This window comes from Parasteatoda tepidariorum, chromosome 4, assembly GCF_043381705.1.
Source record: "Parasteatoda tepidariorum isolate YZ-2023 chromosome 4, CAS_Ptep_4.0, whole genome shotgun sequence".
Lineage (NCBI taxonomy): Eukaryota > Metazoa > Arthropoda > Arachnida > Araneae > Theridiidae > Parasteatoda > Parasteatoda tepidariorum.
In genome coordinates this window covers 68,487,861-68,552,092 of record NC_092207.1, presented here as the reverse complement: position 1 = coordinate 68,552,092, position 64,232 = coordinate 68,487,861, and the positions used below count along the sequence as shown (strand labels likewise).

Below are 64,232 nucleotides of genomic sequence, written 5' to 3'. Positions count from 1 at the left end.
CCGGAAAAAAAAGATATAATCTTTTCTTCAGCCCACACGATTATATCCGCAAAACAGAGTGCCTTCTGATATTGTATCAATAAAGCCAAAGCAAAATGTATTAATACAATAGTGTGAGGAGCACTCAAAATTTTTTTTAATAAAAATTACAACAAATAAAGTAGAACACAAAAAGTAAAAATAAGTAAAAATAACATGTAAAAACAGAATAGAAGAAATATATATATATATATATATTTATATCTACAAGATATTTATGCGATTAGTTAGCAAACTGATCGGTTCTCATGATTGTTTAATTATTTTATTAGTTATTTAACTTTATTAAATTTGTTAGTACATGTTTTTTAGGCTTTGGGTACGATTTCGCAGTGTTCGCTGATTATTTACATTATTTCTCATCTCATAAGAACAACGGATTTTGGCTAGCATAAAAAGAAAAAAACTAACAAAAACGTATTTTGTAAATGCACCTACAAATAATAAAAAGAAACCGAAAACTCACCATTCAATTTATTGTTAAGCTTATTACTCCTTTATTCGTTATATATTCGTTATTATTCGCTCTATATTCGTTAGGTCAAAAAGCATTGCCGTTTTCCCTTGTTTTTAAAGAAAATAATAACGCAGCGTTTCTTTATATATGCACTTGCATTAGATTGATAACACTTCAGTACTTCTCTGCCATATAGACTTCTTTTTACAAAGTAATATCATTACATCTGATTATAGTTTTGCAGATGATTAAATTTTATCGATTCAAATACTAGTATGAACTATGGTGTACTATAAATTCAATGCAAATGAAAGTAAATTTCTTTTGTATCAATGGAATTCGCCACAAATAATAAATCTGGATGTTTAAAACCGTAAGTTATTGATAAATGTTCAATCGATTTTTATATTAAACTTACAAAAGACGCATCACGCACTATTAAATGTCATTACAATGAATATGAATTATTTCATACTAGAAAAATTCAACACGAATGATATATAATACGTATAAAACATTTTCCTACACATATATACGTTGTGACCAATAACAAGTTTTGCTGTGACAATTCAGACTAGATTATTTATTTGTGGACAGCTTAGAAATCAATTGTGCACTGAGAAGGGAAGACGAATCAATTATAGATTACATTGTGCTATTAAGTAAACTTGTCGTTACTGAGTGGACATTATTGTACACACAGAGATCAGAAGTTTCTTATTTTGTAACCTAATAAAATATATCAATTTATTATTATTATGATATTTCTCTATACCATTTTTATTGTATTATACTTTTTTCATGAAACAAAAAAGTTTAAAAACAAACAAACGGGAAAACACATATTGATAGAATTATTCTTACAATTATTTACATCATTGGTTATTTGAAGTAGTAAACGAAACATCTTTTGCTGAAATACATAATGAATAATTCAATTTAACCAAAAACATTATCTTAAGCGATAATATAAATGTTGAATCTTTTTATTGACTTTAAATTTCTTATATCAAGTTTAAAGGATTTGAAATTTAATTAGTCAAATCAATAAATTACTATTCGATTTTGACTAAGTAAATAAATTAAAGTGTTGCCAATTTATTTCACTGGATATGAACAGCCGGAGCAATTTTTTGGGTCTATGACCACTAATGTTCAACTCCAAAGCCTTGTATTTTTGAACCCAATCTGGAGGACAAGGGAACTCCTGGATCAAGTATTGGGAGAATTTCGTCTACGTTTAGCATTTTTTTGATTTAACTAACCCGCATTTGCATTACAGAGAGCAAAAACGACACAAATCTCCCACAGATAGTAATAACGGCAAATTGACTCTAGCCTATATTCTGTCTTCCACTGAGGATATATTCTGTCAGCACTGTGGTTGGTGCGATCCGGCAGCGGAATTCGCATCTACCAGCCATTTCTGGAATTTAAACTCGGCACACCTCATTGGAAGGCGAACGCTCTGTCCCCTGAGAAAACGCAACTAAATATTTATTTCAATAATATTCAAAGAAGTTTTTATTTCGAAATATAAGGACTGTTAGGTTATTAAATTTATTTTTTTATATCATTTCTTAACTTGCCCATTCGACATTTTTTATGAGGCTTTTTCTATTTTTTTTCTATTCAAGAAATTAATTCTGTTAACATTGAATAACTGAGCTAAGATTATGGAACTTTATTTCATTTAAAGCATGTTAATTTTACAAAATAAATCCTTTTTTTGTGGTCAGTATCGCAGTAGTCTTATAAATTAAAAAGCAAAAAAGTTGTTGCTCAATGAATGTGCACAAACATTCAAAATAACTGTATATACAACGAGTCTTTGATATGATATGTATTTTATTTTTCATTCTATTCGTTCTTAAAGCTATTTTTTTTAATTACCCGTGCAGAAAAGTCTAAAGAATTAACACCAAGAATTAAAAACTGGTGTTGCTCATTAGAGCGACTTTAATTACACTTTCATTAAAGATCTTGCCCTTAATTACAGTAAACACGTTAAAAGAAGTTTAAGAAAATAAAGAAAAAAACTGGAATCTAGTTTTAGAACTTCCAGAAGAACAGAAAATGTTACAACTCAATATAGCTCAATTCTATTTATTGAAGCCGTAACTGCGTTAAAATATTTACACTATATATTTTTAAAGAAACAAAATTTGTCTGGTAAGTATTAAGGTAAATAAAATATGTAATATAATAAAAATTAATAAATATAAATTTTAAAAACGTTGTAGCTTTGTTTTTATGTTAGAGCTACAGAATACTAAACTAGAAAAAAAATATTAATACAAAATAAACAGAATTGACCAGAAATCAACAAGGGCTTGGAAACTAATATATCCCGGATTGAATATCAAAATAATTTGTTTAAACTTAATAAATTGCATAACCCATTAGGCTCCGCTATGTCAAATGACAATATTTTTCAGAATTACTGAATTTAATGAAAATTAGATTAAACGATTTTGTACGAAAAAGTTTATTTGATTTATTTTTTCGCTTGTTCCCCCAATACTTCCCTCGAAAGTTCCCACATCGGCTTTTGATAAATATTGAATGACTTACTTTTAAAGATTTTCCGAAATTATTGTTGAAAATTATTTTATAAGAATTGGGTTCAATAAAGTAAATGGAAGAAAAAAGTCAAAATTATCTCATTCGTTTCGTATTTATTTATTATAATAACACCAAAAAGGACAACTACTGTGCTCCAAAAGTGGAGTAGCGTAATACCATAGATAATTCTTTGGAGTTTGGTTTACACTCCTATAAATGTTACGGAAAAATGGTTAAATGACAATCGTTATGTTACCGTTTAAATATGTTGATATTCAATCTGTTAACTGTGCGAAAAAACGGTTATTAACTGCTTTCACCTTATATGGTTGAGCAACTTGAATTTTATCACACCAACAAGATCCGTCTAATAAAACCCCTCAGTTCCTTGAAGATCGGTAGATGTTATAGCCGAGAGGGTTAATTTGCCAATTTCATGATCAGGGGTTCAAGTCCAAGTGTTAGCACCACAATATTTTTTTTATTCCTATCAACACATAGTTTCCAGCACTCTGTAATTCCCTATTTGTATCTCCGGACTATTAAAATACAATGCACTCAATCAAGCTCAGATGGCAGCACTATAAAGCTGCTTCTTTTTTTACGGTTTTGAAACCATGCTACCTGTAAATGTTTAAAAAAAACATTTAGTTTCGTATTTATGTTATTTTTAACCAGACTAGTTCGAAACGGTTTCAATAACGTACTGTATCGGTTTCGATAGCGTACTGTGTTTCTTTACTGTAAACTTTAAGGTTAATTGGATGGATAGACTGCTTCTGGTAATTTTACTATAACCTTAGACTGAAATTTCTAACAGTGTAGTGAAATTTCAAGAATTACTCTCTTTACTTTTAGTGTGAAGTAGTCATCTCTATATTTGGTGTTTATTCGTAACACTAAAACTTATAATAGCAGTAAGATTAGAAACAAGTAAAAGCCAATTTAATAAAGTTATTTTAACGATACAATTTGAAGTAAGAACAGTTAGTTTTGTATACACACTAATTTTGAAAGTAAAGTTATTATTTGAATCAAACGAAAAATTAATAATACCAATTCGAAGTAGATATAACAGAATAGAAGCTGACGGAAATTTAATATTATAAAATCATTCAATACAACTGCCATATATATGAAAAAAAATACATAATCATTCTTATTGTACAATAAAAAACGTACACACATTTCGAAAAACATGCAATATATTTCGATGAAAACGTACACACATTTCAAAGTATACCAGTTTGCATAACAACAATTTACACTATTACGTACTCGATTAAATACAATTTACCCAAAATTTGCAAAGATTGGTGTTTTGGAAGCGAAAATAATTCTTGAATAATGTGAATGCGTTTGAGTTTGGTGAAAGTATTCTTAATTATTGGGGTTTAGATTCAACGCCACCTTTTAAATTGTATATGAAAGCTACATTTGTTGTTAATTTGGAATAAAGTACTTCTCTGCACAATCTCCACCTCTTAAATTGTATATGAAAGCTATATTTGTTGTTAATTTGGAATAAAGTGCTTCTTTGCACAATCTATTTGAATTGGACCAATACCATATTTGGAGAGTAGTTTCACCACAATTTTTACAAAGCAACGTTTAGTAATACGTTTTCTATTTTGAAATATGTAATAGTTAGTGAATTTTCTAATAATATAAATCTGTTTATATCTAATCTTCGAAATTATGACTTATTACTTTTTACTCTCAAAGCTTTTAAATGTTAAAATTTATTACAATAGTAGTATTTGAACAGTATTCTCCATGGTTTTAATGGGCTGTAAATGTTTGCTTAAATCTGCATGTTCGTTATCAATTAAATTGATTACTATGCTGGTTCGTTTGATAACAAGTGAATAAAAAACAAAGGAAAGTATTTCAATTTTTTTTGCATCGGTACTATGAACACTCTCAAACTATTAGATCAATAACAAATTTCCAACTGTTGTAGGGTCACAAAAAACGGTAACTATGATGCTAAGACAAAGGATGCCACGATATTTCTAACATTTTGAACACTGCTTAAAGCCTTAAAACTACAAAAAATACTTAAATATTTATTCATCAATATGTAGATATCTGCGACAAATTTTAGGAAAATATTCGACATAATGCTCTCCTATCTCACTATTGTCAATTCAAATTGAAACCTGTGAAATTGACTACCCTTATAAGTTTGCATTTATTATCAAGAACCAAATTCATCATTTATTATAAAAGTGAAACCTATTATAGCCTGACTATTTATCTATTTCATATGTTGACCGATGAAAGAATATGAATTTGTCAACGAATGTCATTAAAAGCTATTCAAAACATTTAATAAGTTGGCCAAAAAAAAAAAGACTTTTTTAGAAAACTTTATCTGCTTTTAAGTCATGATATATAATTTCACTGAATTAATGAAAGGATATAAAAATCTAATCTAAGCTTTTTTAAGCGTAGAGCGTTTGGGGAATTAATTAATTAATTTTTTTAATATATACTTAGGTTTGTAATTACAGATATCAAAATAAACTAAAAAACGCTGGAATAAATATTGAGTTTTCTATTTACGAATTAATACTTTATGATATTTTTTATGATAAATTACTGCCACGCATCACTTACAAGATTTCTCTTTTTAATCAAATCAGATTAAAAATGAATTTAGGTAACAAAATGTATTTCTTTCCTTTCTGAAGTTAAATTTTAAATTCTTTGCAATTCAAAAACGTTAATGAGAGTTGCTTTGAATGTGATTAAAATGTGGATTTTTTTGATAGGTTTAGAAGTTGTTGTAGAAAAAAAAGCATTGTTTATGTTTTTGAGAATAAATACAAGTTCCCGATACATTGGAAAGGTTACGCATTATTTTTAGTTTTTGTGGTCAGTTATTTAGTATTTGAGTAAAAAACTAATAATATTTCAAAGATATCATTTAGCAAAATAAATACAAATGTCTTAAATTCAAAGCAATATTTTGAAATAAATTCTCGCTATAATGAGGTAATGTATAGGGAGATAAACAAAAATTCCGATAAAATTACCGTGCTGTTTGGTAAGGACATCTCTGGTAAAAAAAAAAAATCATAATTCCGATTAATGAAACCAAATTATACAGTATAAAAAAACCAAAATGTGCAATAAAAATTTACAGTGCAAAAATACCATTCATTTGGTAGTTTTTTAGGTTCATAGGGTAACTGTTTATTGGAAATTCCGGTTTTAAAAACACATGTAGCAAAAAATTAAAAATAAACTGAACAGTGATAAATAGTTTTTATGCCGGCTGCAAAGTAAAGTAAAATTACCCAATTTTACCACAGTTAAAAAATTTTATCACACATCATAAAGCCATATTTTATAGTAAATCTCACCAAAATTATTACCAAAGCTCTTCAGTAAAAGTTACCGAGCTCTTTGGCGTGCCCATAGAACCAGACACAAGAGCCAGACAATTGACCATACCTTTTTTCTCAGTGTACGCTTTATTCTAGAAAAATTAATATATTTCCAATTCAAGGGCAAATGATCTCTATAGTAATACCTCGCTGTCGTCTTTTAAATTTTAACGTTTTACTCCTCACAAAATACAAAAATATATACGTCTCATTTTATATATTAAATGATAATAGCCAACATTTAGAACAAATCAAATTTATAAAGAAAAATACATACTGCCAAAATGATTTCATAGATTATCGATCAAGAGAATAAGAAAGAATCCAAAAAGATTTCTGGATAATAGAAATTCAATAAATACATGGATCATATTGCTTGGTCAAATATTTTTTGCGATCATAACAAGGATAGAGAGTTAATGGAATATGTCAGCAGGAGGATTTATATTTACCGACTATAGCTTCCTTTGCAGTTACTGCAAATAAGAGTAGTTCGGTAGTAATACGTGAACGTGAACAAATTTTTTTATTACTTCTCTTTTGTTCATATGTTTTTCAGTTTTAGTTTGAAAATAAAATTTCTTTATAAATTTATCAAAATGATCAAACAGATTTTTTGAACTGGAGTTGAATAGCCAATCTATATAGGTTAAATTAGTTTTTGTATCTGCTTTCAAAATATCGTCTGTACTAATTAATTAACATATTTGAGGCTCCCCATCACCACTGAAACTTTGAGATTAAGTCCTAGAACGTGAAGATCCCACCATTAGATCAGAAGTTATTCAGAGTGGTCTACTTTTTTATTTTGCGTTCTATATGTTTAACTTTAGGATCATATTTACTTAGGTTTGTTACTAATATTTAAACTTTTTTTAGAAAAAACCTACAAACGATGTTTCTTTATTGTTTTTTTCATTTTTTATTAATTATTTTCTTTTATTAAAAGTATTTAAATTTATAAAAGGAATATTTTTTTAATCAAATAATGAAAATTTTAGTAATTATTAAAGAATGAGAGTTTTTTTAATTCACAAAATAATGTCTAAAATAACAGAAATAAAGGATAAAAAAATTATTTTGAAGTCAATTATTATAATAATACATTAGTTTTTATAGTACATGATTTAAAAATTTTTCTTTAATTGAAAGATAGTAAAAATAAAAACTAAATATCATTGATAAATATGCTTTTAAGTAAAAAAAAATAATTCAGAAATTCTATATAAGTTTTACATAGGTTTTGTAAGTTAATTTAATTAATTAACTGTGTAAATATAAATAAAAGTAGTATAATAATAAAAACAACATAACGAAAATAAATTTTTTCCATTTGGATCATTTTTTGGAATTTCAAGCACAAAATACTTAAAAAAATATTCTTTTCTTCCATAAACTACTTTTTAAAACTTCTCTAATGATGAAAATTGATTCAGTGCATGTAAAAATTTAATCATTATTTCAGAAGTTATTTAAGGTTCTCTTACTGCACAAGAATATGCACTATTATATTCCATTAAATAAATTGTTTTGGTGGAACTAAAAATTTTAATGCGTAAAAATAAAGTTTTCGGAATTTTCCTGTAAAAGTTACTATTGTATTTATAAATGCATTTGTAAGGCAAATTGCCTTTAGAATGAACAGGAACATTATTGAAGCAATTAGAAAAATCTTCAACCGAAAATGAAGTTATAAATCTGTCAATTACTGCGAGCAACGTTTTACAAAATGTTACGTTCCAAAAATTTTAAAAAAAAAATTTATAATTATACCGGCAAAAAATTCTGGTAAATCCAATGTACAGTATGGTAATGATAATTTTGCTAAAAAATGTTCCTTGTCACTTAAAGAAGCAACACATTTTTAGTAAATATTGTAAGCATAGAAATTATCTCTCTTTCAAGGCTACTACTAAAATTCCAGCAGATGGCGTAAGAGTTCAACGAAAGATCAATTTACCGTTTTTGAAGTTTATATCTGCGCTTGTTGTAGCTTGCAGATCTTTTTCATCACTTAGAAGTCAAAAACTTTTACCCAGTGAGAAAATAAATACAACTTCACAAAAAAATATAAATTTAATTATTCATTTAATGATAAAAAAACGGTTTTAGTTTTAAAATCATTTTCAAGTGGTTTGTCTTAGATTTAAACTGTGTTTGAACTCGTATTTTGAACATGTGACACAGTTTTAATAAAAAAAAGTGGAAGGGTTATTTGGAGCTATTATTATTTCAGTTCTTTGACTTTTGGCAACAGGTAAGAAAAAGATATATATGTGTTTTTTTCTCTAAGCAGTACTAGAAACATGATTTTGTTTTTTTAATAATTAAAAATGTTTTGATTACTAAAAGAATCATTTTTTGAAAATGTTTTATCAAAAGAGTAATACTGTTTAAAATTAATATATCGTCATATCTTTGGAAAAAGCAAACTGTCAGTAAAAGTATTAAAATCAAAACCACCCTTTCCTGTTTTCGAAATAAAACTTTAGAATATGAAAAACTTTTTTCTACTATATACGATTTTTCATTAAAGTTTTTTTGGAATTTAAAAAAAACCAAATAACAGTAGTATGTTTAACGCAAAGACATCCGGCAAAAAATGTTCAGACCTGTAATTTTTGAAATGTTAGGAAGTACCCCCTTTTTCTTCCGACCTCTGTAATTGTATCTCCTACATCATTGTTTATTTTTCTTCAAAGTCTTTTCGACAAAAGCAAAAAAGCATTTCATTAACAGCATATAATTGTAGTTTTATGTAAGAACATTTTCTAAATATGTAAAATGAAGTGATTGATTACCATCGTATTTGGAAAATAATCATCTTTACCCGAAGGAAAAAAATAAGAAGAAATAAATGAGAAGAAATAAATGAGGAAGTAATTTTACTCGATAACGAGACATTAATAATTCAAATAAAGAATGCTTCGTATTCTCCTATTTTTATTTATTTTTTTATTTTAAAAATTTCAAAATGATTTATGTCATGTGAATGACTATATAAGATTTATGTCTGGCAACATCTCTCTCTCTCTCCTTCTCTCTCTCTTTCCTCCCCCCTCTCTCTCTTCCGTCTTGCTACGTATAACATCAACTCAAGATCGAGCTTATAAAATCAAATTAATAATTCTACAACAATAAATTAGTGTCGAAATTTAAAGCAAAAGGGAAAAAAAAGCTTAAAAATGATTTCAAATTACAATGACTTTTGGAATCACGAAAAACATCTCATGTCAAGTTTAAAATTTGTATGGCCGTTCCACAATGTCAAATTTACAGGGCGGCTCACATGGTATTGTTTAGTACAAGTTTAGAAATAAGTAACTCTAAAACTTCTTATTGAATATAATGGTTTTTATAAAATTAAATTATTTTTTATTCCACTAAATACCTTCGTAATTTAGCGTTTCTAGTTTTCAAAGTTTTTGCGTACTAAAGCAAATAACGTAACGTTTAAACAGCAAAATCAAAAACAGATATAATATAGATATAACAGATATGACAGATTCAAACTGGAGAACCAAATGAAAATTTATATGAAGTAAAAATTTTTGTAAATCATTGTCATAGCGCTTTAATGATAAACTTATAAATTTTAAATCAATCATGGCTGATACAGTGGCAAAATATAGTTAAGTAAGAAAGATATATTTCAGAGCTTTAAAGGGGTATTTACACCGATTTAATAATCAAAGCTTTAAAAATCAAAAGTGTATTTAAAATTGTTAAAGTTAACAGTAGAAAATAAAACTAAACATAAACATTCCTGGATTTAATTGCAGGTGTGGTTAACGAACCATCGCTGATTATTATCTTGCAGCTAAAAAATACAAAGTTAAGAGCCAGCATGTTCTTCACTTATTCCTTATGAAACCGACCACAGTGCTGACGTGAAATATAGTAGTAGAGAGATCATGGGTTAGGGTCCCCTTATCGTCAGGCTGACCATGAGAGATTTTCATGATTTTCTTCTCCATGTAACGCAAATGCTAGTTAGTTCCATTAAAAAGTCCTCACCTAAGACAAATTTCTCCCAATACTTAATCAAGAGTTCCCTCGTCTTCTGGATTAGATTCAAAATTACAAGGTTACCTAAATGAACATTAGTAGTCGTGAACCCGAAAAATTGGGTCGGCTGTTCAACGACCGTTATAAAATAAATTAGATAAAATAAAATATTCCTTACGAAAAATGTGGATTAAAAAATAAGTTGAGTTGTTCCAATCAAAACAACTATCGAAATCGAACAAAAAAAAAGCTATTAAGTTTAAAAAAATACATTATTTTTTATTTATTATAGCTATAAGTTAGTCACAGAATTTATAGTTTTTTAAAAAATTTATAATTATATGTTTATAAAGAACGATGGATGTGAATATCATTTAATAACACAAGTAGTTTAATATTTTGGATAAATACGGTAACCGTTATATTTAATTATTTTTATTATTGACGTATTTTAAACATGGATAATTTTTAAAGATTTGCATGTGCATTAGCTTTCCTTCATTAGTGGTTAGTTGGAAAATTCTTTACCTTTAATTTTTATTACTAAAACTAGAGATATCGGAATATTTCAATTTTTGGCTTATAATTATTCTTATTATTACGCTCTTTAGTAATAAATATAAAATGTTATAACTAAATAACTCTCTAATTAACCGTATGTGGAATCTAGAGACAAGTGAAGAAATAAACAACTCCTAAAATAATACAATATATAACTCATTTTGTAATCTTGTCATTATACTCGAATTTCGTTTCATGTGTGAGAGAAGACCTTTGAAACCACAATTTTAAATATTTTTTAACTATTTAGAGCACTTAAAATTAAACTAGATAACAACAACAACAGCGACCAGATTACTAAATAAACAATTTCTAAATTAAGACAGTAAATAACGTATTTTTATAATCTTGTTGTTATACTCGAATTTCGTTTCATGTGTGAGAGAAAACTTTTGAGTACACAATTTTGAATATTTTTCAACTATCTAGAACACTTAAAATTAAGCTAGATAACAACAAACGACTAGATTACTAAATAAACAACTCCTATAATAAGACAATAAATAATTCATTTTCGTATAATCTTGTTGTTATACTCGCTTTTCTTTTCATTTATTAGAGAAAACCTTTGAAACCTCAATTTTGAATATTTTTCAACTATTTGGAACACTTAAAATTAAACTAAATTACAACTAGATAACTAAATAAACAACTCCTAAAATAAGACAATAAATAACTCATTTTCATTATCTTGTTTACACTCGCTTTCGATTTCAGTTGTGAGAGAAAATTAAAAATGAACTAGAATAATGAATCAAATTCTGGTAACTTTTATCATACTTTTCTTTGCAACGTCTGTTAGATATAAACTTGATTTAAATGTAATAATTTATATTCAGATCCAAATATATTCTTATGTGATATAGAAAAAAAGTAGCTTATACTATCCGAGTACAATTTTTGTTTTCATGCTTATAAGCCATTGAAATATTATGGTTAATACTACTCGTAGATTAACTAAACTCAAAGTAGCCACGAATTTACGTAATCCCTAAAGATGACCATTCTTACAATATTTTAAATTTGTACTATAAAGATAGATTTTAAATCAAATTTAGCTTTTGTATCACGAATTACATAGCCACAATTTCGAAAGCTTAAACAGCTAAGCAAATTCAAATTATAAAATTATACTTTCATAAGGGAGTTCTTTGGTAATTCAAACAACTAATTATATTAGCAACTTTCTCTGAGAAACATTTACATCAAATTTATAATTATGTATTTAAATATTGGATTCGGATTTACATTAATTATTTGCTCATATCTGCCTAATTTTGCAGTTGTTTACGCATTGAATTGAATACACATCGAATTGAGAAGCTATTTCGAAATCTTAAACAGGTAAGAAAATTCAAATTATAAAATTATACTTTCATAAGTGAGTTCTTTGGTAATACAAACAACTAATTATAATAACAACTTTCTCTGAGAAACATTTACATCAAATTTATAATTTTGTATTTAAATATTGAATTCGGATCTGCATTAATTATTTGCTCATATCTGCGCAATTTTGCAGTTGATTACGTTAAATAAATTAGTTAAATTAAATACATACGCTTACAGGCATTTTACATTTGCAAAGTATACAAATCTTATTTCGGATATCCTAAATTGGCTGCCTAGAAATGTTCGAGAGAAAGACAATTACTGTAGATTAAATCTACTTTTAATAGCTGTGGTACTAATATTAGAAAATGGATATTTGCGAGATTTAATTTCTCTGGAACGATTTCCTATAATTGGACGATTCAATGATTTTCCACAATATTTAAGCAATCTTAATTTACAATCCTTTTGTATTGTTTCTTTATTTTTAAATTGATTATCATTTTCTAAAATGTCCACTCAAAATATTTTAGAACAAACTTCAAGTGTTATTTAGATGTATACTATAATTTACATTATTAAAATTAAGACTAAACCTTGAAAATGAACTTTCTCCATTAAGTACAATCCAGTTAATATTAACATGTTTACTTACCATGAATACATAGCATATTTTTATAATTAATACTCTTAATATGTCTCAGAAAGCGAAATTATTGCAGAAGAATTTTGCATGATTGCATGGCACCATATTTGTCACACATTGTGGTATTGCATTGTAAGTATGTTATTGTGTGCAGGATATTGTGTATTGTGTGTCTGTAACAAGAGTGTTTTATATATTAAATTTCTCAACCTACTACTTAGATGAAAAGTATCTTTTATTTATTTTTAATCGAATATAAGAAATTGCTTTTAATGTTTTAATCATTATATTTATTATATTTTATAAAACTGTTATGAAATTTATATTTCTATTTTTACGGATGTTAAATGATAGTCAAGACGAAGCACATATTGATCTTAGCTTTATTATATATATATATATAATATAATTGTATNAATATATTAAAATATTAATTTGATAATTGCACTTGCCCGGTAGTCCTTACACTAATACCATTTTTAAAGTCAAGTGTTCCACTGAACGGTATTCCGAACATTGATGGTTTTCCTTATCTATTCCAATCGGATATTAAAATATCGAGTAAGAGTTAAAATATCAACGAATAAATTAATAACAAATTTGACCTAGCGAATATTTTGGACATTCACCAACGCTACTATGTGATTTTTGTAATTTACACTGTTAAAATTTTCATTCTGAAATTATGGTAAGATAACTGGCAGCTGTCTGTCCATCCAATTAACCGTAAAGTTTACGGTAAAGAACATTTTTTTCACTTTATGGTTTTGAAACCATTTACGAAAAGTACGGTTATAAAACTATAAATACAAAACTATACGGTTTTTTTAACCATTTACCACTAGCATTTCTCAAAAACGTGAATAACTAGACATAGGAGCTCGGCGTTTCGTAAGGTAATGGACATTGGAGATTGTCATAAATTCTTCAATTGTTGATGGGAATGGAGGAAATATTGTAGTGTCAACACTAGGACTCGAACTCCAGTTCTGCCGGTCATGCTGAGATTGACAGATAAGCCCGCTCGGCTATGATATGTACGCATTTGCAATGAACTAAGTAGCTTCATTAGGTGTTTCTAGACGAGGCGACAAAATTCCGGTTGTTTGACCGCATGAGGAGAAAGCAGTTAATAAACAGTTTTTCTCAAACTTAACAGTTTGATTACTATTTTACTTATGGTTATTTGACTGTTTTGATTAAATGTGGTAAAATAACCATTCCATAAATTGTTATTTAACCATTTTTAAGAGAAATTTCTAACAGTGTACTGGTGATAGTTGACATTCTCCAGCTTTACGGTAACGTAATATATGTGTAATTAATAAATGTTTATGAAATATGGAAAATGATAAAAAAAAATTTTTATTTATTTTATAGCACGGAATATTTTTGTCTTATAACTAGAAAAGAATTCCAGTTTCTTAAAAAAAAATCTAAAATTTCTGAATTTTATAAAAACCATATTTTTCTTATCTCATCTCTTTTTATGTTTAGACTCCAACAAAATACAACATCGAATTTTCAATATCGCTAAAGGAACTGAGACAGAATCGTGCAAACATTACATTCCTATTCTTCATGCTTAAGGATCTAGAAGGCAAAAGAATTTATGTTTATTTTTCTGAACTTCGCGACCATTTTTATTTCGCTTTTGGATAAAGTTATTGAATCTCGTTTATATAAATCTGATGTGTGTTTTTGTCAGGATTGTCTCTCGAAAGAAACAGCAATACCCTTGAGCAACAGGAAAGAATATTCTTATAGTCTGATCAGTATTCTACATACTAGTAACTTATTTTGCAAAAGTGTTTAAAATGTTTTATGCAAACAAGTGATATTATTTCTCGAGTACGAGGATCATATTAATTTAGTTTATATTCTGAAACTTTAACTCTCGTTTGATGCATGTAAGATATAGCTTTTCGGTCTCAAAATATATAAAAGAGATTTTTGAAATAGTTATTTTGTATATACACAGTGAAAATTCTTGCTCAAATGTCACGAAACTTTCTTCATTTCTGACGAAACTATATCCTGCTATATGCTCCGAGCAAAAATTTCATAAAAATGACGATGTAACCATTCTATTTTATAACAGTCGTTGAACAACCGACCTAAATTTGAGTTTATGGCTACCAGTGGTCAAATCCATAATTGTGTAATTTTGAACCTAATCCAGAAAACTCCTCCAGGATCTCCTGGAACAAGTATTGGGATAAATTTGCCTTCATCAGGAGATGTTTTGAGGGAACCAACACGCATTTGAGTTGAGAGGAAAACCACGAAAACTTCCCACGGTTAGCCTGATGGCAAAGGGACTATGCATTAGTGTCCAAAGTAATCACACATCTTACTGAGGTACTCATTTGTGTTACAGCCAGGCAAGAAGACTCATTTTTCATGACTGTTTGGAAATCATCCAATGAGCATCTTTTATATTTTTTAATTTTATTATTTTTTTATTTTATTATTTTTTGATATATCGATGATTGAGTTATTTTGCATAATAATAACTGCACATTGTCTTCACTGAATATGTATTAAGTTTAATTTCATCAATCAGCATCCATTATTAATTATTCTTAATTATTCCAAAAAATGTAATTGCTCCTTAGCAATGGACAATTTCAGAATCTCTTAATTGTTTTATTTTATTTTCAATAGTAACGTATTGGAAATTCTGTTCTGAAACTGAATTTTTTCAGACACATTTTTGTTTATTCAGTTATTAAATATTTAAATTAGCAAAAAGAGTTCTGTAGAGTTGAAGAATTTTTCTTTAGTAAATTTTTACTAAATGCAGTTAATGGCTTCGTTTTTCTTACCATGTATTAAATATTTAAATACACATTAACGCTTATATTTATTATTCTTTCAGAAAATAGGGATTTCGCTACTATTCGAAATTAGTTTTATTTTTAAATTTATAAATTTTAATTCCTGTTTCTGCAATATAGGATTTACAAAGTATGATTATTGTTAATTCCACTCATTATTTTTTAAAACACTTCGCAGTGCTTGCAATGAAAAAAGCCTCATACATTTTGAATTAAAATGATTGAAAAAGTCTTTGGATAAGCATTCGGTATTGCCGAAAAGGAATCAACACTTCCAAGAATCTAGTTCACTGAAATACAACTGTATGTATAAAATTTCACTTAATGTTATTGAATATATCCACATAATTTCAGTGATACGTTTTAGTTTCACTAAAGCTAAAGAATAATAAAAAAAATAAGCTTACACAAAAGGAAAAGAAATTCTAATGCACATTCTTTATTATTTATCAAATAGTTAAAAAATATAGTTAGTTATGTTTATATTTTTCTTTTTCTTTGAGTAAATAGCTACGTTTCTATGGCAAAACATTATTTTTCTAATACGCATTTATAAAATTCAATTCCTTTTTACTGTAATGTAATACTAAATAAATGCGTATGCTTGATTTTGAACACTATTGTAACATAGATTAACGCAATTAAAATAAAGCTAATAAAATCTACTGGAATATACTGCTTTTTTACATTCAACTTTAAAATATTTCTGCTAGGATTAAAATGTTTATGCTACAAAGTTTTGCTAGGATCACTAGTTTTTTAAGAGGCTTATGATATGCTGAAGAAGCAACTCTCTTCTTTGAATTCAATCTTCAATAAAAAAAGAAATGGAGAATATCAATTACTTAAGCTTTCCTGCATTTTTAAATCTTAAACTATTCTATCAAAAAATTTCTTTAAGATTTCTTTCTTTTAGCATGAAACTAAATCTTCGAAATGAATTTGAAATATAAGTTAAAATTAGGATTAATATGGTTAAAAAAGGAAAGAACAAACTCTTTTGTATTTATAACACATCATTTAAATAAGTAATACGCGACATATATAAATCATTCTGACACTTTTTTAATCCCTTGACATGTCATTTTAAAACTCTAAATTGTAAGGAATTATTCATTTTTGGATATAGAAATTATCTTTGATTGTACTGTAAACAACAACTCGCAACGGAATGTTGAGTTGAAGACGTCTGAGATACGTCAATAATTGTTTTAACATAAGAAACAAATGACGTCTCTCAGACGTCTTCGTACGTCAAAAAGGGGTTAACTGAACTAAAAAATCGTAAATATTCAGAACTAAAAAATTTCGCCAACTATTAATAATGTTTCAGCGGGTACCATTGAAATTTAACATTTTAAAAATACGTTATAATAAACTCACATTTTCAATAAGCTATGTTAGATCACAATTTATTATACAGATTGTTATTGACCATCTAAAATAGTTTGATTTACTTACGAAAATTCAAACGAAAGCAAGAAAGTATTGGCTTTCGCAGCACAGCGATTGTTAATGGACGGCAGATGGACACGTGTGACGTTGGTTCATGAGTAATCACGTGACTCTCTGTTTCAGGTGAAAACGAAAGTAAGCGTGTTTTTGCTTAAAAATAACATAATACATAGCATTCTTTGGAAAGTAATGAACTGGTAGTTTTAAGGGGTTCTGAATGCATTAAGGTTTTAAAAAATATTGACTGCAATTGACCATTGTCAAGCAGTGTATTACAATCAGAATATGAAAAAAAGAGAATAACAGGTGCTATTATAGATTTTTATTTGTACAATTCTTTAATTTAGTTTCTATCAAAACTTTCCCCCACCATACCCCTATCATTTTTGTGAATTACTACAACTAGTGTGTTTAACATAGGAATGGAAGCAATGCAAGTTTTAAGTTGTTAACGTACCTCCAAAAACCCACCAACTGATGTAACATTTTGTTAATGAAATTATAAAGAAAACTACAAAATTTTAATTTTGAATTAAAAATTTGAATTAGAATTAGAAATTTGTGTTCACTCTACCAAAGTTCAAAAATTTCGGGATAAAATTGTTTTTTGAGCCGTGGTGACTGAGGAGATAGAACTTTCGCCTTCCAATCAGCTGAACCGGGTTCGTCCTCAGTGATAGACCGAACCTCAGTGATAAAACAAAATATCCTCTGTGATAGTCCAATCATGAGTCTTGCTGTCGCTGTAACCGTGAGAGAATTTCGTACTTTTCCTCTCCATGTAACATTAATGCGGATTAGTTCCATCAAGAAAAATCCTCCACAGAAGCAAATTTCTTACAATATTCGATCCAGGAATTGCCTTCTCTCCAGGATTGAGTTCAAAATTACAGGTTACGGAGCTAAGCAGTTAACCCAAAAATTGGGTTGGCTGATCAGTGGCGGTTACATAATTAAGTTGTTCTTAATGGATATTGATATTTTGTGAATGGTTTCTAAAAATTAGTTAGTTTTTACAAATCCCTAAAAAATAATTTAATAGGTTTTTATTTTAGGCACTAATGTTAGGCAATAAATCAAGGAAAGAAACTTTTTATATAATATATAGAGTGTTACTTTCTTTTATTTATTGCCTTTGATATAATATTCATGGATAAAAATTGCATTAAATTTGTTGACGTTGCACTTCAAAACCAGTTAAGAAAATTTGCCAAATAAATATAAAATTTAAATTTTTATATAAAACGATGGAATGTTTAATGCTGCAAAAATATTTTAACGTTTTACATAAAACTTACTGTTGTTGCAATCTTTACACTTCAAATCCATATTAGAAAGTTTGCAAAAAATATTCATTTCTTCCTTTTTCTTTATAAAATCTTGTAATGTTCACATCCGCAAGAATATTTTAGCATTTTTTCTAATTATTATAAGATTTGTGGTGCTCGTATTTTAGATCTAAGAAAGCATTTTTTTTAAAAAAATAAAGTTAAAATGAAAAATAGTTAACTCTTTTATTATTTGCAATAGCACAAATACTTAAGCCACCGTTGTATTGTTTACAAAATGTAATGCCTTTAGTCTTTTAAAACTCTTTCAAAAATGTTAAACTTTTTTTTATCCTTCTTCTTTGCAAAATAAAGTAAAATTTGCAGCTTCAAAAATATTTTTTATCTTTTTTTTACAGGTTAAAAATTCCTTGTCTATCTATATATGAGATCCTTGTATAGCAGTTTCTGAGATGGCTTTTTTTCACAAAACGTATACAACGAAAGAAGGAACACTAGGAGTATAAAAATGCAAAAATTGCCATTTTTGTCTACTTTACAAATTCCGAAACCACAATTCTTCCAAAAATAAAAACAAACCTTCTTGTTCCAAAAAAGAAAAAAAACACACACACACAATTCAAACAAGAAAATAAAAATGTAGCAGATCAGATGGTAAACTAAGCTGACTTATTTCCAAGGAGGTGCAGAAAGCGCAAGTGAAGTGTAAAAAAGAAGGCAATACAACGAAGGAAATATGTATGAGGAAGGAAATCAAGAGGCTGAAACTCATTACACTTTCGTTCCACTATTGCCTTCCACCCACAAATAAAAACAAGTCAAGCGTTGTTTTGGTTGAAACGTGAGAGGTATAGTCAATGTTCGCTGGAAGTTTAATCGATGGTGTGTTTTCTGAAAATAAAAGACAATTCATAGAAAACGATCTGGCAAAAGACAAAAAAAGAATGGGACTTGTTCTCTCTTCTAGAAAAAACGCTGAGGAATTTTTACCTTTAGTACTACGTAGGAATAATAAATGAGATCTTTCAGGAAAAAAATATGTATTCAGTCTTGCAAAAAAGCTCTTGCCTTGCTGAATTGTAAACTAGGCCTTTATGGAATTTATTATTTTTCGAACTCTTGAAACGTTTACTTTCGACATTTTCGAACCCATAAAAAGGAAAAAGGCCTTGCAAGTAAAGTTAAACAGAATCATGGAAGTAGAAAATGCAGATGTGGTGTTTTAATTTAATTCTCATGCTTATCAAATTTTAAAAGCAATCTTATGAATTTTGTGCGCTTAAAAAGATTCACTAAAAGATTTAGGATTAAAAATATTGAGTAAAAATTTTTATTGTTAAATTTTTTGAAACAAAATAACTATAAAAGTAAATAACTGCAGTAAAAAAGAAATGTCTAACGTCGATGAATTGTATGCAAAGTCAAGTAAGCTATTAAAAACAAGGAATGATCTTAGGGTGGGTTTACAATGAGTACAAGCGTCAACGTTTCAACGTTCAATGTTATCATCATTCCAATGTTAGAGGTCCTCTGAGCAAGCTCTCTCAGAGTGTATTTTAGAAAATCAGTGTTCTGGGCATGCGCAGATGACGAAATATGCCGTGACGTTGACGTCGGCAGTCACTGTGAACCTACCTTTATAAATAGAAATTATCAAGTAATTGGTTTAAATACTTTACATTTTTCTTTTATCAAACTTTATAAACCAAAAAAACGTAATATTTATTTTATTTAATTGGGTTTATTATTTCTATTTTTTTCTAGAAATGTCATTACCACACAGTATGGTAATTGTAAAAGGATTTTTTTCTCTATGTATAGGATAGATTACAAAATATATTACCTTCAACTATTCATAAATAAAAAATCGGTTCTCAGAAAAATATGTTTATTGTTGATGAATCATTGAATCAGTACATTAAAACATCATACTGCACTTGTTTGGTGTAAATGCCCTTTTTAGGTGTTAAATGTGTTTTAAGTTGAACTATGATTCCATGCAAGTTGAATCATAGCATATGGTAATCACGTTTATGATGATTTAATTTACTCGATAACATGATTCAGTTTCGCTCTATATGAATGTTAGCAAATATTAAAGATATTGCGGTTTAAAACGGCCAAAATATTTTAATACGTATAAGTATTCTATTATTTATATTCAACGTAATATAAAAAAAATATGAAACTATTATTATAATTAAAACTAGCATAAAAATTTTTATCAGAATAAACAAATACACTTGAAAATTTTTTTGTGGACTTGAATTATGCATGATTCCAAATTTAAGGAGAGAAAACCTCTGGTGAAATTACGGTACTCTAGGTGGCAGAAAAACCATATTTCTGGTTTAAAAAAACCAAAATATGCGGTATATATAACATTTATTTGATACTTTTGTCGATCATATGGTAAACATTTTCGGGAAATTCTAGTTTTCAAAAATATAGTTCTTATTGTCTTACCACACAATTTAGTAAAAATTACAAAACTGTAAAGTAAATTGCACCGAATAAATGATTTTTATGTTATGCTCATAGGTATCATGATAAAACAATTAAAATTGCACATTATGATGCCATATTTAATTGTTAATTTTAACCAAATCATTACCAAAGCGTTTCGGAAGAAATTATCTATCATCTTTTTAGTGATTCCATAGAGTGTTAAATTTTACATATTCTGGTAATTTAGATCATACTTTTTTCTAACAATGTAGTTTATTTGAATAAATGAAGCATTTTTCAACAGCATTTGCGCAAATTATCATTTATTGCACAATTCGGATATCTGTAAACTATTTTATATTTTTCATTAAAAATTAGTCATTTAAATAGATAACACTTTAATTAAAATGCATAGTTGTTTAACTGTAAAATGTCCTTAGAAATAATTTTGAACTCTCTTGGGATGCAAAATAAATGATATTCACGTAAAATAGCGATTTTATTTAATAAAATTTGAATATCTAATAAAAGTAATCGCAACTTTATTAAAAATAATGAACGCTGCTTTAAATTTTTATCTTTCTTTTACTAATTTTTATTAAACTATTGCTTCTTTTTAGCAGCTAGAGAAACTATTTGATGCATCAACAATATAGTCATCGCTTTTAACTATTATAATTAATTAGCAATAAGAAAGTTTAATGTCAAGAAATATATTTGAATTTTAAAAAAAAATTGAAATTTCTCGAGAAATAATTGCATTATTGATAAAAAAGGCATTATTAATTTGCTAACTAAATTATATGGAAAATAGTTGTAAAGAAAAAGAGCTATATCATTAAAATGTCGTATTTTCTCATTAGAAATATAAAGTAGCAGAATTTACTTCACAAAAATAAATTGTCTTATTTAGGTGAAACTTTTTCACTTGAGATAATGGATCTTTTTTATTTGTTTGTACCCAAATTCATTTTACAAAATTATGAACAATAAATTAAATTGCTCAAGTCGATAAATATCAAAATTAATAAGCTTCAGTATTCGCATAAGCCTATCTGCGCATGAGCTGCAAAGGCAAAGAACTTTTATAAGATAATATCACAAAGAAAACAGCACAAAATAAAATTATTTCCAAGTATTTTAAAAGAAAGAAGAAAAAATATTTTTTTTAAAAATCTTTTAATAATTTTAATTGAATTATTGAATTTTACAATGTTTCATGCCTCTCTTTCTCTTCATATATATATATATAGTAAGCATATAAAATTATATTCTATCTAGAGAGACATTGAGGTCCAAATGACCGATATAGATATTTGAATGTATATTAGGTAGATATAGCAAGCGGAGTTTACTCCATTACAGATCTTTATTTTAGTCTAGAACGGGTCTGATTAGCTAGACCATGTGCAATTTTTTTCATTTTATTTATTTTTTCACAGGAGAAATCCACCTCTTTCTTGTTGTTGCTCTCCAATCCGTCGTAATTGCCTACGCAATTATCAATTATTTCGATTCAGATAGCATCAAGGTATATGCTCGTAATCGCCATAGCCATGGCTAACTTGCCATTCCATCAGAGAAATGGTAAAGTTTTGTGAAAGTTTCTAAATTGTATTTTATAATGGGGGAAACTAATAAGTTCAAAGAAATGTATTTGCCGTAAAAAATTAGGTTCATTAAATTTTTTCCAGTGCATGAAAAATAAAAAATATGGGTCTTTTATAAATAATCTGTCTGGCTATGGAATTTCAGTCAAAATATTTTTTGAGCAGTTATATAAATTTGTACTTAGAGGTAATTAAATATACTCATTTTCCTGTGAAAAATGCTAAAATGCAAAAAATTACTAGTGTGTATTTTTTTCAAAGATGAATTTTCAAAAATTAAAAAATAAAGGAACAAGGGGAATTTGTCTTAAATTAAGAAGCTATGTGATCAGATTAAAGAACAGGAATAACAAATAAAACGTCATTCATGCTCCCCTTCATTGTAGCGACATATTTAACACTTAGCTCAGTGACAAATTCGTGACCTCGGGATTGCATTATTTTGAACATGCTCACATTTTCATTAAATGATGCTTGTAGATAGTGATAACAAGTTTCTGAACTCTCCATTAAATACTTAAAATTTGAAATGAAAACAACGAAGTGTGTATTTTATCATGGGGAAGTGCCATTTGGATCTTCTTCTAGTATGTAAAAGGCCTTTTCAAACTCTAGAGAGATCTATCTATCCATCTATATCTATCTATCTATATATATATATATATAAGTATGTAATATTCCACAGGATATAGTGCTTGGCACTGAGCATCCGTCGATTTTATTTACACAAATGATGGAAATGGCCAGTTAAAAACATAGCGATATTTAATTTACCGATTACTTAATCAAACGCAGACAATTTCAACTACTTGAGGTAATGAATTAAATACACTTTTACTAATAGATGATAAAAAGTTGTGACGCTTTCTTTTTCACTACTGGTTGAAATACGCAGGCAACCGAATTAGATGATTTCGTTCGAAATACTTACTGATATACAAAAACAAACAATTGAACTGAACAAAAGAAGTGAAGTTTTACTCATGCACACACGTGTGGGTAATTTTTGCCTAAAACGAGTTAATTTAACAAGTCGTTAAATTGATAATATTAAACTTCACTGGTTTAAGTAAAAATGTAGAGAAGATGCATACATATATATATATATATTCATATTCGACATGTTCGCCGAATATGCAGAGCAAGATTTTTCTCTTAAACTCCCCAAAGCTTTCTTTTCAGGTAAAATCAATCTGAGCAGTGATGACTCAGTGGATAGAGCGTTCACCTTCCTAGGAGGTGAACCGGGTTCGAATCACGGCGATGACTGATCAATACGAATCCAGATCCAGCTTGCACCGATCACAGTGCTGACGTAAAATATCCTCAGTGGTAGACGGATCATGGATTAGAGTCCCGTTGTCGTCAAGTTAACCGTAGGAGGTGCTAGTGGTCTTCCTCTCCATGTAACGCAAATGCGGGTTAGTTCCATCGAAAAGTCATCCCAGAAAGGCAAATTTCTCCCTATACTAGATGAAGGAGTTCTTTCATTCTCTGGATTAGGTTCAAAACTACAAGGCTACAGAGTTGAACATTAGCAGTCGTAAAATCCAAACATTGGATCGGCTTTTCAACGACGGTTATAAAAAACAAAGAAAATTATTTTTTATCTATGCCTTGTTAATACATTTTTTTTGTTTTTTTTTTTACTCCAGAAATAAAGTAGGTTTTTAGAAATATATTTTGCTTCAGTATTTTTTCATTGTAAATTAACATGACTCAAGCTCAAGTAATAAAGTCATCATAAATTATAATTATCTTCCTTTCTCATAGAGACAACCACAAAAGCTTAAAATTAGAACCAACTGGCCACTTTCATGTTTTTCTCACGGGTGATAATTTTTTTATTACGTGTTTAGCACCTCCAAATAGTGGAGCAAGCAGATTGACTTGGCAAGATCTTAAAGGGAAATACGTAACAGCTAGTAATGGAAAGTTGGTCAAAAATAATACTATTATTGACTTAAGCGTAATTTTTTATTGCATTTACAAAGATTTCTGTGCAAGAAATTGTTTTATGTTATTATTTATCTTTAAAAATTCATTGCAGTTTGGATTTTTTCGAAACTTTTATAAAGATGGAGTTATAAAATATTAAAATTAAAAGAATTGCAGAGTCCCAAAAACAGGTAAATTGGGTAAATGTTGCTAAGATATCAATACATTAGTTAAGTTTTTTTTAAGAAGTAGCGCAGTGAGGCAAATTAAATGGGAAAAAAAGGAAAATATCTTGCAAATATCAAAAAATACAAAAATACACTCTTCCTTTCTTTCATTGTGCTTTTAAGATTCGGTGAAGTTTGTACGCTTAGTGATTCCCATATGTGACTCAAAACTAAAATCGGATTAAAAAAAAGCTTCGTTATGTCTTACTTCCGTATTTACACAGGAGCAAAGATGGCATATTTTTTACTTCTACGTTTTCTGATAATAGCAAAGTTAAGTTTTTTCATGCCATAATTTAATACAATACAGAAACAAATGAAAAACAGGAGCTAAGAATAAGTCTAAAAATGTTTAAATGAATACAGTTCAAAAAATTATTGCATTGTAAGATTAGAAAATTCATAAAGTAAAAGTTTTTAATTTGTAATGATAAGAAAAAATATAAATGCACTGGTGGACAAAATTAAGAGAGAGAAAACATTTTACAAAATTTCTCAAAAAATAATGAATATAAATGAATGAGATTTGGTATGGATATAGCTTATTCCATGATAATAAAGTATGCAAAACAAAAATGAAAGTGCCATTCACTAGCAAGACCTATTGCCAATAAATCCAATGTAGTCTGAACTTAAGGATAAAAGATGACAATAAAAGTGAGGCTTGTACAGTGTGTGTTGCCTCTAGTATGGTGTATGGTTACCTCTGACAGACAGACAGCATGCACAACGAGTATGCATGCTGTTAATAAGGGAGTTAAGGAGGTCTTGTGGAAGACCCTCCCATTCTTCCACCGGAGTAATTTTTAACTCCAGAATGGTTCTTGGGGGGAGGTTGGCGCATCGCAATATCTGTCCCAAGAGCATCCCAAGCATGTTCAATAGGATTCAGGTCAAGGGATTTGGCTGGTCAATCCATTCGTTGAATATCCTCGCTTTCCAGATACTCATCAACCATGAGAGCCCTATGTGGTGCCGTATTGTCGTCCATAAAAATGAACTCAGGGCCAACAGCGCCTCTGAAAAGACGCACATAGCGCTCTAGTACTTCCTGCCTGTACCTCTGAGCATTCACGGAACCATTGTCAAATACATGGAGTGGTGTGCGGGTATCTTGCATGTGCGAATGAATGTGCGAAAATGCTTTCCATCTCTTAATTTTGTCCACCAGTGTAGTTGAATAAAATCTACAGATTCGATTGCTCAAGATCACTAAAACGTAATTTTAATTGACAAGCATTATGACAATATCTGATTTGAAGTACTTCCTCACTGAAACATTTTCAATTTTTAAAAGAAGTGAGTTTTATGTTTTAAATCTTTATGGAAACCTTCAATATTTTTACTGTTGGTATTATATTACTAGCTAGCTTCTTTTTCTATTTAATTAATTATTATTTGCACTATTTATTCTTCAATCTTCTAATTGAACTAATTTTCTTAACCATTAAATCAAGCAATATCAAAAATATGTTATTGAGGTACATCTCAAATCAGTCAACATTTTCCTTATATAAACACGCACATTTTCTGCTACCTAAACTAAAAAAGAAAATGATTTTATGCTCCAGTTGTGCCCTAATATCGAGTAACCATGTTTCTAAAGTAATTTTTGTGATAAGATCGGTGAACTTGACACGTATCTGCTGAAAGTTAGCCTGATATTCTTGTTCATCATGCTTCAATATTTGTAAGAGCAAACAAAGTTTCTCTTCTTTCTTCAACATAATCCTCTTTACTGTTTATAGGCATGATGAGAAAACATTTTATATTTTATAATCAGAATCCCAAAGTTCTTAATCTTCTTTTCCAAGCCAAATAACAAACATAACTGTTATTCAACGAAGTGATATCTAATAACTCCCTGAAGCTAAATTAGATTAAGACGAAAAAAACTTTAAAATTTACTCCGTTGTTCCGAGTCTCTGACACTAATTTCCATTGTCATATTTAAAATCATATTGGAATTTTTTTTTAAATTTTTGTTTGCGTTAACATCAATATATATTTTTGTCTTAATTAATCTTGTCTTTAATCTTATTTACCACCAAGAAATATAAAAAAATAATAAATAAGTCTTAAACTTACAGTCCCAAGCCAAAATATTAGACGCACTATAAGATTCTATGTAAAATCTTAATTATCAGGTGGTACTATACAACTTTATTTTTCTTTCGCGACTCAAACCGGTTTGTACTTGTTTGCNCTTTAATCTTATTTACCACCAAGAAATATAAAAAAATAATAAATAAGTCTTAAACTTACAGTCCCAAGCCAAATTATTAGACGCACTATAAGATTCTATGTAAAATCTTAATTATCAGGTGATACTATACAACTTTATTGTTCTTTCGTGACTCAAACCGGTTTGCACTTGTTTGCGTATGTGCATCAATTTCTCAAATTAGACGATATATTGTATAAATATAGAATATTTATTATATCAGGCATTATATTAGTATATTATAATAATTAGACCAAATAATTCGATGCACTCTAGTGTTTTATTGATTACACGTTTTGCACGAGTTTGTATGCAATATTTTTATATTTAAACCTACATGTAATAGGCTTTTATTCAGGGGATTTTTTATATACTTCCTCTTTTTATTTATTTTCAACGTATTGCACTACAAGGTTGACCAACTGATACACAAACATAAACAAGTTTAAACCGGTTTCAGCCGAGTAAAAATAATAGGATGCTGTGTAGCATCCCCTGAAAATTAAGATTTTACATAGAATCTTATAGTGCTTCGAATAATTTGGCCTGGTACTGTAGTGCCTTAAGCTTGAAGTGAATCTTAAATTTCAAATTATATATTCCATAATATCAAGAAGAATTATCTGATGTTAGATCAATTGTCTTATTGCTTTATATCAATTGTTTTATTGTTTGTATTATCAATTGTCTTAACAATTGTCATAACAATTATTTTTATGTATTTTAAAAATTATTGAACCTTTGTTCAAAAAGTCTCCAATTCGCGATCGCAGCGCTTAAGTACGCCCGCTAGCAGCAGCCTGAAAATATTAGGCATTTATTTATGAAGTTTTCATTTAGTTCCATCTGAATCATTGGCAGAGTCAGACGCCATTTTCTAAGCAGCGAATAATAAGCAAAATTTCCCTAAGAAAAAGGCCGAAGATTTCGGAAAAACTCTCCAGAACATTGGTAAGTCTTTCAGAAACAGAACGCGCCAAACATTTAAAGAAAAATTCCTCAATAATTTTTAGCTTCTTTTATCAATAAACTTGCAACTGATAACTTCCGATTTCGGAATCGCATACTGTTACAGATGTGTGTATTACGGTAAAATAAATTTTTTCTGTCTACAGTTCATTATAAATTAAAGTGAAGTCAACATTGCTTTCTTCATTCCAATGAATAAATGAGAATTCAGAACGTTCAGAACTGTAATAGTTATAGAATATTCTTCTTCTTTATAGAATAGTATATATTTCTGTATCTACAGTGGTGGCCAAAAGTGTGGACACTTTTTGAAAGTTTCATGTTTTTCAACTTTGTGTGCTTGTAGAGTATATTAATTTTCACTTAAATACAAAAGTTTATATATCAAATTGAAGGTAATTTAATCTAGAATTTAATAATAAATACAGTATTACAATATCTGTATTACAAAAAAAGTTATGCAACTAATAGTAAGATCTATCTTAGATTTGCATTTTTTTAAAGTGATACTTACACAATCAATACTTAGTAGGATAACCCTTATTTTTTAAGACAGCTTCACAGCGTCTTTTCATCGAGTGAACGAGTGTTTGGAGTTCATCTTTCGTAATCACATGGTGCCAAGAATCAATTATAGCTTCAATAAGTTGTCTTTTATTGGATGGACGTTTTTTTCGTACAAGAATTTTCAAACGTCGCCACAAATTTTCAATTGGATTGAGATCAGGGCTGTTTCCTGGCCATGGTAATATATCTATGCCTTTATTTTGAAACCATGCTTTGCATACTTTTGCTGTGTGGCATGGAGCTGAATCCTGCTGAAAAATAAATGGTGCGTTGTTGGGGAAGAGATCCCTGATGGAAGGTATCAATTTTGGTTTCAGGACAGTTTCGATGTATTTTTTGGCATTCAGGATGCCATCAATCACTTGAATTCGGCCCACACCATCTGCAGACATACATGCCCAAATCATGACATTTGTTGGGTTTTTTGTAGTTGCTTCAATGCAATCAGGATGAAGTGCTTCACCTACTCTACGTCTCACGTATTTTCTACCATCACTACCAAAGAGCGATATTTTACTCTCATCGCTCCAGATTACTTGCTTCCATTGATTTTCTGACCATTTAATGTGTTCTTTTGCCCACTTAACTCGTTTTTCGCGTTGCTTTTGATTTAAATATGGTTTTTTCCTTGGAATTCTAGCTTGTAGTCCAAATCCTGATAACCTTCTTCTTATTGTTCTTGAACTTACTGCAATACCCGCTGCATTCATTTCACATCTAATGGCATCTGATGAAATTTTTCTATCTTGAAGGCATAGCCGTTTAATTTTTCTATCGGCAGTAGCACTTGTGCATTTTTTTCGGCCTGATTTGGCTTTATTTTCCACTGATTTCGTTTTTTCATAACGTAAACAGAACTTTCGTACACCAGAACAAGTCACTGAACCACTAACTTGTCTTGCAATTTCAGCATAAGAGAGGCCATTTTCTCTCAATATGACAATTCGGCTTCTTTTTGTAGATGTCCAATTAGTTCTTCTTGTTGATGACATTGTTTAAAATTAGTTTAATTAAAAGAAAGGACTTTAAAATTAAAAAACAGCAATACTCTATTTAATTGTACTAGTATGCATCATTCCGCAAAATATTTCCACAACAATAACTCTTTTGCCATCCAAATAACCTAAACTATAGTTACAGACATTTGATTGGTCCTAAGAACAGTGTTTGTGATTGGCTAGTACGCTTTTATTACAAAACACGTCTTTATTCAAAACGATTTATGTTTGTTTGTTCTACTAAAATAGGCATAACTTTTTTTGTAATACAGATATTTTAATTCTGTTTTTGTTATTAAATTGCACATTAAATTACCTTCAATTTGATATATAAACTTTTGTATTTAAGTGAAAATGAATATATTCTACAATCACGCAAATTTGAAAAACATGAAACTTTCAAAAAGTGTCCACACTTTTGGCCACTACTGTATATAATTCGGCAAACAACGATAAAGAATCATCCGAATTACTTGAAATAGTATCATTTGTGCTGATTATTAGGTAATTTTTATCGTTTTCTTGGTAAGTATTCTTTAGTTTTGAAAGAATAATTTCAACTAGAATTCATCTATTCTGCTTTCAAGTTACGTATTGAAATTCATATCGAGATCATACAATTATAAAATTTTGCTATGTGGTATGTAATCTAAAAGTAATAAAGGAATAATCTATGTATGCATTATTTGAAAATAAAATTTTCAAACGAAAACATTTCATTTCGTATTCTCCGGGTTTATAAAGCAGGTGAGTGTTATGATTTTTATAATAAAAAAATTTGCATGTAAGGAATTTTTTTTCCTTATTTGATGATAGATCCCTACAGAATGGTTTTTTTCGTCTGTTTAAGAACTATAAGAATAAAAAAAGAAACAATATGAATATTTTTTTCATTTCAATATGAGGAATTTTTAAAATTGTTTTTTTTATCCTAAGAATTCTTTATTTTACGTTTCTTAGTTTATAATATTTTGATAAAAATTGTTGTCAAAATACTCTTTTTGAGAAATTAAATGGTATAACATTATGTGTTTATGTATACTTCTTGCATATTCTAATGTTTGAAGTAATATGAATTAGAAAAGTATGGAATAAAAATTCGGTGCTTATGTATTAACGCCACCGAAGCTATAGATTTGGTGGTTTTTAAGTGCCGCCAATCTACACTTAAAATTTTTGCGACAAATAATAAAATAAAACACCTTATTTAAAATCAAAACACTTTTAGAATTCAAAGCACTTTATTTAAAATCAAAGTAGCCAATTGGATTTCGGTGGAAAATGGGCCGATATCGATTTTAACATAGATTCAAAACAATCTCCATTTTCATCGCCACATGAATTCTAATAAATAAGATTCCAAATGAAATAACATTTCCGAAACGTACGTTTACCAAGATAAAGTTTCATGTCATGGGAATTGGTACATTTCGTTTTTTTTTTTTGGTAAAATATTTCGCTCCTGAAAAAAAAATTGCATCTTGTTCTATTTTCGTCAAATCCCAAACACGGATTTTCGTAGCACTAAAAAATGGCGTCAAAAATAAACAAACAACGAGGTAACAAGAATTCCAAAAGATGATATCCAGGATTATTTAATGATAATTTTCTAAAGAATGGCTTTCCACGTCCGATTATGAATAAAAATAAAAAAAAAACATGAAAGTATTTTTTTTTAACGTGAGGAATTTTACGAATTGTTTTTGTTTCGTAAGTATTCTTTACTTTAAATTTTTTAATTTCTAAATAATGATTTTTATTGAAACTTAAATTTTTTGATAAAAATTGTTATAAAAAAACCTTTTTTACAAAATTAAATTATATAAAATTATGAGGCTTATGTATACATTTTGCTTATTTTAATGTTTGAAGTAATATGATTCTTAAAACTATAGAATGTAAAGTTTAAATGGGCCTTTCATGTTATATCATTAAATTTAGTAATACTATTTCTCGGGCATTAGGTTTTAACTCTTATAAGAATATACATATTTTTTTCTGTTAATTTACAAATATTTTTCCAATGTGTTTTGGATGCTCCTTCTCTAAATAAAAAGTGAAACCATTTTGTGTTCGTTTTGCATAAGAAAGAATATTAAAAATTTTTCTTTTTTTAATTTAATAAGCCACAATAAAGAGGGAACGTTACAATGCTACGCACTACATTAAAGACGTCTCCAGAGTAACTGAATGACTGTTCATGTAGAAATCGCAGGTATTCGTCTCATATAACAACGCCCCCTACAGTTCGTTGCGATCGCGAATTTGGCATGACATACATACATCACATACAAACAAAGCATTCTAATTTTTTTTTATAAGTTAAAAATTTCAAAATAAAAATCAAATTGTGCGTAAATTGTTTTGACAATACATTTACAGACACTTCGTTTCAGATTTCGCGCTATTTAGAAATTAATTCAATTAATTATATTTTATCTAACCAATACTCGATGTTTAATTTTACATTCACTTGAATATTTTATTGCGAATGCTTCTTTCTATATCATGAAAAATGCATTTATTATTCATAAATATATTTACCTTGTTTTGTATTATTAAAAAAAGATTTATTCATTTTAAAAGAAATTACAAAATAATTGTATTTTCTATAATTGCACAATTTAATACGATATTTTACGTTTAATTGAATTTACATTGCAACATTTAACAAACTACAACATTCATAATTTATAGTAATATATTTATTTTTAAGTATCTTTTCATGCTAACTCTTAACATTCTGTTTAACTCTTAGCTATCTTTTATTTCATTCCATTGCTATTCCATGTGGAATTCTTTTATTCGCGGCATTCTTTTGATGCCTTTGATAGACGATGTTTATTTCTCCTTTTATTCTATAAGTCCCAGACCTTATTTTTTTATCAGACTCCATTTATTTACTTTGTTGCTAAATATTTAGATTCTTTTAATTAAATATTATGATGAATAGGAACGTTAGTTTAAAGAATATAAAAACATCTTTATTGTGTGATTACTGCGCTTTTATCAACAATCCTTCAAATATTTATTGATTTAAAAAGAAATGCACTTGTTCCAACCAAAAAATATGTGTATAGCACTCATAAAATATTTAAATACTTTTTTGTAAAAAGATAAATAGAATGATGCATTTAAATTTGTATTTCTAATTTATGAGTTATAACTTCAAAACATAGTTTTTATCAATTGAATGAATTAAAAAATGGTCTTAATTACTTAAATGTTTATATACAGGGAGTTGTTTTATGTCCCCTTATATTTATATCCACAGAATAAAACTTTTCTATTTTGGATAAAAATGAAACTTAATTATTTTGCTCGGTTTCCATAACAACTCCATCTTCAATTTTTGCTTTTTTGTTCAGTCTTATTTAGAATTTGATTGCTTAGAAACTTCGATAAATGGTTTTTTGCCAAATAAATTTTTTTGCAAGAGTGCGGAAAGTTAATTCCTGATTAAAGTTATTCACTTTAATCAGTATTCATTATTTTAAGTGTACACGTTGACTGGACAGACTTTTACAGAAATCTTGAAAAAATAGTTATTATAACTTTAATTTAAACTTAATTTTTAATTCAATTATTACTAAATTTTCAATCAATATAAATCGTTAATAAAGTTAGTTACCATCTTAAAAATGTTTATCATATTGCATTTTGCGTGATGAGGTAAAGGAATACGAAAAAATAATTATGGATAATAAATTTTGTATTGTATAGTGAAAAAAAACATTTCAGTAAAAAAAAATACGGTATTTGAGCTAATTATTTTTTAGTTTTTCTGTTCATATGGTAACGGTATACTGAACATTCTGGTTTTATAAATTATAGTTCTCATTCACTTTAGTAAAAAATATGAAACTGAATTCGGAAAAGTTTTCAACATTTAAAATGCACAAAGAGCAGAGATTACAAAGGAAGTATAGTGAATTAATGTTACAGGTACACTGTAAAAAAATTCTGTTAAATTTACGGGAAAAAGTGTCAGCTGGTGTGCCAATATAAAGCCATTTTACAGTAAAATATCGCTGTTTTAAATCAGATGCCTACCTTTTACGCAAATAAATGATGTTATTTTGACAAAAAATACTCTGTAATATTACATGTAATATTAAAGACAAAAAATACTCTGTGTATGTAATCTGACAACAAAAAAACTGTATAAAATATGTATGGGTGATTCTCACGAAGCATGACAATTCACTGTCCCTTGCTCCAAGATCTAATACTGTAAAACTAAAAGAACTTTTTTTGAAAAAGAATTAATAAATGGCATTGCTGTTAGCATTTTAAAATGACTTTGCACTAGCATTGACTGCTTTGTATACTTAAAAAATTTAATTTAATATCAAAATGTCATTTTTCTGGCATGTCTCAAACAATATTTCCAATAATAACTAACTTCAAAACTTCCCATACATTTTTCAAAATCTAATTTTTTTGTCTTATCCTATGTAAGCATTTCTAGAATATACGCAGAGGGTATTGTTTACTAAAACTTCGCTTAAAATAATTTTTCCTGTCAATAATTTGTTTGTCCCATGAAAATCTGTCATTTTCCTGGCTACTTTTATTTAGTGATTTATAGCAAAAATAGATAGTGCCAGAAATCAATATCTTATGTTAATAGATTGATTAGATACCCTCCTATCTGAACATGTCTTGTTGCATGAATAAAGAACCAATTTTCTGGCTCAAAATCTATTTCAAAAATTTTTTCAAGAGGAGTAGATTTTTATGCTGTCATTTTCCTGGCTTCTTGAAATCATTAATAGCAAAAACTACATAGATTTATCTGAATTATTTTAAGTAATACTGCTGTTTTCTGCAGAATATAAACGTTTTCGGCCAAAATATTAAATTAAAGTAAAGTTACATGCTATAAAATGGCAAATTTGTCATTATTCTGACTGTCATTTTCCTGGCTTATGAATGTCAGGACATTGAAGTGTTATCAGAAATTCTTTTTAACTGCTAATATTGTAAAGAGGGAAAGTAAAAATTAACCTAATACCAAGTTTATGTATGATTGTAATGTGCTTGGATGTAATCAAAGTTATTTATTTATTTAATGATTGATTATTATACACAATTTTATTCCGTACATATCAGCAAAAAAAATTTTTTTGTTTCTTTATACAGTGGATAAAAATAATTAATTTAAGCAATTTATGGTTCATCTAACATAAAGGCTTAAGTTGAGTTACTTACTATTAACTTAAAATGACTGTTTTTTAAACTTCTAAGGTAATATGTCATTTTCCTGGCATTCAAGATTCGGTGAATTTCTATTTTATTCTTTTTCTCGAGCAAATATCAATAAACTACACTGCTATCTATAAGATATTAATAAGTGTAGCTAAAGAAGTATACAAAAAACATTTTATATTATTTTGAAGACTTTAAATTTAAAGACATTTTTTGATCCGACTTGTCATGTTTCGTGAGAATCACTCTTATACCAGCATTATTGTCGGTGTGAGGGCTCTGCCCCTGCGCAACCGTAGCTCTAGTGTCTCAGTAAAACGAAAAATCTTTAAATTTTGTTTTTATCTAAAAATTCCTATTTATTAAAACAATGCTTAACTGTTGAAACGTTAAAATCTATAGTGTCTCACTCGTATAAAAATGCTTGGGAACTTATTATATATAACAAAGTTTAATAATCAGGTTTGCTATCAATTTGACAATAAAGTCGAATTGCAATTTTATTTATACGATTTTTAAAGCCAAAAGATAATTGCTGAAAAATAAGAGCCAGTAAAAATATAAAAATTATTTGAATAAAATAGAGTTTTCGTGCAGTAAACAAAACTGCATGGCAAAAACTAGAATTTGAATGGTATAACTGTAAGTGGCGTAGTGGAATATCTCGATCCTTATTGGCTGTTAAAGCGGGGCACTTTTTTACTTAAACAACTGTTATTTCCAATTTATTTCAAATAAGTCAAGTCCGTTAAGTATCAATTCTTTTAAGGGGACACTTCAGGTTCAAAATGATTTTTTTTAAATATCAACCAATTTTAATGAAAATTTCATAGATTGTGAATAAAGAATTTAGAAAGTTATTCCCAAAATTTGAAGCAAAAATATTAATTTGTTGAAAAGTTATAATTTTTTTAATAACTTATCCGCAAGTTAAATTACTAAATGTTAAAATATTTCAAAATGTTTCTTGCGCATGAGTTTTTATCGTAGCTGTATGAAACTCATTTATATATTACTTGTCAGTTTGAATAAGTATAAATAAAATTGGATATGTTTGAACAACTTAGCTCTTAATTTTAAACAAATAAAAAATCAAAATATGATAGTCTTTATATAATTTTTAAAAATTGAAATTTAAATAACAATTTAAAGTAATTTAAAAAATATTCAGTGAGTATTCAGCTTTTATTTATATCACATTGGTTACGGAACATTAGACCAATCATATATTTGAAGAAAAAGAAAAAGATTTATTCAAAACTCATGCGCAAGGAACTTTTCGAAGTTTGAATATTATCGTAAAAAACAACATTGAGAAAAACTGTTTAACTATAAAAACAGACAGTTTACATAACCTTGTTTACAAATCTTGAAATGCTTATAACTTTGCAAAAAATGACTGAAATTGAAAATTTCTTCTTTTAAATTGTAGCTAGATATAACTATTATTTTTTGAAACAAAAATTGAAAACAGTATAATTTGGTCAATTTTTGGGTTTTTCATCGTGAAGTGTCCCCTAAGTGACACGTTCTATATTCTTCTACAAAAGATTTAAATTCTTTCACTTTATATTTCATAAACTAAACTCAGAGGTGCGACAGCCCATAGAGGGCCAAGTCTCTTGGGCTCTGGGGTGCAGGAGCAGATGCTTCGGTTAGGTGGTCAGTCGAACGCAAAATCCCCAGTGTTTAGTTCCCAAGCATGCTTGGTACTCATTTATCGACCCACTGAAGGGATGAAAGGCTTACTTAGCACAAAAACAGGCACGGAGAGACAGGCACAGGTAGAACATATACAAATGATTTGTGCATCAAAGTTGTCAGGTACACAAAACAAAAATATATCATGGTTATTATAAAGTGCATAAAAAATAATAAATCTAAGCTAAGTAAAAGATATAGACGAGAAAGAATGATATTGTAACAAATTTGATATACGATTCTGCGTTGTATTTAATTAATTCCTCGTTAATTAACATTCTTACTTATGTGTGGAAACTTAGTTCGTCTTTAACGCGCCACCTTGTTTATAAATGATCGGCTGGCACTAAGGTCAAAGGTCATGTGTCTATGTATCAGTGATCGTCTTGTTCTTGATTTGCAACCCCCAATTGACCCTTTTAATCAGTTTATGATTAGGATGAAAAACTGAGATAAACTACTGTGTCAACAAAACTTCTTTAAACCATCAAATTTACAGAGAAAGCGTGTAAAAAGGACTCGCATTTTTTTTACAAAGTAAGTGCCATTTAATTAGAAATCATCAAATATATTACTTGTAAAAAAAATTATAACTTTCATGTTATTGATTTTTTTGATAACGAAAAGATCTGGATATGCAAGTGAGAAAACTGGATCATACCATAAAATTTTCCTGTCTATAAGAATGTACCAATAACATGGGTAAATAGTTTTATACTACTTTTGTCCTTTTTATTATATAGGTACTCAGTGGCTTATAGTAATGTAAGTAGTAAGTAGTATTTTTGTTATGACTTTAAATTTTAATTACGCTTACACTCCTAAATACCACAAATATACTAATATCCTCTTATCATATTCCTTAAGAAAATATTTATTGTGTTTTTATTGTTTTTAACGTAGTTCTCAGGTATTTATTTGTAAAAACATCTAATGAAATTTCTCTCTAAATTGTTACGTTAATAATTATGATTGAGAGCTTCTTTTTTTTCTTCCATTTGTCTTCTCAACATAAATTTACGCCGTACAGAAGAGACATATGTTACAAACGTTAATGAGACATCTGAACAGTTTTCTTTTCGTTTGTGTTCTTAAGTATTTTTTTTTTTGCAATACTATATTTAAAAAAAAATAGACAGCATATTCTGACTTTATTTAGCTTCTTTCTAAACAATTTCCTTTTATGTTGAATTATGATTATATATGTTATTCTTCTACTTCTTAAATTAACTTTATTATTAACTACATAATATAGAATTTTACAAGCATCATAATATGAAACTTTTACTTTTTTGCTAAACTCTCACATGTTTGTCCGTTACTCTATACACACGGAGGAAAAAACTCTTCTAAAATTACCATACTATATGAGTAGGGCATTTTTAGTAAAAAATCCATAATTCTAGTTATAAAACCAAAATATATAATACTTACAAACCTTTCATTTAGTTTTCAAAATCGTAGTTTATATTACCAAACGTGTAGTAAAAATACAAAACAAAAAATTTACCAAATAAATTTTAAGCCATATTTTAAGGTATCATAATAAAATTACCAAGTTTCACCACATTTACTAAATTTTATCACAAACCATAACACTATATTTCGTAGTTAATTTAACTAAAATTATTGCAAAAGTTCTTCGGTAAAAATTACCGAGCTTTGTCGTGGACCCATTGAGCCAGAAGCACCATTTAACCTTAATTTAACCAGCAATTTAACCATATTCTGGTAGTCTTGACTATACATTTTATACAGTGCATGACACTTCAATGAGGCATTTTAATTTTTTTTATTTACTTTCAAAAATGCTTATAGTTTAAATCCATAATATACAACTTACACCAGAAATAAACAACACTGCTTATTCTTTTCTTTAATTTTTGATCTTTTGAAACTTTTTCAACTCTCAACCGCTGTGTCATTATCATTACCACTTTAAAAAAATTACTCATTTAATTTTTTCCTCATAAGTAGTTTTTTAAAGATATTAAAATTTTATGCTTAACAATTTAAAAATTTTAATTACATTTTCTTTCAGGCTACATGTTGAAGGGACTCCCAACACGCCCTTAAACTCATATTCGAAAACGTGAGTTACCGAAACGGGAGCAAGTATGTGTGTTCAGCTATCAACGATGGTAACAAAGCTAAAACCTTCTTCGTGCTCACAGTTTACCGTAAGTACTTTTTCATAAGTAGTACTTAAAATTTAGTACACCTATTTGCTATCGTTGAAAAACATATCTTATATGAACTACTTATTGAGAAGTAATCTTTAATTTCATTCTGTATGAAAAAGTTTTTTTGTTTGTCGTAAAATATTCAATAGAAAAAATTTGACATTAACATTTTCTTAGAAACTTGAGACTTTTTATTAATAAATAGTTTATGTTTATTATTATAGTATATAAATATTATATAGCTTTTCATATTTACCTACTATCTTGGCAAATTGATTGAGTAAATAGTTGTTATATTCTTTTATTATAATTCACTTGCGATACTTCACTTAATGTAAGTATCGCAAGATAACATTGTATTTATTAAGATTTTCATAATATATATGAATCAAAAACTTTACATTTCATATTTTTAAAATAATTTTTCTTTAAATAAATGACATCCTTTGTAGTTAAAATTGCACCATTTATTTGCATTGTATGCAATAAATTATTGCCATTTGAGAAAATTATTACGAAAATTTTCTTTTTAAATTCTATGTATAATCTCTTTACAAATTAAAATTTTTGCATATTTAATTAGATAGCCAAACTTCACTATTACAGTTTAATAAAAAATAAAGCTTATTTTTTTTAAAGAATTTATAATTATATTCAACATTTATTATTATGGTATTTTAAAACTCTAAGTATTACTTTAAAACGGTATTTTTGAATTTGAATGAGAAATTAAGGGTGCTTGCTTTTTTTAGTAATGTTTTTTTAGCAAACAACTTCTTTTCCTTTTTAGACTTATAACTTGTGATTATGATGATAACTACCTTACTAAATTATCTATAGCCTGAAATATATATGCGAATCATATTTTATTTAACTCTGATCACCTATACATTTCTTAATTTTAATATTCAAATGTATAATTATCTAAAATTGTCTTTAAATATTTCTTGGTTATATTAAATTACTTTTAATTACCTATAATTCAATATTTATTATAAAATGCCTGTACCTTTTACGATAACCGATTATTTGCCAACCGGACTGAGTAGGGGTCAGAAAACTGGCCTTGAATCAGAAAGGTTCTTGGATTGAATCCCGGACGAAGTAGGGATGCTCTTTCATTCTCTGTACTACCTGTCCCTACTGTGGGAGCAACATTGGCCCTCACCAATTATGGTGCCCCTGAAACAGTGGCCAATAAATCTACCCTAATACGCCTGAATTGACGAAATGATAACCCAGGTGGGTATTGGAAACAAAAAAGAAGATAACTGATTAAAATAATTAAATTATCGCAAATTATTTTCCGATTCGTTTTAAACTATTGAATTACCTTAAGATGAAAGCAGAATCAGGAATAGTTTCATACGCTATTTTCAGAAATTGTACATTAGTAAACGTCATCACTTATTGTTTAATACTGAAAAGATGACAAATTTTCAATTTTCAATTTAGAATCTGTCATTCCTTTTATCTTGCTTCATGTTCATTTGAATATATTCACTTTTAGAACTAAATGTTGAAGATATTTTTCTCTAAAGAGAACATATACGGTGCACTAGCTTTATAGAACCACTCAATATGTTTTCTAAATAATCTATTTTCTGTCTGGAAATTAATTCAGAAGCAGTTAAAGTTTAGTGAACAGTTCGACTTTAAAGTTTTCTAAAAAATAATTTAAGGAGAAATACTTCCAATTCATCGATTGAGCCTAAAAATAAATTCCAAAAACTAAGCACCCCTTTCATTTTATTTACAAAAACAGAAAATAAAATACATATAATTTATTAAAAAATAATAAAATAGAATCTCAAAATACTATTTTATATCCATATCCCAAAGAAGAGTACATCGTTAAAATTTTCAAGTCTCAAGGTATTTAATTCAATCAAATCAAAATTATTTAAGATTAATTTTATGTAATATCTGAAAGTTAATTTTATTTCGCTTAGTTAATTTTACATAAAATTTGAAACTTAAAATCATGAAATTAGTTAACACTATTAAGCTGAATCATACTGTAAAAAAGTGTCTATAATCTAAATTGACAATAAGAATTTAGCAGCAGCATTTTAAAAAAATAGTTAGTGGCATAAAACCCAATCAAATAATTGGAATTACCTTGTAAAATCCACTGCTAGACAGACTATCAAAGTTTTTATATGAACATATACATAAATAATCACTAATATCCAATATTTAAAACTTTTCTGTTATAGGACATGCTATATATGAAATCCAACATTATTCGCTAACATCTAGAAGCTTAAAATCACATGCTTAACTGTTGAAAGTGATTTTAAAAATCATTGAATTGTTATCTTTAAATCAGTTACAGGTAAGATGGGATCAAAGAGCCAAAGTTTTCCCTTGAAGAGATTTCCAGGCATACCTTTAAGCGATAATATTCCTAATACCTTTAGAATCGTAAAACCCTCAACTCTCGTAAACACTCTCAACTGCGTTTATCCTTTGCAGTTGGGATCGTCCTTTTCTTCTTTGTCCTTGCGGCTTTGTAAAAACGGAGCTTTTTACGGTGTTTAATTTGGTACAGAATTTATATGTATGCAGCAGAATTTCTCCTTAGTATAGACAGGGAAAACATGTTATCCGGTACATATTTCCTTTATACTATAGACGGAGGAATACTGCAATCCATTACAGACTTCTTTCAGAAAAATCGTCTATAAAATAAAACAAATGGAAATGTAAACAGAATTGTCCGATGATCTTTTTAGAAGAAAAAAAAGAAGAAAAATGCAAATCTTGTCTGGTTAAGAAGTTTGTGAGAAAAGTCGAGATTTAAATAAATACTCTTCAACAGTCGCGCAGTTTTGTTTAAAATATAATTTTCAAAATATTTTAAACTATCATTTTCAATTTAAAACATATTACAACCTTATCGAACTTATTTTTTAAAAAGAAAATAACTCAAAACACTATCATTTCTATATTTTTTTCTCAAATAATTCATGAAACAATAACCAGACTATAATCTAAAAGTGGGTTAATTAATTTTTATGCGCTGTAAAAAAATCTGCATAAAATCAAGGTAAAAAGTACCGGCCCTCAGGGGGCCTGCACTTTTTATCGTAGAATCCATTTTTATTGGTACATGTTACTGGACAAAAAACATCGTATACCGTGATTTTTATAGTAATAATTACCGAAAAATTCACTGAGTCACTAATTAAATAAATATTACTGTAAAAATTACGGTATAATGTTTTAGGTTAAAAATGGATATTACGGATTATGCTCCCAAAATGTATACTTTATAGCGTAATTTGATCCGGAATTCGCGGAATGCAAACAGAGGAATCCTGTTAACCTATACAGACTTTTTCTGAAAAAAAGAACACAAATTTCTTTGTAGTACAGACGTAGGAATCCTGCAAGACAGTGCAGACTTTTTCTGTCAAAATAAAACAGAATTTCTACGTAGTATAGATAGTGGAATCCTATTAACTAATACACACTTTCTATGTATGCATTACAAATTTTTCATAATGCACCAGTAGAAATGCAAGAAACTTTAAAATTCTTTATTCTATCAACTTGTAAGCAGTTTAATAATCACAGGGTTGATTGTTATGTATCTTTAATTTATTTATATAAGATTCTAACAAAATTAAATTGCGTATTTTTTTTAATCAAAATAAAGAATTTTGCTGAAATATAGTAACATAATTGAGCGACATTTTGTTCAAATTCGCTAAATCGCGCTCAGATATAAATTGAAGACCATATATATGAATTAATTACAAATAGTAAAAGCAGTATAATTTGTCGAGATTTTTAGTCAAATCTGTAGAATTTGATTAAAATTGAAAAATGCTAGTCCATTTAAAACTTATTAAACTTTTGAATATGTGGAATTTGTGGCTTGAATAATGTGAATATGTGGAATTTTTCATTAATAAAGCATTAACTTTTGTATATTTTCACTGTAACTGTTATTCATTTTGCGATCAATTAAAAGCGTTTGTGTTCTATCCCTCAACAATCGCGGTCAGCTGGACAGGCAAACACTAATGGTTCTGCTGTATCCAACATACAATCTATACAAAATAGTTAGAAAATGTCAAAACTATGGTTGTTTTGAGACTTCTCATTTTCAATGATTAATCACTAGATTTATTTACTTTTTAAACATTAGACTAATAAACATTATTTTTTAAAAGTATTTAAATTTTTAAGTGAATATTTTTACAGCATTAAGTCTAAAATCAAATTAAATCTCGATAATTTTAAAGATTATAGCTGTTTTAATTGCATTAACAAATTAAAAATCAGGAGGAGCTGAAAATTTTAAATTTCTTCTGAACCCGCAGCTTTGACCTTGACCATTCATAAAAATTTCAATCTAAACACTGAGTGATGATGTCTTAAGTAAGTTTTATTAGAGCTATTTTAATTATAATGGACTCTAATTCAACTATTCTGGATAACACAATGTAAAACTATTAATACACTCATGAATTGCTGCATTTAGGATTTAAAAAAAATTTAATAAATATTTTCTTAACTGCCACAAAAAGAGGCTAGGCGTTGCAAGGGTAGTATTTTTTCAGGGATGATCAAAAGCAAATCTCTTCTGGCAGAATGACCAAAAAATCTTGTCCCCTGGTGAGCTTATTTGAAGTTATCTGTGGTTTCTCATCAACATCTTTTTTTTAAAAAAAGGAACGCCCAAAAAGTTTCCCCAGGAAGAAATTTACGTCTAAAATTTAGAAAATGCACTTTGTAGTATCCCCTTGCCGAGGGAGAGAAAGTTAGAACCCCAGAAAAGACTCCGACAGCACTTTTCCTGAAGCAATAAAATCGAGTGATATTTGAATTATAAAAGTATTTTCCCCTCGGTTTGGCGGGGGATGAGCAGGGAATGATTTAGCAGTTTTTGCCAAAACTCTCCTAAAATAGATGCAACTTCTTATTTACTTATTTTTTATTTAATTTTTCTAAACTTGAGCAGAAGGTTTTACTGTTCCATCAGAGCATTTCATTTCCAATAGCAACAAAACTGATCAAGCAGCTGACGTGGTGGTTACTAATTTAAAGGAACTTGCAAGTGACCTTCGATCTCGTTGCACCCCCATTAGGGATTCCTCATTAGATTTTCCTCAGAGAGGGGTAAACGACGTGAAAATGGTAAAAAATAAAATAACAATTATTACAAACCATTTATTTATAATTTTTGCCTTAAAAAATATAAATTCAAATCATAATTAATATCGCTTTCTATTTATAGTTTTTTTAAACTTTTTTCATCAGAAAGTAACCAGATTGGAGAGCGCCAGTTCAAATGTCATTACGTCCCGGTGTTTCGGTGGGCCAGTTCATGCCTGTCACAATTGATTCTTAGAAGATGGATAATGCTTGTCATTCAAAGATGCAAAAGAGTCATTGAGTGTTCGAAAAGTACTCTCTCTTCCTTTCAGAAAATTCCATTCCGTAAAAGTGTTTTTTTTTTTCTATTTATTTTCTTTATTTAAAGGATTGAAAACTCCTCATGCACTACAAAGTATAGCATGAGGCTTGCAGAAGTAAGTAGAAAACAAAAACAAGAAATTTTACGAGTTTACATTGAAAACGAAATTCCGCAAGGCAGCAAGACTTTCGATACTTTAGACCAGTTCTGAAAAAACAGGAGGCCAACGAATAGAAAGACGTCTCAAATCAGTCTTTAATTTAATTCGGGTACTCGCATACAGATTGCAATGAAGAAGAATGCGGTCAGCATCGCCGCAAACGCAAATTCCACAGATCACCAGATGGAAACGAAATAAATATCTTCTAAAATTTCCATGGTTTGTTAAAATTTGGGTTAATTTAAAATCAGTTGCAAAGAACATAAAAGTGTTTGGAAAAAAAAGTTAGCTGTTAAAGAATCAATAACACATTAAATTTAGAAATTTACGAAATAATTAACTTCAAAAATTTCGAAAAAGATATTTTTCGAGGTAAGTTTTGAAAAAAATTGAGAAAAAAGTAACGATTTCCTTCGACAGTCTCGTTACAAATACTTGTACTTTTCCCCGATAAAAGTAACAAAAAATCAAGTTAAAGTTCTAAGTAATGAAGGGCAAGTAAATGTACGTTGCTTTTACTTTTAATTTCGTTACAACTAACAAAAGTAAAAGTATTGCCATGTATTTAAATTATTTAACTAATTTAAAGTTGTACTCCTGAGCAATAATAAGACAATTAATTTAGGGACTCAGAAAGTATAGTTATGTTTTTCCGTTAGTTATATTAAGTTAAGTAATTTTTTAAGAAAATAACTTTTATAATTTACATCATCTTCATAGAACTGAAAAATAGTGAACATTCATCCGAAGAAAATAAATCTGAAATTATAAGCACTATAGGGGCAACTTTGAATATTGTTATTAGAAAAAGATCGACTTCAAACTAAACATGTTAAATAAAATTATTTTTTGTTTTCAACTTTTTTACGCAGTAAGATTTTAGCACAGTCAGACTTATTATTGTTGCTTCACACAACCTTTTCATTAGTTTCGAAATTTTATGAGTCATCTTCCAAATTTTGATTTCCTAAAAATTAAAAAGAAAATTAAAATTGGAAATATACTTAAAAATTATGAATTTAAAAGATGGGTAAACAGGAGTGGGGCAATATTTGTTATTTAGAACAAAAATAAAACTGTGGGAAAAACTCAGCTCTCAATCTTTATTTGCAGGAAAATTAAAAAATTTAAATTTGAAAAATTTAAAACTAAGTATGGAATACGTGATTTTATAAAAGTTTTTTTACGAAAATTAAATCGATTCGGGAGTTGTGGAGTTAAATTGTTGACTCTCTTCTCAGGGGCAGGTAATAAATTGACAAGGGAATGGGAACAGTGTTGTTAAAATTTAAATTGAAAAAAAAATTATAATAAGCAATCATTCACATACGTAAAAGCCCTAAAATTTGTGATTTTGATGAAGGTTTAGGAAAATTTTTGGTATTAAGAGGGAGAGAGATTTCTTCTCTTAAGGGGATGAAAATAATTTCTTATATATAACTAGATTTCATAGGAGAAGGTCTTTTATAAGTTTCAAATCACAATTAACTATTTTTTTCTATTTTTATTGAGTGAGGCGATACTGATATGCTAGAGTCATTATTTACATACTCAAAATTCTTTGATTTAGGAGGAAGCATTATAGTAATGGATTTCGTAGGAAACTTTCTCCAGTTTTTTAAGTCCACTCCCCTTTTCTTAATATTATACTAGGTTTTTCTTAAAAGAATATATATTTCTCGGAAAAAAATTGGTTGTAAAATTCATCAGCACACCAAAAGTTATAAATATGCAGTTCGCAAGAAAAAGGACCACCCTAAATCATCCTTGATTTAATAATCGAATCTTCACGTTTTCGAACTCACTCTTAATGGTTCAAGGTTTGACATCAAATATGCTAATTGATAAGTGTGGACAATATTTTAAATTACGAAATTAGACACAAAAACGTACTCTTTTCTAATAAACATACCTTTTTTCAACAGATTCGGATGGCTAATCCCCAAAATATAGGGGATAGCCGCAATCTGGAAAATATGGTCCTAGTAGTTTGGTCAGAAGCGCGCACCAAAGTTTGGACCCCTTGATGTTAATTATACCTTTTTGCGCATTTCACTACATCTCGTGAACTTTTTAAGCGAATTGAAAAAATTTTGCACATAATCATAAAATTCGTTTATCTAAAGATAATTCCTTGAAAAAATAAACTTATTGTTATATTAGATATTTACTATAAACTTAATAGTAGATATTTATTGTTTTTTATTATTTTATTTTATAATAGTCAAAAAATTTTGAATTTAAAGGTGGACAATTTTTCATGCCACGTGTAATTTTACATGGCAAAATATAAAATGTGTGTGAAATCGGCTTAATAGTTCGTAAGAAATCAAATTTTAAATAATCGACTTCTTTAAAATTCGATTTTTCATGAGCTATTTGACAGTTGGTCCCATAGATTCTGCAAAAGTCCCAGTTGCCCACATATCCGCAGCCGCTGACAGAAAAGAGAAATGCCTAGTGTTTTCGCCAATAGAGGGCGGTCGCTATTTTGACCATGTGAAGCCTGCGTTAATGTTGGCGACAGCAATATTGAACAGTTTCTGTGATGAGGGTGTTGTTTAATTTCATTTTGTCGAAAAAAAAGCTTTTACTAATTCCATTGATTTCTTTTCATTCCATCTCTGCCTGTCTTGTTTCCCATCATTTCCTGCTCTGGCGCTTTAAGACTTGCGTTCCAACTATGGATTGTATGGTGATTTGGTGATTTGTTCTTGTCTAGTTGTGCTCTGCCACCCTCTAAGGCATGTACCATAAGTTTTCGGACACCCTGTATATTGCCTGAGTGTAAAGTCTCGTTATGTTTACCACGATAGCTGAACTCTCCCCACAAGATTCATGAGCCTCCACATTGCTGATCACATGGAGACGATTTGATTTTCGCTTTTTTCTGTCATCGACTGATTTCCTTTATATATTGTACAAAGAACTATCCTGCAAATTCTTTGTAATTGCATAAGTGCTTTGTAAGTTCATTAAGTGCCTTATTTTACATTGCAAAATCCTCACACTGCTGGTTTTAGGATAAGAGGTTGTAATTTTTCATTAAAAAAAGACTTTCGAACTTTAGTTTTCGAGAAACTTGAGATATTTAATCTTGGATCGATTTTGTTTCGTTATCAACTTTTGATTTTCGATAGTTTTATAAAATATAACTGCCGGCACTGTTAGAATTTTTATTCTAAAATTTCGACAAAATAACCGAATATGTTCATCCAATAGACAGTAACATTTGCGGTTAGTAATATTTTTTTTTCCTAGCGGATTTTAAACCGCTTATAACTAATATGGTTCACCGTGAATACAAAACTATACAGCTTCATAAGGTGTTCATCACTCACTTATTACCACTATAAGATCATTAGGCATCCGCTGTTGTGGGAAAATTAAAATATGAATTTGCAATCATTAGCACATGACTTAGATCCTAGTTTGTGTTCAATTCTCATTGACTTTGGCCTAACTAACGTGGATAAATCTCTGGTTATTTAACAGTACAAGGTGGAAATCGTCAATAAAGATTTTTTCACAGTTAGCAATTTGAATATCATCTATTTTATGGCTACTTGACAGTTTCGGTAGAATATTGTAAGATATAAATTTTTTTTAAAAAAACTGCTATTTAACCATTTTTTTCGAGAAATATCTAACAGTGTGAATAAATCTGAGAATAAGTTTTCCGTTTCTGATTTACCGGGGAGAAGAGAGGACAAATTGCAATTTGAGAAGATTACGTTTCCTGAATCATACCAAAAATAACATTTAACTGTGTGTAATGTAAATTGCAAAATGATAAATCGAATTTACTTTTAAGCTATCACTTTTAAGTATGGACCACTTTCATAAAAATTTATTCAAATAATATTGCTAAAGTAAATGCATTTTTCAATAGGAATTTTTAACAAGTTAAAAATATGACTAATCCTGCCGAAACTGTTGAAAAAAAGACTCTTCTTTTATAGACTTTTCTTTTATAGGGGCAGTTGAAAATGTTTTGTAACGTAAAATGGGTTGTGATCAAAATACTTCGGAGAAAATATGCCTTAAACTAATTCTAGTAAATCTAAGTCAAATCTCAGTGAATTATAGCCCAATACTTTCAATTTGGCAGTATTTCCAGTATATTTCGAACATACTATGTTTTCTCCGAATGACTTTATTTTATTATTAAATTATGTTTGATGTTTTAATAATTCAAACACATTTTATACGGTGCACAACATAATTTTTTTTCTTCTCAAAAATAACATTTTCAAATGGTTTAAAGTATATCTTTTGAAGTATATCTCGCTCTAGCTATAATTAAAACTAAATTTGAATTCAATTTTTGTAAGTATCTCCTGTACGCTAATTCAACGTACACGAAAATTAAATTAAGGAAAAGCTCTGATTTTGTTTTTAAACCTTTTGTTTATGGATAAATTTCTATATATTTCTTAATGTTACTCTTTTTCGGTTAGAGTTCATGAGCGAATAAGCAAATTTATAAATAATTAATTACAACAGAATGTATTTTTTGGCGCGTTATTTTCAAGTCTGTTTTATATTTTATTTGAAACATATAAAGTTGTTTTTTGTATGGTTAGAAAAAAGAAAAAAATCCTCCTTTCTGAATTTTTTGTTGCTTTCAGAGATCGTTTTTTAGATTGAAGCGAATATAATTTTTCTATGATTTCTTTAGAAACTTAAGCTAAGCAGCGATAAAAGGGTTCTACTATAACTGTTATGGAAAGCTGTTTTATACACATTACCTACAAAAAACTTTTTTATTTAAATTGCTCATTAAAGCTTGATTATTTTTTAAGAAAACAATAGCTTTTTTTAAAAAAAAAATAGTATCCTACAATGATGAGTTAAACATGATTTTTTTAAACTTTTTATTAAATCCGTTAATAGTTCACTGTACTGTAATTTATTTTTTCTGTTAGGTTTAATAATAAGATATAGAAAAAAATGTGCATCTTTGCACTAAGTACGGTGAAAATATATGCAAATATCGTTTAATAATAAATATATATTATCGTTCTATTATCCTTTTACTGCACATTCAATGGGTAAGACAACAATCATACAATTGCAATGTACTTTAAATGCATGCAGTTGTCCAACTACGAAATAATGCTTAAGATATCGAAATAAATTAAGAAAATTAGTAAACCTCTGTGATTTTTCGCAAGAGTGAAAAGAAACAGTTTTAAGTACCAAGCATAATAATTATTTTTACTATACAACTATAACTCAGCTATTCTAAGTTTTTTAACTGTTTTCTACAGTTCAATAAAGCCCAAATAATGCTATGACACCCAATCAGTTAGGTTACAGATTCGGTTTTATAGACAAAACCTTTTCTTGCCATGGAAACTAAATTCAAATTTCTTCGTGTGACACATTCTGTGTTTTAACACTGAAAAAGGTTGTTATTTATAGAACCAAAAGTGTAGTATCTTGTTGTCAAGACATTGACAGTAGTTTATTTACATAGTTCAGATTTATTCATATTTGTATTCACTACGAAATTTGTATTCACCGCAAAATTTGTATTCACTGCAAAATTTGTATTCACTACAAAATTTGTATTCACTACAAATTTGTATTCACTAAAAATACCAATTACGTGCTTCTTGAATTTTGACAAAAATCACCAAGATGTTGTATGGAGAGAATGTGAAGTAGCAGAGAGATGAAAAAAGAAAATATTCTTTTTGATAAGCATTAAATATTACTACACTGTAAAAATGGATGTTCAAATTTCAGGAAACTTTCGTCGTTCTTAACGAAACCATTTTCTGGCGCATGCTCCGAGCGAAACTTTCTTTAAAGTGACTTAAAGACAAAAGCTACTTCTTCAAAAAACGAATTTTGTGAAAATTGAAGAAAAATTTCGTCATTTTATTTTTATTTAATAAACGAACCAGAGTAGCGCTTTATCATGAGCATCGTACAGGAGGATCAATATCGCCTGTGTATATGCAGAAATGCCAGAAATTTTTTTTCCCCAGTGCATAATTTTTTTTAATATGCAGTCGAAACGGTTGTACATAAGTTGAAAAGAGCACGTAAAAGTGTCATTTAGGCATGTATCCAGTAGGCTAACATAATCAGTAGAGGGTACAAAAATGTTGAGATTTTTTAAAACCTGATTGATAAAAATTGCAAATAAATATAGAAATTTTCATAGTTTTTGCCGAACTTAATACAAACATTTCTTTTGGTTTCTATAATATTTTTGGGATTTTCTGAACACCAGAGAGAAAAAGAAAGTGATGATCATTTAATTCCTTGCAAAGAAAGTTCTGAGTTGAAGCCAATAATCTCCTGGTACGTCAATGGATTTCTTATTCCAGATGTTAAGTGTTTAAAATAATTAATTTATTGAACAGTTCGTATCATTCGGAATTGAGTCAGAAGAAACTATGAATTAACATTTTTAAAAAAAGAAAAAAACTGTGATTGCCTGAAGAAATAATCTTCTGTGCTTACAAAAATGATTGTAATAATAGTTATGCTTATAGAAAGAAAATGGAAGAAAAATAAAAGATCAGAAATTTTACTCGTTACTGATACATTATGATAACCTCATATTGTTTCTAATATCATTTGAAAATATCAACAAGCCTGCCTCATGAAAGCAAGTGAATTTGAGACGGAGGGTGCGTCTCCTGTTTTTCAATGGCTCGATCTATGACCAAGAATACGACTTCAGCCACACATACCTTAATTCCAGCCGGGAAGTTTTGGAAGTCCAGACAGGCAAAAAGTTTGATACACCGTAATTTTTACAGTAATAATTTCCATAAAATCCCTGAATAAATATAATTAAATAAATATTGCTGTAAAATTTATCACCTAATATTTTACGGTAAAAATGGATTTTACGGTAAAATGGATTCCATGGATAATAGCTTTTTATTTTACATTCGTCATGTTTGCTTTTAGTTTTGTATTGCTATCACTTAATATACGGATGAAACAATAGTCCCTGAATCTCTCGAAATTAATTTAAATTCGATTTGATTCCAAGGGATTTCGTGACGATGCATGTCAACAATCGGATATTACATCAGATATTACATATCAAGCATTGATACTCTGAGTCCATGCGATGTATTCCTAAATAGTCAGACAATGATTAGAATGTACAATAATTTAACGCATCGATTATTGTTTTAAAATGGTTTTCTGTTCAATATTAAGTCTTGAAGATGTAATTTGCTAAATTTTGAATCAGTACAATTCAAAATTATTTCAAAAAATATTTCCTTTTTGTTATTAATCAAACAATTGAATTAAAAGACAATGATTAGAATGTAAAATAATTTAATGCATCGATTATTATTTTAAAATGGTTTTTTATTCAATATTAAGTTTTAAAAATATTATTTATTAAAATTTAGAATACGTATAATTAAAATTTACTACAAAAATATTTCTATTCGTTTCCCTTATTGCCATGAATGAAAAACTTAAATTAAAGGTTAGAATAAAAAGATTTGGAGATATTATTTAAATTAACATCAGTACACTGCATTACTTTTACATAACTTTTACAATAGGCTGCAAGTTCTAAAAAAATGAAGGTTCAAAAATTAAGTAAGAAAGATTAATGCGCCTTTTTTTAAAATTTAATCACAAAATTAGTCTTATGTGCTTTACTATTAATACTACAAATCGCATGGCTAATGTCTAACTGTGATGGAGTGACAAATCAATATTAGTGAAAAGAACATCCTTTATTTCTTAACAGCTAAAGCAAAAATATTTTTTTGAAAATATTTAATTTATTTAAGTTTTGAATTATGTTTCTTCTGTCTGTAAATTTATTACGACATTTATGTTAGCAATTTCTTTTAGTGACTGTTTCAACGCTTCGTATTTATTTTATAATTAACATTCAATCATCAATACAATATGTAACATACAAGGTTTGCCTTTTACATAATATACATATATGTGGACCATTTGTTGTCATTGAAACTCAGTATTCATCATTTAACACATACTATTTATCATTTCATAATTATAAATCAGTCTACAATATTTATTAATTAATATACATTATGTACCATTTAATTTTTTTTTTATTATTATAGGTGCAAAATACACAGTTTCCGATGATGAGCAATACATCCGAAACTTAATACTTTCAAATTATGGGAACTACAGGAGTAGGGCGTCTGTTGTCACACCTCATAAGTCACAGATGAAAGACAGAAATGTTAAACTTTACATACAGTGTTCGGTTTGATTTTGTACGCAGTCTTTAGAAAACTAGTACTAACTCTGTATGAGTTTTGCTTGGGGCGAAAACAACATGACAAATGTTTTCCTATTTTTAGCTTCGATTGTTTTTTAATCATGTCTTTTCTTACGTAAAAAAATAATTTTAAATTTTTAAGGAAAAAATCCTTTTATTAGTAAATAAAAAAAATAAAAATATTAAGTTGCTGTTTAATTTGCCATGTCCTAGACTTTAAGAAAATTAATTAGAAAAATTATTTTCTTACTATTTTGAGTCTCATTTTTATTCCTATATTAAATTCTATTTTTCACTTCCGCATCTATGCAAAGGAAGACTGTTAAATTGTTCTACAGTGCTTGAAGAAAACTAATAGGATATTATTTAGCATTTACTGAAACTTCTAATGAGTCATTTTCAAAATTTTTATACAGAAAAAGTATTGATAAATTTTGAGTGTTGAGGAAAAAAAAATTTAAAAAAAATAATAATAATGAAGTGCCGAAAATATTTTTATCATTAGCATACTTTATCAATAGAAACATTGTAATTATATCCTAAGGAATTCAATTGTTTTTGTTTCTCTTTGAAATGCAAGTGCAAAAATAAACCAATAAATAAACTATATATAATTTTATTAAAAATACATTATTAGATCGAGAAAAAATATGATAAAATGAAGAATATGATAAAATGTAACGTTTTACTAGCTCTATTGGACGTTTTAACGTTAACTTTTACTCTACCAATTTAACGTTTACTATACCAAGACACTGGGATATTTTTACTGAAGCGTTTTGGTAGAGATTTTGACAAAATTAACAATAAAAATGATTTTGTAACGAGTGATAACATTTGGTAAATGGAATAAAAAAAATAGTAAACTTTTCTTAATAGCTTAAAGTATCTCATAGAAACCATTTCGTTTGGTTAAATTTCAGTTTTGTATTTTTTACTAAATATGTGGCAATAAACACAAAAATTTCCGGTAAATCTTTATCATATAAAAAGAAAAACTTCGAAATGACTGATTTAAATACAGTCTTTTTGGGTTTTATTAAAAGAAATTGGATTTTTTTAACATAAATGTCATTAACATGCAGTACGGTAACTGCACATGAATTTTTTTTTCATGTAGAGGATTAATTAGGGCTCAGAACAACTCAGATCTTCCTAAACAAATTGTCAATTTATCTAAAAATAGAATTATAAAATTGTTTAGAGAGACCTAAAGTGGGAATAAAAAAAGACTTTTTGAAGGAATATAAAATTTGAAATATAAACACAAGTAAATTCTTTATTTCATACTTTTATAATTCCGTAGTTTTCATAATTTTGTATCGATTTTTTTTAATGATTTCCTTATTCATCTTAGAAATGCCAGAATATCTTTATGTTTAAAGCACAAAAAATAAAATTTTGATTTTCAGTGTGAAAATAGATTTATAAGCATTTATTAAGAGTATATCTTTGCAGTTTTAAAAATTTCACTTACCACAAACAGTGAAGTAAATTTAAAAAAAAGACATTTTTTAATATTTTTTATGATGTTTGAATAGTCAGAAATTCAAAACAATTCATTGTTTATTAAAGAAATTTTACATTTTAACTGCTTTATTTTATATTTCATTTTAGTAATATAACAATTCAGTTGAACTATTAATAAAACAAGCATAACTATAATTTTAAGTAAAAACTGAGTTCTCAACCATTTTTTTTTCAATTAAAAAAGATCTTCGTGAAACAAATGCTTTATTCTAACGTGAATGACTAAAAGGAATCTAAACATTTAATAAGTTCTTTTTTATCACTGAGATATTTTATAAGTGATCTTATTTAATTTCTTCATTTTTATATTTTCAATGATCTACAAAGAAAAACTAAATGAATTTCAATATGAATTGCACTCTCCGCCTCTAATTGATTTAAATTTACACTTTGTTTTAGTTTGATCATTTTTAAGAAATAAATTGTAAAAGGTTTTTTTATAGCTTTTTTTTTAACGAAAAATACATTTTATACTTTTGAATGTTTTGAGCTTAAATGAATGAAAGCAGATTTTTAATCATGAACTATTCAAATATAGCATGATATTTTTCATGCGTTTCATAGGATATTTAAAATATTTAGGGGTATATTGATATGAATTAATATTCTTTAACAGTAATTGAATGATCTAAAAATTAAAATCATTATTTTATGCATGAAAAAAGAGAAACCAGCTATATGCCGTAATTTACAGGTAAATTCGTGTAATTTTTTCCCATTGCTTGAAAAAGGAGGCAATGAAGAATTTAGTTATGAAGAACATTCATTGAAGAACTTCGTAGAAATTTAAAAATGTGGTTCGAGTCTATAGCGGAACACCGAAAACCGTACATTGACATCTCCTTTTGCTTCTTTTTAATTTGCTCTCCAAATCATGGAATATTTTTAGGCAACTGTTATTCGATATAGTAAAAATAGATAAATCAAAGTATTTGTAATAGTAATATTTCTATATGTAACAAAACTTCTAAATCTCAGGTCAAGAACTTATATCAAGTACCTTAATCGATCTTGAAGGATGGTGGCAATATCCAGTTAAGGTTATTTTAGCTAATTGTTGTCCCATTGCATTTAATTTCAAAACTTTTGTTTTGCAGTACTTGCGTAAATCTACAGAGTGTGTAAAATATAATTTTAGTCACACATGTAACGTTACTGGTGATCATAATACCAAAGTGCGTAGCCAGAAACTAATTTTGAACATGACAGTCATATAATTTCCTTAAAAATTATCTGCTAAATTTTTTCTGTAAACTGTAGATAACTACCATTCAGTTATCAGTAAACTGTTATTCAGTATTTTGTTTGTGTAAACCGTTTTTTATTACTTATAAACAAATATAAAGTTTTAAATTCTAACAGTTAGAAATGTTTTGGAAAAAATGGTTAAAGAACAACTCTTTTTATTGTTGTTAGACCACATTCAAACAAAATAGTCAACTAACCATAAATAAGATTGTATTCGAATTGTTAACTGTGAGAAAAAACGTTAACTGCTAACAGCTAATACGGTTACGCAACCAGAATCTTATAGCACCAACCAGGCCCACCTAATGCACTTAGCTCCTCTCAGTTAGGTATATATTACAGCCGAGAGGGTTAATCTGTCAATCTCATGACCGACAGAACTGGGGTTTGATTCCCAGCATTGACAACACAATATTTCCTACATTCCCTTTAACACATAAAGAGTTTCCAGCATCCAGCACTTCCCTATTTGTGACTCCGGACCATCAAAATACCATATACTCATTCAAACATAAATGGCAGCACCATGAAGCTGCTTCTTTTTCAAGGTTTTGAAACTATGCTAGTTGTAAATGGTTAAATGGTTACTGCATAGTTTTTGTGTTCATGCTTTTTTACCATACTAGTTCTAAACGACATTCCATTCCCTTCCACACATAAAGAGTTCCCAGTGTCTTGCGCCTTCCAATTTGTGCACCTGGGCTAATAGAATACTATACTCTCATTTCCGAATAGATGGCAGCACCATAAAGCTGCTGAACTGCCTTCAATGGTCAGTTAAAATTTCATGGTTTTGAAACCATGCTAGTTGTAAAGGGTTACAAAATCATATATATCTAATTAACCGTACGCTTTATGGTTAATTATATGGATAATTATTTTACCATAATTTTAGAATAAAAATTCTAACAGTGTAGATTTTTTGCAGATCGGTGGTAGTTTAAGCATATAAAATTGCTTCAAAATCATATTCATTTGTTTTAAAACAAATTTAAACTTCCAAGATTAATGCAGAGATCAATAATTTTTTACTATCGATTTTAAAGATAAAACACAGAGAACGGCACAAAACAAACAAAATATTTGTTGTATTCTCTAGATCCTTCTCAGTCTTCAAAATTGTTTTTATTTTATTTCCTTTTATAGAAATTGTACTCTATTTCGAAAATCTGTCCGTCTCAAAAGGAATCGTCTTTTACTCTACCGAATAAAATTGTTTTCGAAGTAAATGTAGCGTTGAAAGAGAAGAAAAGATACCTATCAATTGCGACGTCAAATTCACGGAGTTTTAGCGGGTAAGATATCTGCCCATAAAATTGCATTGCATTCACCTATCAAATGTGTATAGAATCTTTTCCAATTGTTGTTATTCTACTTCAGAAATCCAACTTCTTTTAGGGTTTCTTTACTGATGTTGTCAAGATTGTGAATGAAGTGAGATATTTCCTTATGGAATGCTGAATCACTTCGCCTGAGAAAGAAGTTTATATTTAAGATATATCTAGTTATTTACAAAGATCTATTCGGAACTTTTTAAAGATTCGAAATTGTCTGACAAAAGAAGGTTTTATTTATACATCGGATTATAATCTTATGACTGGACGACATTGAAAATCTTTGCAATACGATTGGATAGTCAGTAACTGAATTACCACGGAAACATTATTTGTGATGAAAATTGATCATAACCAGCGAGATCACTAGCTTACGGCAAATATTGCATTTCGCCGTAAACGTTGTAATTGTATTTCACTTACGGCAAACATTGTATTTTTATTTATCCTTTTTATTTGGTTAGCATAAGGAAACAGTCCAATTACTATTTTTAAGGAAAATTATTATTTTTAAAAAAAATAATAATTTTCTTGAAGAAGAATAATTTTTATGATAAATAAAATTCATAATATATATTAATATAATAATTTTCCTTAAGGAAAAGTTTAGTAAAAGTATTAGTATACTTCCTTAAAGCCAGCCAGATGTCCGAGCGGTTAGCGTGCCTGACTGCGATGCCATAGGCTGCAGGTTCGAATCCCGCTCTGGGCATGGATGTTTCTCTCTCTCTCTCTCTTTGTGCAGTCCTCTGTTGTGTGTATGATGTGTGAATGTGGCCCACCCTATAAACGGGTTTGTGGCAGTGTGGCGTGGGCAATGTTGCTCGCCTCCGTGACTTTGGTTCACAGGTGCCCACTGGGTAACGCGAAATGAGCAACAATTCTGGCAAAGTATAGGCAAAAGATTCAAATTCAGTGCCTGCCATTGGAAAAAAAAATATATTTCCTTAAAAATTAAGTAAAGGCATGAAAAAAACTTCGCAAAAAAAATCTAATTTTCTTAGTTTTTATTTACAGGTACGGTAAAGGTGCCTTTTTTATTCTAGTCTTGTCCAGGTTCTCAAAAACAACACTTTGTTTGTGTTAAAAACATAGTAATCAGGCCAACTTTCACTTTTAATGTCTTAGAAAAAGTATATAAAAGAGACACCGGTTTCCTATCAGCGACAGGGGATTATATATATTTTTTTTGATTCTCTAATTAGTAGCAAAAATATATTTCGGTAATCTTTTGTTACAAAAAGAAGTCTAATAAACACTTAAAAATTCTCTTAGATTGTCAGAAATAGATTTGTATCAAGATATAAAAGTCAAAATCGTAGTTCGATTTTTTTTCATTTATGCTTACAATTTAATCAATAAGTGATTGTGTAAATTAAAACATGCTGAATGCTAAATAACTGTAAATCAGTGCATATTTGAAATTTATTGCTTGAGAGAGAGCAGTGTTTGGAAGATTTTACATTAATAGACACATTTGGAAGATTTTACATTAATAGATTAAAGACACTGATTTTTCATACTATATTCCATAACCATAAATTTATCAAAACACCCATAACCAAAAATAACTATAACTAAAAATATATAATATTTTTCAATTATTTAGACTTCTAATACAAAATAATGAAAAAAAATATCGAAAATATATTTAATAAAAATTCTGTGTCAAAAATTAAACGCACCTTTTACTTTTATAAATTATTTTGCATAAAAGTGTATTTTCCAATTGGGTAATTGCAACTGAAGAAAATGTGAAGCGATTGTGCCTCATCATTTGATTTAAATCAGATTTAATAGGATACCTGAAAGTTATGTCTCACGTGTGTGTCGAACCTGACTGGTATCTGAAGCGACAAAGGACTCGATTTATTAACGATGACATTACTTGCAAGTATCCAGTTGATATTATTTTACTTCAAATAGGTTTTTAAGAAATTAATTAGAGATATTTTTAGGAAAATATTGAATACAACTTTCTAAGAGTTCTATCAACAGCGTCAACTATCATGATTGAATTTTTTAAAATTTAAAGTCATCTAAAAGTAAAAGAAATAAACGTATACCTAGTAACGATAATATCAACGAAACTTGCGACATTCTAAATGCTTATAACACAATTGAAAAACTGAAGTTCAGATTGCTTTAGACTCTATGACTTCGCTGCAAAAATTTTATGCATCAAAACTATCTTCCGTCATGCAACATTTATTTTGAACTTTTAAATTTTCCATAAACTTAATACACTGCTCAAAACAATTGTTGTTGTTTTCGTTTGACTGTTAACGCAGATGGGCGCAATTGCACTTGTTTTATAGTGGCGCCATCTATGGCTAAGAATTCGACTTCTGCTACACCCGTTTATAGGGCAGACCCGTCCTGAAGGAGCCCTTGACCTTCAGGGTACACGTGCCGACCAAACCGCTACCTGTAGATTTGTCAGTGGGCATACTAAGAGCCTCAGGACAAATTAAACTTTTTCCATATTGTAAAAAGTGAAACTCCAGCGACGCTTGTTCTCACCATGTACTTGATTGCCTGGATTTTACCATGGAAGAGGTTATTTAGAGACCTCTCCTTTTCCTAGATTTTTTGAAGACTCACGGCCTCATGGATCTGGTATAGCTCCGCTATCCCAGATGGTATTGAAAACAACAACAACATAGGGCGGACCCATTCAGACATCCATTCATTCATCCACAGATCGTAATTTGGACCTGAATCAAAGAATGATCAATCTCCAATTCAGTACCCCCAGATGTATTGATTTGTTATGGGAATATGGGGGATTTTGCAACTTGACAGATTTAACGAGCAACAGTCACAATTTTACTACTCGGAGAGTTTTCGGCCGGCGGGGTTCGAACCCACGAACTCTCGGACATGGGCCCAGCGTCCTAGCAACCAGGCTATCCAGGCCTGCCGAAAACAATTAAAGGATATTAAGGTTATGGGTTGATCTTGCACGTAGAGAATTGTTTGAATGATTGATACATTATCGACAGATGTAGTAGGCTGTATGAGATAAAAAATAACTTTTGTTTGGAAGAAAAAATGAGTTTTATTTAACATTTGGGTACAAAAGGAAAAAAATATTGCATATGAGAAAAGCAAATAAAAAACGGTGTTTCCTTAAAGAGAAAATCGTTTTTAGCAGAGGGTATATTTCCCCAGACGGCCAGCAACGTTAAGCACCATTGAGGCATCGAGTCAATGAGGTTAATACTGAGAGGTTGGTGTGTGGTGTGCTCTCTCCCACTCCTCCAGTAGAGCTCGTTACAGTTCTTGAAGAGTTTTTGAGGATTTCCGACGTTTAGCAATTCGTCTGCCTAGAATATCCCAAACATGCCCGATTGGGTTCATGTTCCGAGAGCATGCTGGCGATTCATATGATTCCTTCCTCCAAAAGGAAATCATTCACAAAGTCATCACGATGTGGCCTGCAATTGTCGGGCATTAAGATGAAATCACCTCCAATTGCTGCAGTGTAAGGGACTACAGAAGATCTCATCCCTATATCGGCGACCGGTTAGAACTCCATTACGTATGATATGGAGAACAGTGCGCCCATCAATAGAGATGCCAGCATAGACCATCACTACCCCGCTTCCAAATCTTACACTTTCGTGTGCGAACGTAGAATTGTTTCTAGTGCCACGTTCCCTCCAGATCAAAATAGGCGTATCAGGATGAGCAGAAAAACGAGACTCGTCAGAAAAAAAATGATTGCGCCATTCATTTCTCCTCCAGTTCACATGCTCGGTTGCCCACTCCCTGCGGGCACGACAGTGTCTAGCTGTTAATGTCACACACACTATTGGTTGGCGAGCATACAGACCTGAAGGCGGTTTCGGACAGTTTGTGTAGAAACTGTGGTGCCGGTAGACGAGCGAAGTCGTTTTGAGGAAGAGTGGCACTCATATTTCGGTGTCTCTAAGCCGTAAGAGTTAAATAACGATCTTCATTGGGGGTTATTGCACGCCTACGCCCTTGTTCTGATCTTCGGCCTGCATTTCCATTCTCCAAAAAGGTTCCAGATCCTGTAAATCACACTTTGTGAAACTGCAATGGCTCCTGTGACTTCAGCTTGTGTTTGGCCCTCCTCTAACCGGCCAAAACTCCCCAAGCTTCTGATTCCGTTAAATGACTTCGTTCAGACATTGCATTAAACAAAACAACGCAATTACTGATTATCGATCACTCTTTTCCACTTTGTCTTACAGTAAGTTGAAAGCCAAATCAAATCTGCCTCTAAAGCGTCTTCTTCGAAGTCAAACTCAAAATTTGCATGCTGCAAAGTTTGAAAAAGAGGGAAATTTGCATTTGTCAGTGTCTCATTCCATTTTATGCACTCTAAAAATTAGTATACCGTTATTTTATACAAGACTTACAATATCCTTTAATTGTTTTGAGCACTGTAATTTAGTTTGGAATTTTAAAGATTAATATTTTAATAATTAATTTTTGAGTATCAGCTTCCTATGTGTGTTTTAAAACTCAGATTATGCAAATTAATTATCTAAAGATTTTAATTTTCAAATTAAAAATTGTTGATTAGAATCGATGGGTATATATATAGTTCAAAGTTTTTAAACTCATAAGCAAAAATCCGTTTTCTAACACAAATTAAAAAATAACTTTGATAAATTGTCGAAAAATATTTTTTGACAAATGATCAAACCTTCGATAATTTTACAATAAACAGTTACGCCCTCTGAGTTATGTGATTCCATGTTGACAGATATACCCACTACCATAAAATCATTATACGATTAAGTGCAGCTGACTCACAAACTTCATTTCTCAAATGTCAGAACATTTATTACTTTTCTTAAGTAAACAATGATTTTTTACACTGTAATATCCCTCCTAATATGATGTTGACCTACCCAAAAAAATCTGAGAAAGAACCACTTTGAGTCAGGTTATAGCTAAATTAAAATTTTATATTCAGTTTAAAGGATGTTATTTAAATCTGAACATTTTTAATTGAATAGGCTTACGCTAACAAATCGACCAGTCACACCAAACGAGAGTTTTTTTCACTTCCTAAAACGCCGGTGTAGGCGAGCTTTGAGAATCATCTGCTGATTGATTACACTTGAATACAAGCTGGCGTGAGTTAGACAGAGTCTTTGCAAGTTAAGCGAGCCATGAATATTGTCTGAAGATTGTTTACATTTAAATACAAGGTGGTTGTAAGTTAGACCAAGTCTTTGACGCTACTATACATCAACAAAAACAAAAATTCGATGTTAAATTATTACATATGTTTTTAATTGTGTATCAAGGATAACAATATTTTTATTCTAATTCTCTGGGAGAGAAATGTACTAGTTGATTCTATCATGTGTAATCTTTATCTGCTTCCGTTCTGATAAGCCTAGTTCCAACCCCTCTTATTATTCTCTGTGTTATGTGTACGTTGTATTTGCAAAATGATTTTATTTTAAATATTAGTGTATATATGCATTCAGAATTTATGATTCTTATTTTATATTGTATCATAAAAATAACTTTTCAGAGTTTTATGCGTATCTCATTTTACTTTTGCTTTAAGTTTAAGTACTACTGAATATGAAACTTTACACCGAGAAAATTCATTAAAAGAGCATTCTTCGTGCAGTGGAAAACTCAGCAGGGCAGCACTTTAAGTGTAAAGTAGTTGCCACCATTTTTATTGTTAAGTAAAACAAAAATTCTTACAGTGTACTTAACTATCTTAGTTTAGCACCGAATTTGTTTAGGGATCATTATCTTTTTTTACATTCAAATAATTCTTCCTTTACTCTTTGATTTGTTTTGTCAATTGTTTACACTTTTATTTATTTACCAACGATGTGTTTAAAATAATTTTATTTTGGCATACTCCAAGTGCTATTTGCTTAGCAAGAAATAAAAGTGAACCTAAGTTAATTTGTACATTATAAGAACTTACGAGATATTACGGGATTGTAAGAACGTACGGGATAACAGGACTGGAAAAAGTAACTGCTAATGTAAAAAGTACACCAGTATTTTATACCGTAAAATCCAATTAAATCTGGTACAATAAAAGAATCTGATATGAAGTAATTTTTACAGTAATATTTACAGTGAAAACACTTTATACCTTAATAAAAAATAAGTTTATGTAAAAATTACGTTCACAATTTTACGATGAAAACTGATTTTTCGGTAAAAGGAATTTTATGGTTGCTGCACTTAGGTTGATAAAATTTTTTACAATAATTTTATCCGCATTTTGTACAGTGTAGGAACTGTGTTTAATCACTGCTAAATTTAATAGATAGTAGCTAGCAAAAGAATTTAATATTTTTCTCTCTTGTAAAAGAAAGAAAAAAATAATTTATTTCTTCTCATAAGCGAACTACGTCACTAAATTAGTATTCCTAAAGTAATCTGAAAACAAGTGTTTATTTTGTTTATAGTAACTGAAAAGTAAAATTAATGAAAAAGTGATACTAATTAAAACAAAAAAAAATCTCCATACTTATTATTGACAACAATGATGCTTAATTAATTCAGGTAATAAGTACATATTGATACTAAAAATTAAGCTATTTACTATAAAGGCACTTATTCGTTTAGAGAAATTGTAAAAAATCCCCATCTCATCATTGACTTCAATAATGTTTAACTAATTGTAATAATATGTATTAATTAAAATGAACGAGTAAAAAATTGATATGGAGAAAAAGATTGATATTTGCTGAGGGGAACTATAAGACAATAGCCAAACTAATATTGACGCATATCATGCTTCATTAATTTTGCTAATACGTATTATTGGAATTATGGTAAATGGTGCATTTTTAATAAGGAATCCTGAAGAAAATCCATGGTTTCAGATAAAATATTTTACGTGGTTAGCAAAGATATTGTATTAATATTTTAGCAAATTAGAATTAAAGGAACTATATTCCATCTCTGTTATATGTAATTTAGGCAGCGTATTTATAGTTAGATATAGAAATGGACACGTTCCAAGTTCTTTTATCAAAGTCTTATAAGAATAAGAATCTATTTATTTTTAAAATTTCGGATTTAATTTTCTATCACTGTTCAGTCGCCTTATCGGAATAAATAAGCTAGGAAATAATGATAATAATATGATTTATAAATAATAAAATTATTTCACACCAGACATAGTGGAGGCTATGTAATGGGCAAAAAAGTACTAATATATATTCAAAGTGTTATGTTGGCTTGCTAAGTAATTACTGAAACACTGCAAATTCTGAGCAGTTTCAATGAAGATAGTATGAAAATATGTATTTTATGACCGCTTTGAAAGGAATCAGTAAGGGAGAAAATTCCTGCATATTAGTAAATTGTGATTTATCCCTAGTTAGTCACGAGTAAAAGCATCATGCCAAGAGTGATACTGAATGCAGTTTAACTTTTGAACAAAACTCAAATGGCAAAATGCATGCAATGGACAAAACATTTACTAATATATATATACAAAGAGTTATATTGACAAGTTTGGTAATTTCAAAATTCCTGCCAATTCTCAGCAGTTTCAATGCAGTTACTATGGAAATGGGAGTTTTACTACCACTTTGAAAGGAATAAGTACGGGTAAAAATTATTCGATATTAGTAAATTG

General features: G+C 28.8%; 1 long non-coding RNA gene across 2 annotated transcripts; it reads left to right on the top strand.

The window, feature by feature from the left end:
* Positions 1-8,432: 8,432 nt before the first annotated feature.
* On the top strand, positions 8,433-52,695 carry LOC107439926 (uncharacterized). Of its 2 annotated transcripts, none has more exons than XR_011636622.1 (4): positions 8,433-8,713; positions 12,309-12,369; positions 38,522-38,660; positions 52,345-52,695. It is a non-coding gene; the product is annotated as an uncharacterized lncRNA (long non-coding RNA). The 2 variants fall into 2 exon arrangements; XR_002376855.3 differs by lacking the exons at positions 8,433-8,713; positions 12,309-12,369 and adding exons at positions 36,680-37,017; positions 37,108-37,182.
* Positions 52,696-64,232: the final 11,537 nt, after the last annotated feature.